The sequence below is a fragment of the Genypterus blacodes genome, unplaced genomic scaffold (assembly GCF_046128005.1).
Source record: "Genypterus blacodes isolate CSIRO-AG114 ecotype Tasmania unplaced genomic scaffold, CSIRO-AGI_Gbla_v1 ptg000067l_1, whole genome shotgun sequence".
NCBI lineage: Eukaryota > Metazoa > Chordata > Actinopteri > Ophidiiformes > Ophidiidae > Genypterus > Genypterus blacodes.
The window spans coordinates 105,605-177,392 of NW_027466879.1; the positions used below are offsets into that span (position 1 = coordinate 105,605).

At 48.3% G+C, this 71,788-nt stretch overlaps 1 protein-coding gene across 11 annotated transcripts; it reads left to right on the plus strand.

Moving 5' to 3' along the window:
• Positions 1–22,196: 22,196 nt before the first annotated feature.
• On the plus strand, positions 22,197–48,410 carry LOC143004513 (transducin-like enhancer protein 3-B). 11 transcript variants are annotated; one of them, XM_076155447.1, is made up of 22 exons: positions 22,197–22,640; positions 23,137–23,363; positions 23,941–24,041; positions 24,275–24,338; positions 25,697–25,741; positions 31,448–31,510; positions 31,605–31,709; positions 35,118–35,162; positions 37,422–37,626; positions 37,889–37,905; positions 41,158–41,280; positions 41,409–41,459; positions 42,046–42,201; positions 42,971–43,106; positions 43,207–43,379; positions 43,924–44,000; positions 44,135–44,384; positions 45,090–45,337; positions 45,465–45,612; positions 45,726–45,876; positions 46,548–46,624; positions 46,871–48,410. In XM_076155447.1, the coding sequence occupies exons 2-22, from the start codon at positions 23,340–23,342 to the stop codon at positions 46,976–46,978; spliced, it is 2,367 nt and encodes a 788-aa protein (XP_076011562.1). In that variant the 5' UTR covers positions 22,197–22,640; positions 23,137–23,339; the 3' UTR covers positions 46,979–48,410. The 11 variants fall into 11 exon arrangements, with proteins under 11 accessions (XP_076011562.1, XP_076011565.1, XP_076011564.1 ...); XM_076155450.1 differs by having other exon boundaries at positions 37,425–37,626; XM_076155449.1 differs by having other exon boundaries at positions 35,121–35,162.
• Positions 48,411–71,788: the final 23,378 nt, after the last annotated feature.

Below are 71,788 nucleotides of genomic sequence, written 5' to 3' on the forward strand. Positions count from 1 at the left end.
GGCAACGTCCCCTATTCAGGTTCCATTATAGGCCTTAAAGAGAGAAGTCAAGAGTTACTGCTTTAAATGTCCAAGTCTAAATCAAAAAGTCGAGTCAGACTCATCACATTTGCGACTGGATTGCATGCCTCTGCTTCAAAGTGTAGTTTTATGCATGTAGTAATCTCCAGGAGGCTAATTTATAGAGAGCTACTTCCTCCAGTAAACAAAGCATTTACAGCCTGTGTGGTGGCGCTCAACAGGTTAGCAGTGTAGCCGCTCAGGATGAAAGCAGTGCAGTGCAACGTTATAATCAAGCACAGATAGCTCCTCTTTCATACGGGCAGGAGACGAGGCGGGATTCAAAAGCTACGGCGAGCGCTCACAGCTAGGAATTAGAAAGAGAGGAGAGAGAGAAAAAAGCCGTGTCTCCTTCGCCTGCACGTTGCCTAATTCTCTCTCTCTGGGCTCTGGCAAGCCGAGGGCGATGTTAAGTGGCTTCTTGAGTTTATCCAGCGAGGTCAGAGGGAAAATAAAAACATCACGCGAGAGCTACAATTACAGCCCTCGAACATGACAAGCGTCTGTTTTTGTGCTTTTGACTGAGGGCCCACGTTTAATGGTCGGTTCTGGCTGCAAGATAAACAAACAGTCGCAGGGTTAGCGAAACCCCCGTCTAGCGGCGCGGCCCTCAGCCAATGAGCCGGCCCCGAGTGGAGGGACAGCCGGGGAAGCTGAACTCTGCTGCAGTGCGAGGCGGCAACAGCAGAAGCAGCGGCGGTTTTGGCGGCAGGGTAAATTACAGCACTGGAGCAAAGCTGCGGTTTGTATACGGCTCTGACACACTCGCTCTGTTTCCCTTTCACTCCTTTTCTCTCACACAACCTCACTCACGCTCGCTCGCTCTACTTTGGATCGCCTCTTCTGCTTTTCACAGAAGTGTTAAGGGGATGCAGGTAGATGTGTACGCTCACTTATACATGCACACACATTCACACACACTCCCACACACACACACACACACACACACACACACGCTTGGGTGGGCCCTTCCCAGGGGCTGGAGCAGGGGGCAGCAACCAACACCGCCTCAGGCATCGCTGTCAACCCTACAAACCTCCTGACCTCATCAAGAGAGCAGTAATCTCTTAAACTATTGCTTCCAACTCCGATGGGAGAGAATGTAAACCAATGGGATCTCATTATAACGGCACAGAGAGAATCCCGCCAGGTGTCATTTACATGTTGCATCATCCTGTGTTCTCATCAGGAGAGACCCCAGGGGCCAATCAGAGGTCAGCTGCGTTTCCTCTTAAACTGACACACAATCTTCAGTCATAACACAAACACACACACACACACACACACACACACACACACACACACACACACACACACACACACACACACTCTTTAGCTGGCATAGTTTGTCAATACTAAAAGTATATCTGCTGAGGTTGCGGCTCGCTGCACAGCTTAATGCACATTAATGCTTTCATCGTTTCATACCTTCTGTTTGTTTTGCACTCATTCGCTAAACGTCAGCGCTCTGTGCCACTCTGGGTGTACAGTTGATCCGCGTGAGCTCACGCTGCACGGTGAGGATGTATTGAGGAAACATGGTTGAGCTTCGCTTCCTCTGTGCCTCATTGACTTTGAATGTGTAAACAAACTCATCTTTGAAGATGTGCACTTGTTCTTTGTGCCGCGTTCACACCTGCTGCCGGGTTCCTGTAACAGATGCCTCCATACTTTATGGTCCACACACGCACATACACAGGCACACACACACACACACACACACACACGCACTCTCATGTTGTTATTGGCGTACATATGCATACACAAGTCAACCAATTAACACATGGTTATGATGTGCACTTACACAAGAAAAATAGACGCACATACACACACACACACACACACACACACACACACACACTGGAACACACCCGTACACCCACACACCTGCTGCTTATGCTCCTCCACAGAGCCTTGTGTTAATGGATGGGAGTCTAATTACTACTCTCACACTGGGATTACTTTCTCCATCCACACTTATCTCCCGTGTGTGTGTGTGTGTGTGTGTGTGTGTGTGTGTGTGTGTGTGTGTGTGTGTGTGTGTGTGTGTGTGTGTGCGTGCGTGTGTGAGGTTAGCTACAGTCAGCACAGAGCTCATTAGCAGACTTTCGTCCTTCCTTTCACATTGCTTGCAGCCCAACATACTCGCCTTCACGCAAACACGAGTAAACACAGCTTACATCAGACACGTAGCAGCAGCAGCAGCAGCATCGGTGTGCTCATACACACCATACACACCTTACACACCATACACGTCTGCACGTCTTTCTCATACGCAGAGACAATAAGAAGACTTAAAACACAACTCCAAACCAGACAGAAACACTTCCCCATTCAACCACACAGTTCTGGTTAAAAATAACGAGAAGGAACTGTGAGCGACTGAATCCTCACACGGTGCTGCTGCTTGCATTTGCACACGCACACACACAGCAGTGTTGTGTTTGTCAAACGTGTATGTGTGTGTGTGTGTGTGTGTGTGTGGTGGCTGAGGTATTCCGAGCCTGTGTTTTGACACAGCCCCGTCTGTGACGCAGTCTGTGTTGTACCATAAACTGTCTCTGTACTAGAGTGACCTCCCCCACCACTTCCTCTGAGTCTGTGTGTGTTTCATCTCCCCTGCGGCTTTCAGGCTGGAGGCCTGCAGTAAGTGGAGCACAGAGGAGCAGACAGGTCTTCAGAGGAAAGATTGCTGTTGAAAGTGTCTGCAGCTCACAAACAAAGGCCACCTGGCCCCCCAGCAGCCGGGCGGAAATGTTCTCTGCTTGGTTCCACAGCGGCAAGTGTGTGTGTGTGTGTGTGTGTGTGTTGTGCTAATAACAGGGTCGACACTCTGGAGGACTAATTAGCCCTTCAACTAATGTGCTGCTAATCATTCATAAATGTTGGAAAAAGTTCCATGTGTGTGTTGTTCAGGGCTGCAGCTCTAATTCATTTGATCTGTGACCTTTTAGTTTGAATGCTCACGTACGGGGAAGAAAGGAGAGGAAGTGTCTTTAATGTGATGGTTGAGTATATTTCTCGGTTAAACCCCTGGAGTTCCATTCATTATTGATGATTGTGGTCATAATGATATGGTAATCTGTGATGATCCTTTAAATCACTCATGACACAGAGAGCCACATTCTAAATGAAGCAATTAAACACTTTTAGCTGTTAATGAGTGTATTGTGTTCGGAAGGCACAACCAAAGCACTCCTGACTCTTCATCACTGCTCGGTGTGTAGAGTGAGAAGTTTACTTTAAAAATGTCATCTTTTATTCATTATGAGGACACTAAGATCAACAATCTGATCAATGTTTTTGGATCACACTTGGTTTCAATTCACCCTAAATAGACCGTAAATGTTTTTATAGTAAAGACTTCAGGTTGCAACATTTTCCAATTTGGCCTCATTTCCACTTTGCATTCAAATGCTAACACAAAAACAAATCTGAAACTTCTTTTAAACCCATGAACTCCACAGAGGAAATAGGTTTTTAATAGTGTAACAGCTCTCCTGCTCTGATCCTGGGCATGAAGAATCCATAATGCAGGGTGCAAATGCAAGTACAGGCATTTTATAGCTTTAGGTTGACTGTGCTGCGGGCAGATGTGCTCTCCTGAAGCTCTTTTGTTGCTTATGAATGCATGTAGAGAACTTTCCCGTTGAAGTCTGAACCTTTTGGTAAGTTTGCGGTACAAAGCAGCATCCTTTGCTCCGCCGATAAAGAGTAGAAATAAAACAGAACCTGAGTCTCTCAGGCCGTTTTATGAGTATGGATTTGAGCTGTCTGGCTGACCTCATCAGCTACTCGCCGGTGATCGGCGATGCAGAAGGAGGGGCAGACGCAGGGCGGGCAGAAACCTGCACCCGAGCGGACCCCCGGGCCGGTCGATTGCTCAGCCAACCCGAAAATGTGTTCTCAGATCTCTGTCTGACATGCTGTCCTATGGGGTTAGGCCTGTTTGTGTGTGTGTGTGTGTGTGTGTGTGTGTGTGTGTGTATGTGTGTGTGTGTGTGTGTGCATGTCAGGGAGGAGAGGATTCACTGTTTGGTAGGAATTCACAGTGATTAGCCTTGACTGGTGAGTGTATGGTGTAAAGGGAGAGGAGGTGTTTGTGTGATGGAAGCCAATCTGATGTGTAACATTTATATAAATGTGGAATATCAGCTAAGAGTGTGTGACCATCCATCGTCATCAGCTGCGGACTGTTTATCTTAATATTGTTGGAACATCAGTGCTCATACATTTGGATTGTGGATTCATTTGAGTACATTTTGTGTTCCTATCAAGTGTGTTTATACAGATTCAGCCAAAGAAGCTCAATCACTGCTGAGCTTCAGCTGGGGAACACAGGAACACCAAGAAAGGTCACAGTGGGAAAGAGTGTGAGTGTGGACATGAATCTGCACATCTGTGTACAGAGGTAAAGAGAAACAATGTCATTTTCAAGTGTGTGTGTATGTCTCTGTGTGTGTTTCATGTTGTCAAGCAGGATGTGAAGCCTAGGCGTCTTTCCAAGTGGAGCACTGTGTCAGATTGAGTGACCTTCGGTTGACAGGCCTGGGAGTTCACTGGACCGTGTGTGTGTGTGTGTGTGTGTGTGTGTGTGTGAGTGTGTGCACTTGTGCATGCATGTAGCAGAGTGTGGGCCTGCATGGTCATGCATGTTTGTGCCATTGTGTATGTGAATATGGGTAGATGCACGCATGTGTGACTTGTAAGCTTGTGTGCCACATGTCCAGTGTGTGTGTGTGTGTGTGTGTGTGTGCATGTGTGTTTCCAAATCTCTCAGGGTAACAATTCATCTTGACAGTCTGTGTAGCCCCGTCACATCACTGTCACAGCATTCTCCTGCTTGGACGAGTGATGGAAGGAGTCCAGGGGGGAGAGAGAGAGAGCGAGGGGGGGGGGGGGGGAGAGAGAGAGAGTGACACACAATGACAGATCACATTGGAATCATCAGGAAAAAGTGCTGTGACACACTCTTCTGCACAGAGAGGAGAAGGCTGAGCGTGCCAGGCAGGGCAGAACAAACCCGACCCAGTCAGCGCCGCTCTGATCCAAACTTATTGACTTAATTGTTGCTCTCCGCTTGTTTGGTTTCCTCGGAGGTGAACAGCGTGAACCTTTGATCTCCATGGTTTCCTACACAAAGACACACAGATGGAGGAGATGCAGGTCTTCGCTCTCTGCAAACACCACACACCAGCTTCATCACACTCTGCTCTCAGAGTGATGATGCAGTGTTAAAGCTCGTTACTGTTATGATGTCATCAGGCCAGGCTGGAGCCCAAATGCACCGCTGCAGTTCTGATCTTAAACTGTGTGTGTGTGTGTGTGTGTGTGTGTGTGTGTGTGTGTGTTCTGCTGACTGCGCTGCTTCAGACTAAAGGGAAAACGCTTTTATTGTAGAAATATTTCATACTAACTCACATATTATGGCCTTTGTTCCAGCGTCTATAAGTCAAGCACATAAATGCTTTCACAGGAGCCCGCTGCTCTTTCCAAGAGGGAGTTTGTCTCCCTTTACAATGTGCAACATGTGACATACAGCACATACAGCACATGTACATGTACATGCTAAAGTCACGCTCTGGGCTGCAGGCAAACCAAGGGTGTGACCATGGTGATGAGTTAGTAGTAGTTGAAATGAATATGTTAAATTGTAATTGCTGTGAAAATGAGTATAATTAAGAGATATTATAGGATCAGACCAAATAATAAAGATAAACATAATACAGATAATAATGTCCACTTTGTTTTTATCACTTTATCAGAGCTGAGGCCTCGTGCTTTGTTGTGCTTGTAGTTTGCTGTTATGGAAGATGAATAAGACATAGGAAGATAAATATTTTACTGTATTCTTCAGTTCTCTGTTGTGTTCTACATCTATTAGTAATCTGGCTCGTGTGAATCCATGCTGAGAGGAAGAACCCTCAATGCCATCGGTGTCAGGCCTGATGCTGGTTTGAATGAAGGTAGATTAAGATTAGATTGAAATGTGATGAGTGAGATTAAATGATATTAGAAACACTTTTCAATACAACAAAAACATTCTCAGCTTCACCAAGGCAGCTGTATCGTACAAGAGTATCTAATAAAGTGACCACTGAGGGAAAATTACAATTCTTTCCCATATACTTGATGTCTCATGCTTTAGGTAGTCGCTCCTTATCTCACTTCCATATCAGTGCATTTAAATGTTGTCCAGATGAATCAATATAACCCTTTTTTATTCATATGACATTTGACAGGATGAAGAGGAAAAGGAGAATAAAATGGCAGATTAATGAGAGATCACATTCACGCAATTATCAGCGGTTGACCTTGGGATTCAGCCGTCGCTCCCCGGGGAATATGAAACAATAAGACTCTTTAGGAATTGATTCATCATTCATATAACACACACAAAGAAAGAAGACAGACACACAGACACACAGACACACAGACAGACAGTCTTTGGAGCTGAATACTCACTATGTGGCAGCCTTGACGCCTTTCACTCTCCAAACTATTGTCTGTTTCCACCATATCCAGCAACGCCCCCATTTATATTCGGCTCCATCTGGACTGAGCTTTTTGGTGAATATCTTGTCCTTTCAAATCTCTGAGCCTCATTCTTCTAGACTGTTGAAGAAAATGGATAAATTCCTGTTCTAAGAGATGTGAATAGATGTAGAACTACAATGTCCCCACGTTGAATGATTATTCTTCAAATACTCTGAGTGATTGAAAGACTTCCCACCTTTTGAGGAGAGCAGGTCCCTTCTGATGGCTTTTCTTCTTCGCTGGATAGTTCAGAGTGAATGAGGAGGAGTGAGAGCAGGAGATGGATTACGGTCTGGCTCCTCTTGTATCATTATGATGTAGTGCTTCTTCCGTGACTTGCGAGTAATCTGGGCGCGTTCAGATGCATCACACTTCATTTTCTGATGTGACATGTACAGGATGTCAGAGGGAACAGGAGGCAGAGACGCTCCCTCCCTGAGCACTCCATGCAGGACTCACTCCGCTGTTTGGCAGGAGATTGTGCGATGTTTCTGCCTGCTGTAATTCATAGTGTTATCGTGTAGGAGCCTCCGGACACCTGTGTAACTATGGTGACACCTGTGACACCTGTGTCCGTCTCATTAAGGCGTCCAGCAGGGGAGCGTTGGCACCAGGCTCAGTACTGCTGCTCTCTAAAGGAACCAGAGTCAAGAACTGGTGAGGACGCCTGAGTGGATGTCAGCAGCCTGACCTGCTAGGAGCCTAACGCCTGAAGCTGCCATGCTACATTGTTTTCTTATCACTGCTGGAGACGTTCTGTCTCATAAATTGTCCATAAACCTCACAATCCCTTGACGAGATCCAGCTGCGTGGCTCTAATACGATTTCCTTGTATTATGGATCTAAGTTTATATTTCCCAAACTGGATATTTGGCCTGAAACGCTCAGCAACGCGCCAACAAATGTGATGCTAGGCCGGTTTCAGAGTAATGATTTACCAAATTGCACTGGGTAAACTTTCATGACTTCATTTCCTTTTCTGCTACATTGTCACTCAGCTGTAAATGTAATCAGTTGCTTGTCCGATTATGCTGAAACACAGCTTGTCAGTGCTGTTTTGAATAGCAGGGCTGCGGTTAGCCGAGACAGTGAGGAGACTCTTGGCTTGTTCGCCTTGTAAGCTGCTGCTTTTAATCGAGCTATCTTCTGAATAGCATCCAGATTGTGCCTGCACTTCTTCATCCCGTCCTTTCATGTGCTAGCTGCTCCAGGCACACAGGGAGAAGCTCCTTGATACTTTTGGCTTTCTCAACCTCGCTGCAAATGTGGCGCGCAGATGGTCAGCACTGGCTGAACACCAAGTCAGATTGTTTTTTGTAGTTGGTTAACACTGAGGAACATCTAGCACTTAAATGAAATGAAAGGCGTTAGATGAGGAGAGGAAATGTGTCGGAGCACAACATGATGCCATGCTGCTTCTTCGCTGTCAACTCTCAAATTAATTTTTATATGACTTCATCCTATTAACCAGCGGGCTTCATAAAACAGTTCTGCTTCCAGCTTGCTGTTTATCAAACTTTGCAGCATGGTGGCTTTCCCCGTACGGAGTTCTCATGGCACACAACACATAATTAAAGCCTTTATAGGAAACGTGTATTTGAAATCTTCATCAACAGAGACAAGCCAGTAAATTGCTGTCGCACATGGTGATTTTTTAGTATCATTAATTTATGTTGATTTGCTTAATCACTCTTAATGTGCATCGGGCCCCGATCACATTAAGATGCTTACAGCATGGCACTCAGCTGAGCAAGGTGCTGTAATACTGGAGTCACATAATTAAGCTGGAGTGCTGGATGTGTAATGGGGCTAAATAGGGAGCAAGGCAGCCCTGCAATTAATGTTTCATCAATCAGGAATGGGTTTGTTATTGATCCAGACAGAGTCCTGCACACATTAATACCCAGTGTGTCATCGCTGTCTTTTGTCTGCTGTAAACACAGACTTCAGAGAAGCTTGCTATCCCACCCACTGATTAATTGATTCTTCTTTTTAGTGTTGATGTGTTTGTTCTCATTCTCTCCTGCCATCGTTTTGTTCATTCAAGCTGTCTGTGTTGCGTCTGGCTGGAGTCAGATGCTCCTCTTAAGTGATCCATCGCTGGTAAAGGAGCAAGAGTATTTTTAACTCTACGGCGGCTGTGCTCAGTTGCCAAACATGGACGGGTTTGTGTGAAGTCTGTTTGTGCCTGGAGGGGCTTCTGTGTGTTATCTGTGTGTGGCAAAAAACAGAGGAACAGAGGAGACACAAAAGGAGGAGACTTTAGTACAGCAAGGTTGTAGAAGTAACATTTAGAACTCACAGTTGTGCCTCCAGAGACAGGTGGCCTTTGTTATACACACACACAGACGTGAGAGATCAGCACAGACGTGTTGCTGCTGATGTGCTGTCACTACAGGGGGCGCTGCTGGAAGGTTTGGACCACAGACAACAGCTCAACATCAGCTCTGATCCAACAAATGCACTGTCATTCAGAATGGAGACGATCCACTTCTAAACTTAAGGCCTGCTCTGTTCTGATTGGCTGGTTTTGTTCACGCCTGAGCTATTAACGGCCATAGGCGGTTGGCTTGGACGCTTTAAATCTGAAGGAAAGCCGGTTCATTTCCATGACTTTGCTTACCTCTCCAGCTCTTTGTGAGACTTTGTGTTAATGATTTACTGCTGATGTTTCCAGGTGTTAAAATGCAAATGTATGCAAATGTCCCATCCACCAAGTCACTCCTGCTTACTAAATGTATGTTAACATTTAGTATTGACTTTATTATCACTAAAAGAACGCTCCTCCTCCACCTGAGACGAGAGAGGAAGCTGTCCAACACACTCAGGCAGTAACTTTAACACCCTCCAGGGGATCAGAGAACACAATCCTGCCCAGTTTGAATTCATTAAGAAATTAGCACTGATGCAGCAGAACTTTCTAAGCACTCAGTGATATTGTCCCATCTGTCCTCCTGTTACACAACCGGGGCTCAGGCAAACTCCACCACCACCACATAAAGAAGCTTCATCAACACTGCAGCATTATTACAAATATAACCTCCATTGTATTCTGTTCATGCCTGACATCAGTTTGTTACTTAAGATCTCCCATGACCTCCAACCACTGCTCACACAACCGCTGGCACAATATCCAATAGATTTTGGTCCAGAGAACTTTCATCAAACACACACAGATGAACTTTGGTGAATCAGGTTTTTCACTTCAAGCAGCAGAACTGTGAAAGGCCATTCAGATGTTTAGATCAGGCGCAGAGATGAGGGTGAAAGCTGCTCAACGTGCATCTGACTGTGACATTACTCAGCATTTGCTAACTTGCTTATGACAAACTGTACCATTATGGTGTTATTACCATAACAAAGAGGAAAACACTGACAACAAAGGACACTACTGACCAGCTGCTACTGGTTGAAAGTGTGTGTGTGTGTGTGTGTGTGTGTGTGTGTGTGTGTGTGTGTGTGTGTGTGTGTGTGTGTGTGTGTGTGTGTGTGTGTGTGCGCGCGTGCATGTGTGTGTGTGTGTGGGGGGGTGCAGGGTGGAAAACCACATAATGTATGTCTCAGTGTGTGTACAGTAATGAAATACTGCTTGTTTACACACTTCTGTTCTGTGGTCTACATATGTGTAGTTCCTTTGTATCATTTAGTAAATGTCCTTTTGTATGAGGTCACTGCTTTCCAAGGCGGCTCTGTGACCTTCATCCAGGGAAGGCAGCTGAAATGTAGCTTTTAGCGAATACTGTCACGATATGTTTATTGTTGTGAATCTGTCTGTAGTTCCTCCATGATAGTTAGTCTGAGTGTACAGATGTCATCCGATGGAGCTGTGCTGTGTTGCCTACAGTGTTAGAGACTCAGAAATGATCTTAACCATATCTGAATCTCTTCCCCTCATGAAGTTATCTCACAAACACGGCCTTGACAAATTCTTCCTCCTTCTCGAGGACTCACATTAATCCCTACATAGATATGATTCACCCTGGTTTAGTTACTTTATAACAAGACAAAAGCCTGTGACTTTGCTATTTTGCTGGATGGTAATCGTGGTTACATCATGCTCTCTTAGCTGGCGACTCACAGCTCTTTAATCTCATTAACTGCTTTCTTTGGGAGCACATCTCAGTGACTTTAAGGGAGATGATGTTTAACTCATATTTAATTGTTTTTACCTCTCTGACCCGATGTGTTGTAACAGCTACAGAGTCTCAGACGGCTTCAAACAGGCAGCAAGGCAAAGTCGACTCTCTCTCTCTAATTGTGCCTTACTGAGTGCATATTTGATCTTAAACCATTGCGACCTTTTGCTTAAAGTCATCATATGAATAAAGTCTCTTTTATGTTGATCTTTAAAAGCCATTTTATGAAGTTGGTGCTAAAGGTGCAGAGTAATAAAGCACAGAGCTGCACAGAGCCGCACACACACTTAAGGTGTAAGCAATTACAATGGTTTGCCTTCTGCACATTATAAAGACATCAGCTGCCAATGCCACTCTCAAAGGCCTGACCGTGGATGAGGTGATGTTCTGAGTGAGGTGCTCTCCGTATGAGAGAACTGTCTGTTTTTCAAGAGGCTCTTCAGTCTGTTTTTAAACATATTTGTGAGTGCCGCTCTATAGAGCATGAACTAAAGTGCGTACTCCTGTAGGTGTTTGTGCTCCAGCGCCACACTGCGACCCCTGAGAGGCTGTTGATCACGTTTCGTAACAATCTTATCTTCTCGGGCCCGGAAGATAAGGACAGCTGGAGAGGTTGCTCTGTCATTCACTAACAACCACTTGAACCTCGCTACCAAGGAGACCTAGGTACTCCCCAAATCCCAATTAATGAGAGAAAGGCTTGAAGAGGGTGCTCTTGACTCTGGCTGTGACAGCTTAATTGTAATTTTGCAGCGGCCCCTCTAGCAACAACCTTCTCTACTTGACAGCTCTGTGCTCCTGATTGAACTGAAAGCCCTATTTTGCATATTCATTTTGTTTCAACTGAATACATTCTAGTGGAACATATGTCCACTGAGAGGATGTGTGCAGAGAACGCCGTGGTGTGTGTCTGTAGGCTATTGGAGCTGCTGCACATTGAAGAAAAGACGTCCACAATGGATGTTTGGGGCTGATGACACGGACGTTCACACCAAGGTAAAGAGCAGGTACCAGATGACAGCAGCTCTGTACCTGACACCTGACACAACAGCACTGCCACCAGGTCGACCAGGATGGACTGTTGTCACGTAAACGAGTGTGTGCAGGGCAGAAGGACGAAGCCGAGGCAGCCTAATGTATTTTTTCATTTCTATTTTATTCTACATTTAATACAGGAGGGAGACTCCATGTGAAACACGGTGTGTTAACTGTAGTCTGTACATATTCTTCCTTTTTATGAAGTGTGCCACGTGTGTCACAGTTCGTTGTCTTTATTAACATAATACTTCAAAAAAGATTACAACTAAGTGCATTTTTCAGCATGAATAATGTAAATGAAGAGACGGTCCTGTGAGCAGTGTGCAGCCTTTCCTGTCTAAAGTACAAGTCTCTAAAAGCCTTTTCCTGGGAGAGTGCAGTGAGGTGGACAGCAAAGCAGAACAAAGGCTATTCTGTTGAAAGTGGTGACAAATTATGAACAACTCATTACACTGAGGTGCCACTTTGTAGAGCAGTCAAACAATCAGACGTGGAGGGTGGACCTCTGGGGGAATGTTGGAGGATGCTAATAGCTCGCTGTCATTGACAAAATAAATTACATACAACTTCCCTGAAGACCAAAACCTCATTAATACTTAAAATTGTGTATTTTTTATGTTGGGATTTAATGATATTTCTGCACTGTTAGATACATCACTTTGCAATTTTAGAAAGCCCGAAAGAAATTATGAGGGAAAGAATAGGAAGTTTGTGTGTGTGTGTGTGTGTGTGTGTGTGTGTGCACCTTGCATGCAACCTATGATTTCCATTCATTTCCTTTTCAGATGATCCTGCAGCAGATAAATGAGGTCCAGTTCAGTGTGAGTGGAGATAAAGGTTGGGGTTGTGGATGTGTTCAAACCTTTAAAGACATTCGAGGTCACGTCAAAGCATGTCCACGCTCAGTGAGTCCACTCTTGCAGGAATGTGGCAGACTTGACTGATTTGTCCCTCTGTCTCCCCTCTCAGGCTGTGGGTGCAGCGAGGCCACGCCCCTTTTAGCCCTGGATTGAGTTATCTGCTCTTTGGACACCGACGTGTTAAAGAGAACCAATGGTTGGGCCAACACATGCTTCCCTGGTGGCATCATCAAATCCCCACGGCTGGACTCCTCACTTTACTTACTTGTCAACAACGGCTTTGGGTTCAGCTCTCGCCACCGGTATTCTAATCAGTCACTATTATGGGCTCAACAGCTCTGCTGGCCCTGAGGCCAGCTGTTGGGCATGCCTGAATGTGTTTGGATACGTGCCTGCATTGCAGTGGCTTGCCAGCATGGGGGCAGCACAGCGTGATAGACCTTTCATGAGCAAACATTAACACAGAGATGGCTGTGGATAATAACAAATACACAAACACACACATTTGTGATGAGAGACAACCCAGAATTAATTAAAAATTGATCAATGCCATCGCACTGTTGGCTGTCAAGTGATAATACCCCAGAAGTGGTTAGCATAACTGAGGTCATACTAGCACACACAGCACAAACACACTCATACAACTATGCCTGCGTGTGCAAGTCTGCACTCTCAACTCACTGATTATTCTGTGCTGTTGAACATATTAAGTGGGTCGCAGCCACATGAGTGACAAAGTTGCTTCCTTCATTTGAGTGAAGAAGGGAGAGAGAGAGAGAGAGAGAGAGAGAGAGGGAGAGAGAGAGAGAGAGAGAGAGAGAGAGAGAGAGAGAGAGAGAGAGAGAGAGATGGGCTTTGGGCAGGTTGCCAGCCCCGGTGATAAGTGGCCCGCTGCAGCGCTCTGAGTGTGGAGAAACCTGATAGCAGGATGGCAGCACTCAGCATGTTGGAGGTGAGGGACAGTGGGAGCGAGGGCATAACATTGACAACAGCATTACTTTTAAGTGGTGGACTTGAAGGTATTAACACACACGCAGCTGTTTGGCTGTGCGTGTGAGGTGTTAATGACACATCAGGCTGGAGTGGTGCTGAGGGAAAATCTAAGTAGACCACTGAGTGAAGGTGAAACTTCACAGCAAAGTCCCAGACTTGCTTTTCCGCTGTGTGAGCTTTTTGGTCTCAGCTCAGGTGAACTCTCAGAATACACAAACCACTTTTGACGGTCTGCATTTTCCATCATATTATCTCGCAGCAATGTTCTGTGATTCACCAGAGAGCAAACACATCCTGTGGTTCCTGCTTATTAGCTGTTGGAACAGCAGTGACAGCATCTGCACTTTAATCAGTTAAGGGAATGAAGTTGTGCTCCCACTCTACATTCCACACAATACCAATACAATCATTTTGGTACAATTACATCAGTGATACTTCCCTGTTCCAGTTGCTTGAAGACGATATGATAGGTTGTGGATTTATTGCTCTGGGTGGAGCAGGGTAATAAGAACTATTGATCTTGCTAAATGATAGCCTTTGCCTCGTGCTGAAGGGCATGTGCTCAGCAAGTCCTGGTGTTATCTGATGACCCGTGAAATCAATGGCCTGGCTGCAATCTCCCAGGTGATTTAGCTCATTCCATTTGTCTCACAAGGCTGAGTGCATTCATATGCACACCAACAACGTGTACGCACACGACCGCGCACAATAGATTGCTGACAAAACAGAAGCATAAATGCAACACAATTCCATCTCTAGTGTACACGAGCGCAAACACCTCATCTAGCCCACAGTGCTATGCCACCATGTGTAGGGCCTTGTTCCCTTGGAAACCATATTCTGCTCTAGTCCATTATGAAGTAAGCTCTCTGGTGGCCTGCTGAGTGACTGATGAAAAGATTACAACATGGGGAAGACATTTCAAATGTCACTGTCAGGCCGCTCTCACATACCAGCAGATCTTTTTTCCCCTCTTTCCCATTAAAATGATGCGTAGTAACAAGGCACTCAGTCAGGCATACGTATCTGACACACTGCTGAAGGGAACATCTCTTTAATTTGCAATGTGCCAGACTCTGCAATGGTTTATGTCTCTTTTGTTTATCTTATAGGAAGATACATAAATAATAATGATCCCAACCAGCGTAACAGTTATGGTGAATCTATATGATGAGGATGTAGGAACCCAACCGTTTGGTCATGGCCTCCTGGTTTGTGAGATTTGCAGACATAATAATTAACTCCCTCAGAACTCATCTGCACTCATGTGTTTGCGTCATAGCTCGGTTTGCCTCGCTGTTGAAGCTCCCTATCAGACAGAAAGCCACGTTTTATAACCTTTGTTTTGTTTGCCCTCCAGGTAGAAAGCTTTCCTGTTCTGGTAAAGACGTACCTACCAACTGTTTGCTCCCAGTATCAACATTTGTTTTTGCCGCTTTGAGACTGTATTTGGAAAAGCTTTAAATGGAGCGTCTCAATTAAACTCGGCTTAGTGTGTTTGTCGGCGCCACTGGAGCGAGTCTGTGCATGTGTGACAATATACGTGCAGGATTAGCTCCAGTGTGATGCTAGGTGGCACTGTCATGGGAGCGTGTGTGTGTGTGCAGCGTGTGTATATTGCTCTGTCACTAAGGTCATTCACCCACAATAAGCGGACACCCTTATGTGGTGACGGCATCTATAGCTCCATAGATCCGGTGTGCGGTTAGGATGTATATTCCTCAGCAGCTGGTAACCGAGATACTGATACAGATCAACACTGATGTCATGCTGGTTACAGCCTGTAAATTTTGAGATTGACACTTTTCCCTTGATTTCAAGGACAAAGATGAGAATAGATGGTGATGAACTGTGCTGTGCGGCTGATGTAGGATATTATGCAAAGCAGAAGTCATCTTCTCCCCTCCAGCCAAGCAGCCACCTGTTCTTCATTTTAGGGCCCTAAAATATCAACGCTCGTGTAGTTTGCAGTCGTTCTAAGTCGTCGCCGTGTGGATTCTTCAAAATGAATGTGACCTGTCTGCGAGGCGCAATGCCTGGGTAAATCTGAGGGGGCAGTAGAACTGTGGGAGCGGCACAAAGAAGTGACAAAGAACAACAACTGCAAACAAAGGCGTGAATGTTTGAAGAGAAACTCTGTGAGCTTGACCACTGCGTCTACAACAGTGCCGCCATGCTGCCATGACCTCAGCAGCAACGTTCTAGTCTTTGAGCAGCGCCTTTTGTTTACATTATGCAAAATCAGAAGTTCTGTGTTTTGACTCTAATCTAAAGATATTATTTGTACCGTTGTACCTTCAGGTAGATGCAAAGCACGTAGGTTAGTATGTGTGTAATGACACTCATAGAATGTGTACTGTGTGTGCGTGTGGCACAGTGATATTGAAGTACGCTGAGGCCTGTAGCAGTAGTAGAAAGGGTACTTAGCACTTGACTGGGTATGTTATCATGCAGTGGAAGTGGCACAGTGGGTCTCAACATCACACACTCGCTTCTCTTTCACTCTCCATGTGAAGGACAGGAAAGGGTCATTTTGTTGACCTGTTTTTTTACAGCAGCCACTTGGACCGTAATCACCAAAAATAACACCGACCCACTAAAGAGCTTCACACTGGCTGGCCTATAGACCCAGGCACAATGAGCGCTGACTCAACCACAGGATTAATCACACACAGCACCAGAGTCATTTTTATCATTTTCAATTCATTAATGTTCAGCAGAGCACTCCAGAAAAAAAAGCAGTTGTGTGTTAACTATCAACAACAATGAACTCATCTTAAGTTGACACAGCCAGGACAACAAACACACAAATTGTGTGAGTAATTAGCTGTGCTTTCCAGGGCAAAAGGTAACCATCTGAGTGATAACGCCTCAACTAGCCTGCATTTACAAAAACCTGCCTTTCATAAAAACAAAACAAATTCAGTCATTATTTTTTTAATTGAAAGTGTTAATGAAGCCGTATCCATACAACATATTTACACCCCATCTGCACAAGCTCAATACCAGTACAAAATGTGTCTGAGAATACATCAAACATCTTTCACCCCACACACAGGCTCCCTCCCGTGTGTGTATGAAGTGTGTGTGTCTCTAAGCTCTCACATTTTGCCGTGGAACCTTCAGGAGCCCTCCTGCTTTCTTTCCTTTCTTCACTCTTGTTTACCTTTAGCACCTTAACGACTTGCCCTGATAGACAGCTGTGTTTTCAGAAAACTTCCTTGTCACAGGTCTCTTTGCCAAGTGTGGAGCCCCGCTTTCAAAATGGGATTACAACAAATCCAGCGACACCAGATAGGATTCTAACCCTAACACAGGAAATTCTTGGAGATCCGCTAGTTCTATTTGAGCATCGGTCCTATGTAACCCAACCAACTGCACTCACAAATAAAATACTATTCTGCCAATGTTTTCACTCCAGTTTCCTCCATATGCTGTGCTGTTATATCATGAAATGCACCTTGGAGTAAAGTCTGGGAGGCAGTGGCTCAGTGGGTAGTGCTTCCGCTTGGAAAACCGGAGGGTCGCCGAGTCCCTGCCAAGGTGCCCCTGAGCAAGGCACCGAACCCTCAATTGCTCCCCCCTCTGCGAAGGGTGGTAATGTAATGTAAGTCGCTTTGGATAAAAGCGTCTGCCAAATGATCGTAATGTAATGTAATGTAATGTCTGCCGTGTGCAAAGAATTTCACAATCCTTGGTGCAGCTATGTGGCTTTGACAGAGCGACTTTGTAAAGGCAAGACGGCGTCGGAGAGAAAGGACTTCAAGCTCGCCGGGCTCCACCGTGGGTTCTGTCCTGCGTCTGTCCACACATGCGTGCACAGTAGCTGTATATGCAGATGCACAGTACACCAGCCAGGGAACAATGGAACAAACACATGCATGGCCTTGGGTTTTATCCAAAGAAAGCCTCTGACATTTTTTTTCAGCGACACTCTTCATGTCTGTGTTTGTCTCTTTTGATAAGGCCCTTTCATCTTGTTTGCATTGATTACAGGCTGACGAGTCACACTGATACACTTAGGGCCCTATTCAACTCTGCAGTCCCCGCGGCACACACTGGGCCCATTGTGGTTAGGAATGTCTCCTTTCATGGCCTGAACTCGCCTATGAAAGCATGTCAATAATCCTGAGGCAGTGGGTGCTTGACAATACAGCCGCGCCAATCCCACCAAGCAGACCTCTGTGGAAGTAGGGCCTATTTTGCACTCATCTAAGGAAAAGCCCTTGCTGATGGTAGCATTGTTGAGAGGGGGCGGTGGGGGGGGGGTGATGTCTGCGTGGATGAAGTAATTAATCTGATGGAGCTCCATCAAATAGCTCCACAAAGGTGAGAGGACTTAGCAAAGAATAAAAGCACTAATCAATGTTACCCTTTTGAAGGCGTATGTGACTCCTCTTTATTTATAACCCTCTGACATGCCACGCCAAATAGCTCAAGAACAGCTTTATTGCTCCGCACAGCCCCTCCTTGTTTTCACACTGCAGGTCTGGAGAAAGCCAGCGAACATGCCTTCTCTTCACAGGAAGTATCAAGATCCTTGTATACAGCAGAGGCTTGAAGCAGCGCTGGTTTGCTATGAAAGCTGTGGTTTGGGTACGGTGGATTTGTTTGAGAAGAGAATGTGATATCATAAGCACAATAAATGGGATTGGGAGTCTTTAGTGGCCACTAAAACCATTGAAAATATACATCTGTTTTATTTATTTTGGGGCTGGGGCGAGTTTGTGTGAGGGAAGTATAGGAGGCTGCAGGAATCCAATGGCTAAGCTCATGCAGGGATGGGAGTGAAAGGAGCCAATCATTGCTCTGTAAAGAATTAAAACCACCTCTGCAAATAGCCCCAATATTTGTGCAGTGCTTCAGAGTGGGAGTTTCACAGCGTCTGGGGTTCCAGTGCAAATAAACAGTGCAGAGGTCTACAAGGGTGGAAGGCCCCCCTTATCCCAGAGGTGAAGCCCACTCCTTTGTTGCTGCCTAATCTAGGCCACTCTCTATTGAGTGGGATGAAAAGTGGGTCCGTCTACGTGTGTGTGTGTGCGCGCCTGTTTGTGTGAGGGTATGTGACACATCCACAGGCCGTGGTGTGTGAGATGAAGCTGTATGATAATGTCTGTTTGTATGTGGTTCTTGAATTAGAGTCTCAGGCCTGTGGAGACTGTCGCTGTGTTTGCCAGTTGCCAGATAACCCACATCCTTACACTGGACCTACACATACCAATCACAGGGACCTCAGCACAGAGCAAACTGACAAATATCAGCACTACTGACCAACATCTCTGCATAAATCAACAGCATACCTTCTCACTTGGTTGCAGATGTGGCAGATAGGATGATGTCGGCACGTAAAAACCTCTCAGTAGCTTTTCCGTTGCAAGGATGTGACATGTTGAAGTCTTTCCATTAAACTAGAGGAGTGTGTGGGCAATTTATACATCATGAGAATCACAAAACAGAGGAATGAAAACCTGATGAAATGTGTATTTGAAGGGAAGTCTGGATCAAAGGTACCTGAGCCAAACAATGTTCCATTAAAAACACCTACACAGAGACTTAAGGAGCATGCTAAGATCAAACTACCTTTCTCAAATCATCCAAAATAGAGACGTGAAATATGTAAGAAGCTATTATTACGGTTCTGCAATATGACTTCTTATTGCCAGGCAAAATGCCACATGTCTTTACTCTGTGGGCATTTCTGTCTCGTGGTGGTTTTAGGCTCTATAGCACTGAAACAATTTATAAATTACATACAGTATATACGCACACACACATTTTCATTTTTGGGGTTGGTGAAATTTGAAACTTTCCCCCCTCACACACTGTGTAGGAATGCAAGTTGCTATGCTACTGCCAGCACAGATAAACACACATTACCATTCATACCTACAGTATGGGGCAATTTAGTCTCTAATACACCTGGTGTGTATGTGTTTGGAATGTGGGAGGAAACCAGAGCAAGCAGTGGAAACACACACAAACAAAGTTCACACAGAAAAGGCCTGTGAGGCAAAGTGAGCGCTGAGCCGCTGTGCCGCCTCTCTGAAACAAAACTCAGACACTCAAACAGAAGGCGCAACATGCTGGAGGCTAAACTGCCCTGAGCACACTGCATGGGTCTGACCTGAGCTCTGTCCAGCGCTTACACACAGGCCAAAGCCCAAACACACACTGCACGTAGGTGGAGTGAAGGTTAAAGGTCAATCAATAGACAGAACCTGTGAAATATTTCAGACAACAGATCCTCAGCCGGTGCTTGGTAACTGTGATATTTAGTGAAATGATGATAAACCCTTTCTCTCTCAATGTGAGTGTTTGTTTGGAGAGTCAACAGTGTTGTCAACAAAGTGTCAACGCTTGTCACTGATAGCTTCCAAGAGCTGAGAGAACGCTGAGATTAGAGACATAAAAAGGTCAAAGAAAGGTTAAACAAATAATCACAAGAAACATATTCCACATTCCAGTGGGACGAAGATTGAGATGATGTCACAACTAGGATTATTATTATTATTATTATTATTATTATTATTATTATTATTATCATTATCATCATTATTATTATCATTATTGTTGTTAGGAAACCTATTTGTACTGCCCAAGCTCGTCCAATGAGTGCGGACTGACATGCCCCCAGTTTTCATACAGGCTCATGTCTGCATCCACAGGGATGCATTTGTTGCTAAGCAACAGCTACTGCTTGCAGCATGTTAGCTACAGTAATGTGAAAATGTATGCTGTAAAAGTTAAATAAAATGTATTTTTAGGTCATTTCTGCACACACTACTGGATTCTATCGACACAGATCATTGTTTGATTTAAAATGTACATAATATGTACATAAATACAGAAACAATAATGAGGTAATATGGTATTTGAGATCTTTCGTCATTTCCTTGTTCCCGCTGTGTGATAGAAGCAATACAGAGTAATATGACATTTTAAAATATCTAATCTGCCACAAATAATTAACATGTCACCTGCTGGGAGCTCATATTCAGTTTATATAGATTAGGGGTTTTCCTCTCAATGCTGTTTTGGCCCCCATTGTTCATTTTCACAAATAGATGCAAGACTTTCACTTGTAAAATCATTTTAAAATCAACATGAAGATTCTAATTGGTCTCTTGTGTTAATTAAAGAAAATTGAGTCACTAGTGCCAATATTTAACCACACCCTCATCTCTAAAAACAAAGAAACAAACATATCGATAACCTATAAACATGTAGGCTTACCCACACAGACTACTAAAAGGAAACAAAGGCCTTGGTCTAAAATTTAGATGTGACTAAATGGACACAAACAGCGAAATGGGGTTTTAGAAAGGAAATAGGAGCATAAACAGATGCCCTGAAACGAGACGAGGCTTTGAGAGGTAAAGGCTTTGTTTTGCAGCAAATGTATCGGTGTGTGTGTGTGTGTGTGTGTGTGTGTGTGTGTGTGTGTGTGTGTGTGTGTGCGTGTTTGGAGGGTGGGGGGGTTTGGGGGGGAATCAAACTGATATTTAGCCCCTACTGGCTTTTTTTCTCTGCCTTTGTTTTATGCAGGGCTCTTTTTACCACATGGTAGTGACAGATTGTTTGAGCTGGAAGGAAAAGCCATTCGAAGCTAATTAAGCAGCCATTCCAGGCTGTGTTCGCAGGCAGGAGGGAGAGCAGCGCAGGCATTTGTCAGCGCAGGACCCAACGTGGGTTTAATTGACAACTACGGCTCCTGACTGACAGCTTCTCTTGCGCTCCGCCAATCGGAGCGCAGAGAGGGAGACAGCTGCGATACCATTGGATAAAACGCAGTGAAGGGGGACGAGGGCCCACGTGGGGCCGGGCCTAGTAACCGACACGTGATTGGCTGATGCCGCGGCGCTCAGACGGGTTGCAGCCAACCAGTGACGCCGATACAATTTCTCGAGCTCACTTTAGAAACAGGTCGATCAATTAAAATTACTCTGGTATTGATTGAGATCTATTCACATCTTCGGCATAAATTACTCGAACACATGTTACTCTTATTTTTATTTTCTATTTCCATCGCTGTTGTAACACACATTCTTTAACAATCTCTGTGTATGCAGCTGCGTGTAAAGTTTGTTAAACACAAATTCATAGAGTGCATATTAAATTGAAATATGACTTTACAAGTGACTAACATTTATGCTGACTGAACTAAGCACGGATATTAACTTAATTTCTTAAAAGCTCAAATGTTGTCTTAGGCTGGAGTCTTGCTTTGCTATACAAACCGCAGTTGAAATCGTTTTATGTTATTTTCATAATAAAATTCACACCCTTGTAGACATAATCTGGAATGCGGAACCACAAACTGTAACATGCGAACAAATAAACCTACACTTTTATGTATGTGACGTATAAATTATTGCCTTTGTTTCGAACAAGTTGTTGAACGCATTGTTGAATGTCACTTCTCATCCAAAATGGCGAACATGTGAGGTCACATCGCTGGCCAATCAGAGCAGGAGCTAACTTCGCGCCCCACGTGGGGATGGCTGGCTGTGATTGGTCCGAAATGCTACGGTCCTGATTGGTCCGTTCGGGCCTCTCGGCAGTCAGGTCCTCGTGTCGGTTCTCAGTCTGTGTGTGGTACAGAGCGGCGGAGACACTCAGTTTACCCCGCGCGAGCTGTCGCTACTCTCACAACGACGTAGAATCCCGACAAAATAACGAATTTTCGAGCAAAAATAACCTTTGGATTTACCGGGACGTCGGTCTCCTGCCCCTGGATGCGACGGAGGGTTTTCTTTGAAGTTGTATGCGGTCAACAACTCGAACCATCCGCGGGCTTTCAGACGGTCGACCGGACGGAGAGACGCGCTCCGCCTCGGGATCACACGGGCTTCAAAGGACTCACAAGGGGCAGCGACAACTCTGGAAACAGCCGCTGACATTTCACCTTCGTCTCATTCCCCGGAGGCGGCGACACAACGAGGATATTACGCGTTTTTGTGCGAGCACTTGAGTTTTACCTGTGCGGAGGAGAGGGGAGGAATCGGCCGAGACAAAGGTAAAAAGGGCGACATGAAGAGAGCCGCTAACAAGGCGGGTGGAGGAGGAGGAGGAGGAGGAAGAGGAGGTGGTGGTGGTGTGGCTTTATGGCAGCCGACTTTGAAAGCAACAGCTCCTTGTTTTCTGATCTTCCGGACCACCGAAACAAGCCTCCAGTCTGATATTTCGCCTTTGTGGAAGACAAACTCGTTAGATTTACGTATTGTGGTCGCGATCGAAACTATCAAATGTTGGATAAATGTGCGGTAACGGAGCCGAACGCGTCCCGACAAATGTTGCAGTATGTTATATTTTTACACGGAGACCCGAAACTTATCAGTCAAATATGTGGGGAAATTTCTCGAAGCTGCCGTAAAAATAAATCCCTCCGTTTTCGGGGAAGTGAAATTTGATCAGCCGCTGGTTAAGTTCACAAAGCGTTAATTCCTGTAATGCTCGCTTGCTGCGTAAGTAAACAAATTCACCGCTTGTGCTCCGTTTTTGTGTTTGTTTAGGTACAAAGGAAACGCCGACAAGGACGATCTGCTCGCTCCAGTGGTCGGGCTGTGAGTGTGCGCCTTGCAGCCCGGATCGGCGCTTTGTCCGCCGCCATCCTGCGCGTACAGGGAGGGGTGGCGGTGATTTACCGCACCTTCACTGGGATTACAGGGGGGGAAGGAGGAAAACACACCGGGTTCCCCTGTGAAGAGGACTCGACATGTACCCACAAGGCCGGCATCCGGTAAGCAGCTCTCTCTCTCTCTCTCTCTCTCTCTCTCTCTCTCTCTCTCTCTCTCTCTCTCTCTCTCTCTCTCTCTCTCTTTGTCACTGTTTGTACATGGATGCAGGCGCGCCGCCCTCCAAAGTAGCTTCATCACAGTGGATCTGCTCATCTCCACTTTACTATTTATGGTCTGCAACAGTGCGCTCCTTCAGCCAGCCAGGCAGGCAGAGGAGCTGATAGAAGTGTGTGTGTGTGTGTGTCAGGAGCTCAGTAGATCTTCACCTCCTGCAGTTGACTGACTGTTGTTCCAAGGTGACTGATCCTCTCTGGGCACCATCCACTCAAATCCCACAGCTGTGCGTGTGATTCTGTCTAATCCCTCCATCATCATCCTCTGCATGTTACTAGTTGAGGAGGGAGGCAGTGATCTGTTGTCTAGGTCCCTCCAGTCAGGCTGGGAGGGGAGGGGGGGTGAGATCAGGAGCCACAGACAAAACCGCTGAGCGAGTGGAAGCACTGAGCTGAGGCGACGAAGGTGTGATGGCTTCATTTGCACCTGTGCTCTCATTAAACGTCTCCCTCTTTGCACCTGCAGGCACCTCACCAGCCAGGGCAGCCTGGTTTCAAATTCACGGTGGCCGAGTCTTGCGACAGGATCAAAGACGAGTTTCAGTTCCTGCAGGCGCAGTACCACAGGTAATGACTCAAGAGCTTTGGCTTCCTGAAGAGAATAGGAAGAGGAAGTCGCCACCGCTGTTTGTTCCACTTTTGTAGCGTTGCACTTTAAGTCTATTCTGATGTAAAACGCTCGCACGTGTCTCATGTGGCAAACGTCTCCCAACACAGATTCTAGGTCTTTTTTTCTTTGTTTTATTTTCCCATAATGCACCTGACTCACTTTCATTCTCCCTCCTCTCCTCTCCCTGCAGTCTGAAAGTGGAGTACGACAAACTGGCCAATGAGAAGACAGAGATGCAGCGTCACTATGTCATGGTAAGAGCAATCTGATTGTGTTCTTCATCTTCATCACTGGGCAGGCGGTCGCAGGTGGTGTTAGCTTGTGGCGCCGCTCTGTGCTATTGACGCTCTCCTGGGTTTTTATTGGACAAGACGGCCTGTGGGGGTTGTGGTTGTGGTTGGAGGAGGAGGGGGAGGGGCAGGTCAAACTCTAGCAGGGGTCAAATGTCCAATTATTGATTGCGGGGCGTGACAAACACCCCCCTCCCCCCGTGGCTCCGGGTGCTCTTTATGACCCTTCACCCCCTCTCTCTCTCCTTAGCACGCCCACCCTGACCCGTAAGGGGTTAATGAGCGCTCTGCTGGCTCTGGGCCTAAATCACATGGTTCACGTTCTTCTTTTCCCCTGATAAGCTGCCGGTCCCTTCAGACACCTCGGACACACCCGGGGCCGTGGGCAACTTAGAGATTTACTGTGTGTGTGTGTGTGTGCTGTTTAGTTTTATATGGAAACCACACGTGAGAGCTGCCCCCCCCGCCCCCCTGTAGGTTTCTGTTAAAGCGCTGAGAGGAAGTTGGATGTAAAACAGCAATTAGAACCTCGTTCCCAATGAAAGCGGCGCCCAGTAATCAGAGAGGAAGAAATCGGAGCCTCCGCCGCTGCCGCCGCCGCTCTGATTTTCTGTAACAACAACTTAAAGGCCAACATGTCGACGCTTATCAGGCCGACAAGTGACGCGCCGCTTATCTTGTTAGTGCATGAAAGGAATGACTAACCAAACGCTACAGAGAGTGTGTGTGGTAATTATCTTTACATTGAGGCGCCTGAAGGTGTTAAACACCAGGGGCCGATCGATCAGCGGGACAGACAAACTCCTCGGCTGGAGCCTGAGTCCGTCATCACATCCGGTTTGGTCTGTTAGACGTGTGTTGGAACAGAAGCTGATTTGTTTGCTTCGTGCGGTCGCCAAAGATCACGTACATAAAGTTGTCGACATCTTTGTGTGATGTCAGCGTGTTTTTACGGCCCCGGTATGTATTCAGCGCCTCTGATGGTTTCCAAATTGGCAAGCGGTCTTTTAATGTTTGGCTGATCCTGCTGCTGCCGCGTCTTGTTTTTACGACACACACACTCATACACACACACACACACTCACACACGCCCGCCTCTTGATCTCGCACTAAGAAAAGATAAAAGGGTGGAACACACACATCTGCCTGAACATCTAGAGATGGAACACACATGTGGGATCCGGGCTGGCCTCTGTTTGTTTCTCTATTCAGCCAACAAGTGAAAAAGAAGAAGAAGAAGCTTCATCACCGCAAAGTTATGACAACAAAAAAGGTTTCAGGCCAAAGTTCTAATGTTTGAATGTTTCTACTTCCTTCTGCAGTACTACGAGATGTCCTACGGGCTCAACATCGAGATGCACAAACAGGTAACACACACACACACACACACACACACACACACACACACACACACACACACACACACACACACACACACACGCTCGCACACGCTCGCACACGCTCGCACACACACACTTGACCTTAGCTTCCACCCACATCCTTAAATGCCTTTCAGGAGACACACACACACATACACACACACACTCACACACACACGCTGGCTTCCTGCAGTGAAAACGCTGACAGGCTAAACAAGGCGAAGGGCACGGTGCCTGATGGGGATGGGTTGATAAGATTAAAGTGAAGTATTTGGCAGGCGGTCTGAGAGGATGTAGTGTTGTAGCAGCTCGGCCCTCCTGTGTGTCGTGCTGTGCGTAGGTGTGTGTGTGTGTGAGCAGAACGCCTGCCCGCAGTGCTCTGAGCGTTGAGCCGAGCCGTCAGGAGCCGCAGTCCCGTCGGGCTAAAAGCTCATTAGTTCAGCCGACACCCGATACCGGTGCGTCGGCAGAGGGCGGCGTGACGTCAGAGGCGGGGCTGTGATTGGCTCGTTCACTTCCCCAGTGTGTTGGGAGAGGTTAGAGTGACGCCTCCCCTCCTCTTAATGACACGTCCGTCCAGGATTAACCCTCTGAGACGCATTCCAGCTGTGAGCGAGCCCCGAAACCAGAAACCAGACGCAGCTCACGTTTCCTTCTGAACTTCATCTGGAGATGTTTCACTCTCTCTCTGTTCCTCTGCCACCTTTTGTGTCTTCACTCCTCCTCCTCCTCCTGTCCTGTGCTCTTATATCTTCTCATGCCCTCCCCCTCCACTCCTCCTCCTCTCCTCCGCACCATGTGAGGTGAATGATGGCCCTTGTGTCATTAGCTGCGTGATATGATGTATGAGAGTGGGTGTCTGTCAGAGAGAGACAGAGAGGGGCGAGCAAGGGGGGGGGGGGCAGTGTGGAGGCTTCAGGGCCCTCAGATGTGGGAAGGTTAATGGCATCAGTGGGAGGGAAGGCCAGTTGGAACAGCGGCGTACTGCACAATTCATCAGGCATAGGCGTTTTGTGTGGAGCACGTGGTTTGTGTGCGTGCTTGTGTGCTTGTGTGTGTGTGTGAGATGCTGAGTGTGCTAACAAGGTGTGTTTCCATTTATCAGGGAGCTTACTGCCTCTCGGCCCCGCCCCGTTCATCTGTCAGGCACTTATCACTGAGGAGGAGGAGGATGTGGGGGGGAGGAGAGGAGGTGCTGGTGGGTGGGTGTGTGTGTGTGTGGTGGGTGGGGGGGTGTGTGTGTGTGGGTGTGAGTGGACGGCACACGGCGGAATGAGGGAGTGATACAGGAAAGGAGTGAGAGCCTCCAGGGTAAACGGGTTAATCGACTGGCCTTCTCCTGTGCATCTCCTTTGTTTATCAATAAGCCCGATGGAGTCGGCGGAGGCGCTCTGAATAATGCATGACTCCCCCTCCTCCGCCCCCTCTCCCCTCCCCTCCCCTCCTCCCCTCCAAACCTGGCAATCCAGTGTTTGTGATGACATCAGCGCGAGGTAAACAGACAGCCCCTGGCCGGCGCCTTATTGGAGGGGAGGGAGGAGGAGGCCGGGTTATTGGATGCAGGCGGGCGCATTACTTCCTCTCACGCTGCTGGAGATTTATCGCCACGCAGAGAAAACACGCTAAACTCACTTTGTGCCGTTTGTCTCCGGGGAGCTACAAAGCTGAGTTGAAAAGCAGGAGAACGGCACACACACACAAACAGAAACACACACACCGACACACACACAGATGCACACAGATGCACACACAGATGCACACACAGACGCACGTTGAAGTAAATCCTCATCCTTTATTTACACGCCTTCCTCACCGCTAATGTTGTTTTTTTTAACACACACATACACAGAAAGGCAAGGCGACACACACACACACACACACACACACACACACACACACACACACACACACACACACACACACACACACACACACACACACACACCTTCCCCCGGCCTGGCTGATGAGGATGTTAGTGACGGGATCTGTGCGGCTGCCAAGGGGGTGATTTGTTTTGACAGCGTCTCTTATGACGGCGCAGAGAGCCGGGCGAAGGTAATCACCCTCGCTCGCTGTCAATAAGTGATTTTAATTAGTGCAGCTCATTAGGCTGCATCAGCAACCAGGACCGCTGACGGCTGCTGTGTACGCTGTGTGAGTGTGTGTGTGTGCGGGGGGCAGGGGGTTCCTTTGTTTTTCCCTCTACCTCTGTTCTCTGTTGCGGTCCGTGTTCGCTGTCTTGTCGGCGCGTTTGCGTTTGTTGACGCCTGCTCCCTCTCGTGTGGATCTACAGGAAGTATCAAGGCGGCTGCTTGTTGTTGTTGTTGTTTGTCTGTACAGTTTGTTTGAACGCGTCGGCCGGTTTTACTGTCGTCTTGCTGCTCGGGGCGGCCATTTGGTAATTGGCTGATGGGAGGAGAGAGAGAGTGAGGAGCAGAGGGAGAGGAGGAGCAGAGGGAGGCAGGAGGAGAGGAGAGGAGAGACGGGAGGAGAGGAGAGCTTGTGCAAATGAATAATTTATACTGGATTCCTGGAATTGTTTGCCAAGGTGATGATGGTCGACCTGTCTCTAAGCCAAAACAAACTGAGGAGCAGAACACACACACTCTCTCCTCTCTCTCTCCTCTCTCTCCTGGGGGAGGTTGACGAGGTTACGGGAGGCTGTGAGACATGCTTTATTTTGATAGCGAGACAAGAGGAACTGGTAGAAAAGTGTTACACAATTAGTGCCGAGGTGTGTGAACTCAAGCAGCTAATGGTGGTTTTGTGTGGATGTGGTGAAACGGGAGGAAGAGGGGCGTCCCTCTGCGTGCGTCCCTACACGGAAACTCTGGAGTTAGAGCTCCGTCTAATCTGCTGGAAAGGAGCCGTTCCCATGCGGGCCCTGATGAGAAGTGTGTCACCGTAGTTTGGTGTAGGAGCTCAGAATAGCTTCGACACGCACACGCAAAATACTCCTCATACATTTGTTATGAACATGATAGCTCTTAGTGCCTCTTCTTCTTCTTCTTCTTCTTCTCTTCCTCCTCTGCTGCGGCTGTTCCCCCCTGCCCCCCCCCATCACACGCCACTTGTTTTGCTCGCCAATTGAATCCTCGTCAGATTCTGCTCTCCACTCTGGGCTAATGCCTAGAGCGACAAACAGCCAAATGGCTTTCAACGCACCATTGACAGAGGGACGCGAGAGAGAGAGAGAGAGACAGAGGGAAAGAGGGAGAGAGACAGAGAGCCTCTCCAAGCACCGCTGCTACTAGACAACCACGAGTACCTGTAATTGTGGAGCTGCAGTGAAAAGCTTTTGCCGGCTCAAGAGTCTCTGTTTCCACCGGCTTGGAGTAACAATGAACTCCCAGTGCCTGTTTCTGCAGATGAACACGCTGGGAAAAAAGGCTCCTCCAAAGTGGAAGTCATCTAAAGAGCGCCGCACGTCATCGTGTGTGTGTGTGTAACTGTGTCGTGCCGTCTAAACAGCGTTGTAAATAGGCTGTAAACCCATTTAGACGTTGTACAGAAGCGTGAGTTCGGGGCCGTCAGAGCCGAGGGACGACTCAAAGGGAAGAGGAGATGCTGCTGATAATGGCGGCGGCGGTGGCGGCGGTGGCGGCGGCTCAGTTGAGTGGGTTTATGGTTTGTTTCCCCCCAGGTTGAGGCGTGAGTCACGCGTGTCGTAACGCTCCCATAAATCCCCAAGCAGAGACGTGACGGGTGAGATGTGTGTATGAATCAGCGTCTCTACAATAGGCCTCGTAAAAAGCAAAAACAGAAATGGACGCAGGCGGGGGAAGTCTGCTCCATTGTTTCATTTCCTGGCTCCAAATCAATCCTTTAACCCCGGGGTGAGGTTCTGAGGAAGCTCGGGGGTTTGGGGAACAGTTAACCTTAAAAAAACCCAACCTCAAAGTCTTCAGCTGCACCTGGTGATTCTGTTCAGCCTCACCATAATAAATCCTGAAGGGAACTCGTGTTTGTTAGAACGCCGCGCAGAACAAAGATGGAGCGCCTGAATTCCACCGATTCTTCAGTGACGGAGGTGTGTGAGTGATGGAGGGGCGAGCCGCTGTGAGACGGATGCCTCTCATTGTGGATGAGCTTATGTTGGGGGGCTCCTCAGATGATGCGTGAGCGTACCAGCATAGGGCCTCCATCCTGCAGCCCCCATGTTGCTCCCTCGCAGCCACTTCCTGTAGAGTGGTGTCACAGTGAAACACTCTAATCTGACTGTGTGTCACTGTGTCCAGCCCCCGCTAATGATCCTGCTTTATGACTCTCCATAGATCCACCCCCGTCCTTCTCTGTCAGACCCCCCTCGCTCTCTCTCTCTCTCTCTCTGTCTCTGCGGCTCCAGTCCGCCCCTTCCCCCTCCCTCCCCCACCCCCTCCTCCCCACACACCCCATTTATCCCTCATTAATTTCCCGTGCCGATCAGATCGACAGGCCGAAAATTCAATTTAATGACCTGCCTCTGTGCTGCGCCTAATATGATTTTACAGGCTGTTCTGGTCAGGGCCCCTGCCCAATTTACATAACGATCAGCCGTGCCAGATAGCGTTGCCCCAGCAACAGAAGAGAGGGGTGGGGGGGGGGGGGAGAGACGGCAGAGGAAGGAGCGGGGAGGCGAGCACACAGGAGGGTTGAGCAGATTAGTAGGGAGTGGTGTAGCCGCGCGGTGGGAGGAGGGAGGTCAGATTGAGAGAAAGAGGAGTCGGCCTGCGGTCAGACGGGGGGTTGTGAGATCATTCCTGACAGGCCAGCCGAGGTCTGCCCCCCCCCCCCCCTCCCCTCCTCTTCACCTCCTCTCCTGTCTCTCCCTTTCCGAGCTGAAAGGAACGACACGGCGGCGGCACAAAAGGCTCGTCCTCCCCGTCCTCCATCTTGCTCCTCCTCTTTTGTCCCTGGATTTTCCACAATGAAGCGGCACCGAGGGAGAGAATGAGTGGAATGCATCAGCATAAACAAAACAGCAGAGGAGCCCCCCCCCCCCCACACACACACACCTGCTGGGCCTCCCTCCTTCCTAATCCCTCAGAATCAATTAGTTCACCTCCCCTGGTTCAGTCAGACCACATTACCTTAGTGTCAAATCAGAGGGTCTCGCCTCGCCATTCATCAACCCCCACTCTCTGCTTTTGTGTGGCTCTCCTCCTTCCTCCTCTCCCTCCTCCTCCTCCTCTCTCAGTGGAAAGTACAGGTTTAAAAAAGAAAATGGGTTTGAGCGGAACGTCTTGGGACATTCAAGTGCTGCGGGCGGGCGGCGGCACAGCACATCCATTTGTCCAAATGCGGCTCTGTAAAGTGCTCTATGCACATCCAGAGCTGCAGTATCATCTTACTCTCCCGGCTAATATTGCACGGTCGATACCGTAGATGCCTCTGACAGATAGGGCCAGTGAGTTAACCTGTCTGTTCCAGCCCCGGCCCCTCCCCCCTCTCTGGGCTGTAATTATGAAGCATGGGCCTCGTTAGGCTCCTCCAGCCAGATGGTATTAGCATATTTCAGCCTCTTAATGAAATAAGGCCTCAGTCTAATGGAGGCAGGGGAGAGAGGAGCTGAGTTTGTTCTTCAGCAGATCCCCGTTTAGTCCAGAAACACAGGACATCATTGAGTTTCTACCTACATGTCGACCCGCCTGCATCATTCAGGCTGCGTCTTTGTAAACGGGAGCATAACCACATTTTCTGATTTCTCTCCCACAGACTGAGATTGCCAAGCGTCTCAATGCGATCCTGGCTCAGATCATGCCGTTCTTGTCACAAGAGGTGAGTGTCTGTGTTTGGAGAGCGCCCATCATTTTATCCTTCATTTGCTCCGTTCTTTTTTTTTATCTAATCTTTGTGCTTCTTTGTGCCGCAGCATCAGCAGCAGGTGGCTCAGGCTGTCGAGCGGGCCAAGCAGGTCACTATGACTGAGCTGAATGCGATCATCGGGGTACGTGGACTTCCCAATCTGCCTCTGACTGTGTGTATACCCACTTCTTCTTCCTTTATTTGACCTGTGGCCCGAGGGCAAAGCTGCGGCGTTGAGGGGGGCAGGCACACTTACACACACACAATACCGCATACTGTATTCAAACATGCTAATTAGGCTTGTAGGTTTACATCACATCTATGCACATTGAGGGTGGCACAGTAGCTCCTAGAGGAACACAGTGGGCGACACGGGGATGAAAGCAGATTTGTGTGTTGTCTGTTCTGTTGTCTTCAAACAGACGAGGCCACGCCCCCTTCCTCCTGCAGCTTCGCCCTCGGTATCGCGGGTTTATTATGCGTTAGATTTGATTTCACAATGTTTGTAAGGAGCTGCCAATATGGAGCTCAGCACTTGAGTGTCTCAGCCTGTTGGGTTATCTGTTGGTGCAGTGGTGCTTCGCTCCTCTCAGTCTCACACACAGTCACATTATAGAGGGTGATATCAGATCATGGTTGTCCTCACGTTTCACCGGCTGGACTTTAATTGGATAAAAGGTTCCCGCCAACACGCCCGGCCTCACCTCTGACCCAGCAGCAGAGGGAATTAGAGCAGGCCGGACTCCAGCAGAGCCGGATGTGCCGGGGACCAACAGAGAGTAACTGACGATACAAATACCACATCTCACTGCTGAGGGGATGACGTCATCAAAGCTGAATTTGTCTTTGATCAATTCCTTTATTTATATGCATCATTATAATAAAAATGAATCGAAACTAAAATGTTGACTTCAAGTATGTTACACAATTGAAGCAAACAGAGCTTCAAATATTTAACAAAAGTGTTTCAAACAGTTAGCAGCAGCTGTTAGTATTCAAGTGAACAGTGAAGCCATGAAAACACGACACAATAATTATGATTTGAGAGGCTGAGTATTCTTTAGCTTAATGCTAAACCAGGAGGCTTACGTTAGCTAGTTAGCAACTAGCACAGGCTACATGGTGGTAAAATAGCTTCACCGTTCTAAATCCAAACCAAACACAAACTGGCCTCTTTGAACTCATTGAAAAGACAAACATGATGTTGCTTCCTGTCGTCTCACATGGTGGTTGGCGACTTCTGCAGGCTGTTTATTTAACACAATGTTCCCTCGCTCATTAGCCAGAGTACACAGTGCTACACAGTGTTTACGCTTTAGGTTAGGAATAAAACCTGAGAGGCTCCAGCAGCAGGTCGACGACTCCACGTGTGTGATGGCGTCAGCGTGTTCATGACGGGACTACAGACTTATAAACGGGGCTTGGCTGAAGGTTTTTATTTCTGTTCCAGGTTTACAAACTGTCTTTTTACTATGATACTTAAAAGAAGTGTTTTCTCTCTGATGAGCTCAATTAGAGCAGGTCGAGCCTGAGCTGCTCTCTGAGAGGTCAGGAGTCTAATAGTTATTGACCTTTAATTACAGCCACAGCTCTAAATGTGCCATGTTCCTGCCCCACACGATCCACTCATGGACAGGGACACTTCCTGCTGACCGGCTCTCTCAGAAAATCCACATCTGCTTCCATTTAAAAAGAAAAGAAAAAATCTGGAAGCCTAGTTGGTTTTTAATAGGCGACTTGGACCCAGATGGGGATCTGACCCTTTTGATTAGCTCTGTGGAGCAGAGGTGAGTCAGCGGTGAGCGGGACCCTGCAGTATGGGGTCAAGTCTAATAAGAGGCAGATATCGAAATTCGATTAAGCTAAATGAGCCCGGAGCACAGCCCCCTATTTTCAAGGTAATTACTTCCTCTTTTTAACCAATCAAGCAGCTCACTGAGGACCCTTCCTCCATTAAGGATCGACAGGGCCCACCAGCTCACACACACACACACACAGGAAAACAGATTGTAATTATTTGGGCTAACACATGGCAGGTGATCAATCTCCTGTGTCCCCACAGTGTGTGTGTGTGTGTGTTTGGGGGGGGGGGTGACAGGTGTCCTGTCATTAAAGTTCCAGCGATATTCAGCAACCAACAGGTTCTAGTTACAGCAGTCAGATAAGAAAAGAGACACACACACACCTCTGGCTGAATTCCAAATCCCTCGGTAGCTGTTTACCCCTCAGGGACGGCCGGGGGCGATGGGTGTCAGCGTGTAATCTAATTAAAAAGCCTACAGCCTTCAGCCTCCTCAGCCGGGGCCTCCTCAGCCTTCAGGCCGCCTCAGCCGGGGCCTCCTCAGCCTTCATGCCTCCTCAGCTGGGGCCTCCTCAGCCGGGCCTCCCTGCTGGAGGCGACTGGGAGCCAGATAATAAACTCATTGCACGGAAGCCAATCTAGCCTGGGGTCAGGTCAGGGGTCGCTGGGAGCCTTTTAGGACTCTATACAACATACTGTCCATAAAATGCGCCTGAAATAGCTACATAAGTCTTTAATGTGATCATTTGCTGCTCCCTCCACGTCGTCATGAAATGGCGTAAAGAGGGAAGTGCGTCTTCATGAGGATCAAACTGATGAAGACCTTTGAAACTCAGCTTATATAAAGCTACTGTGGGAGCTGAGGAATTCAGGATTGCTCTATTTTCAGTTTTAGCACATTTAATTTCGTCCTGCATCTGATTTGATTGCATGCGTACATGATCTATATCACACACACACACACACAATGTCACAGTGACGTCTCTCTCCACCTACAACAACCATAAAAGGCTGAGGAACGCCGTCCTCACCAAAGCGATGTTAATCCGCGAGCAGGCGTTCGTATCTCCATCATACTCTGCGTTCTGACTTGACTGAGGCATCGATGTAAAATGGAGCCCACGCACTTCCTCCTGTGCAGCATCAGACTTGTGTTTTGGCCTGAGGGGACATACTGCGTTTTGTTTGTCAACGTGTTAGACGCCGTCGCCGTTTCCTGCCTCAAGCCTCATTTCCATGAGTTCAAGATGGTGCGAGGCGGAGAGCGTACTGAGGTAATGGTTAGTGGGACGCTTACACACACTGGTGGGGTGTGTGTGTAGATGTAAATGCTAATCTGTGTGTCCGAGCACATCAACCTGTTCCAGTGCCCGGGTTTGTTTTGACCCTCACTCGGTGTTAATGTGTTTCCTGTGTGTTTGTGTCTCATACACAGACGGGGTTGAGTGTGTAGCTCTGTCAAGATGCTGCTGCTCTGTTTAACGTGACACATGTTCGTCAAACCCCTCTGCAGTCAATGTTTGATCCTCTATGGCCAATGTACCGACCCTGATTGATGATTTATCCTGTCTAGTTAAGCCTAGTTAGTGTTTTTCCTGCTGTAGAAGAAGAACCTAGCCGGACAAATCCAGATTAACCATTTGAGGGCTCTAGCTGATGCAGCCAGCGTAGCGTTGGAGGCCCCTCCTCCTTTCCCCACCAGGTCATATTCAGTGTGTGTGCATGTTGCTTATGTGGCTGTGTGGCTGAATCTCTCCTCTTGTGCTCCTCTCTGACCAGCAGCAGCCCCAGCAGCAGCTCCATACTGTGTGTCCAGCCTTCATGGTCAGTGTTCAGGGCCGTAAAGGAAACCTGTGTGTGTCGTCTGAGTGTGTTGGATTTGCTTGATGTCACTGTTCGGCGTGCGTCTTTGGCGTGGATATTTTTGGCTCCTTTTCATTTGTGTGCCGCGCTCAACCGTCATGGCTTTTGATAAAACACAAAGACGCATCGACTGAACCCAGATAGCGATTTAAGCAGCGGCACGTCGGCGTATCTGACACATCAGAGAACCTCCTCGCCGCCCCGCCCCCGCCTCTGAGTATCACCGGGTTTTTCAGTTTTCAGGAATTTGCAGTCTAAAAGCTCGATGATGAGTGCAGAAATTATGATGAGCTGCAGAAGCTGCTGCGGCGGTGGCGGTGGCGAGGCGTCGGAGAAGTAGGTAATGTGGCAATCAGGGGCAGACTTATTAAGGCCCCGTCTGCCAGCCGGCTTGTGCTGGTGCTGTTGATGCTTGTTCCACCTGACAGTACAGTTCTGCAGGGAGCCAGCTTCGCCTAGTTAACTTTAATTGCCTGTTTCCTGTGGAAGTTGCCCGAGCAGCAGCGGCATTTACACATAATGAAAAAAGATAAGTGCGAAAGGAAGCCAGCTCTTTATCCATGAATATTGAATTGGAAGTAATTTATTTTCAGAATTTTTCTCTCCCGCCGCCTCCACGCCCCCCCTCCTTCCCCCTCCCTACTCCCTCCCTCCCTCCCTCCCTCCCTCCCTCCTCTCCTCAGCCACAGCTCACTAATGAGGCTTCTTGATAATGATCCCTGCACGCTTTTCCTCATTAGGCACACTCAATGGGGACGTCCCTGCCTCAGTCCCTCGCTCACTCCCTCTTTCATACTCTTGTTATTTCCTAATTCTCCCTCTCTCTCTTTTTCTTGTTCTGACTGCCTCCTCCTCCTCCTGCTCCCCCTTGTTTCATACACAACAAATCCTCTGCCCGGCCCCACCAGCTCACTATAGATTACCGATGCGGCCCCTCGGTGGCTTCTCTCCATCCTATAGCTCCGTCTCAGCGTAACGAGGGGCCTGAATGATGGCGAGGTGCTACGTAGAACCTTTAAATGTGGTAAACCGCCAAACAGGGCCGCATCCACGCTCTGCATTCTCTGTAATGAATGCGTGGTTGAGGTTATTGAAGTTGTAGCTAGTAAGCAGAACGGCAATCCTGTTTTTTTTCTTCTCTTTTTTTGTTAGAGGCAGTTGATGGATGTGCTAAGTGTTATTTAACCTTGTTTTAAAGCACTTGCTTCCCTCTTGCCTCTCGCCTGAGTGGCTATTTAGCTCCTGTCTATCTACCCACTCCTCTGGCTCAGACACACACTCACACACTCGCACACACACACCTCTCAGTGGTGTGTTTGTGTTCTCTGCTGTGTCTCTGTGCTGAACAGCGGTCATACCTGCTCGGTTTGCCGCAGCATCGGGAGCTTTTGAGGGTTTTCGATCGGTTTTTAAACTCTTTAGCTCTGTGAAGCTCTGTGACGCTCTGTGAAGCTCGGCCGTGTGGACATGAGAGTGGAGAAAAGGTGGAAGCCGTGTGTTTTCGAAACAAAACCATCAAACTTAACTTATATGGCACTTTTTATAAATGATTGACAAGATAGTGAGTACAGCACAATATAGGGTTAAAGGCTGATTTAACAAAAGTTTAACCATGGAGGAGACGAGACTAAAGCACAGAGACATAAATCAATAAGCTCTAAAATGGAATGAATAGAGTGAAGTAGACATTAAACATTAAATAATAACTAAACAACCCAGATCCTTCATGTAGCCGTGCTGTAGGAGGTGTGTGTGTGTGTGTGTGTGTGTGTTTCCCTGCTGTGATCATGAGAGGATGCATGCTGGATGAATCTACGTCATTACTAAATGTTGTTGCTAAATGTCTGTGTTGTGTTTTCAGGTTGTTGCCCTTTTTTGTGCAAAACGAGTCAGTCAAGTTTTATTCACTAAAGCGTTGAGTCACGCTTTAAGCTAACGGGAGGCTCTGTTGTCCCTCAGTGAGATCAGTCGGCCACAGTGTTAATACTAAACCCACACATCCAGATGTTTATGTCATCATTCCAGCTCAGCTGTGCTCAGACGTTGGGCTGATGTTAGCAGCAGAGATCCGTGTGTATGTGTGTGTGTAAACGCTTTGGCCCTGGGACTAAACGTGTCCCCGGCTCGCCATGATGCAATGCTGCGTTCACACATCGATCCTTTCCCCAGTCGACCCACTCGCCCTCTGTCTCTGCCCCTCCCCCTCTGCCTTCCCCACAGCAGCAGCAGCTCCAGGCCCAGCACCTCTCTCACGCCGCCCACGGCCCGCCCATCCAGATGCCCCCCCACCCCTCCGGCCTGCAGCCGCCCGGCATCCCCCCTGTGACGAGCGCCGGCTCGGGCCTGTTGGCGTTGGGCGCGCTCGGCAGCCAGGCCCACCTGCCCGTCAAGGACGAGAAGAACCACCACGACCTGGAGCACCGAGGTGAGGGGCGGGGCCTACGCACACACACACACACACACACACACACACACACACACACACACTCACAACATACACAATAAAAATTGAGTGCGTGTGATTTTGTGCTGCTGACATACTAATTTGTGTTCTGCTTCTCCCTCCCTCCCTCTCTCTCTCTCTCTCTCTCTCTCTCTCTCTCTCTCTCTCTCTCTCTCTCCTCTCTCTCTCTCTCTCTCTCCTGGCCCCTCTTCGCTCCACTCGGCCCCGGCTCCGCCCCTGACAGAACGCGAGTCAAGCACGGTAGGTTGACACTGCGGCTCCTCTCTCTGGCTCGGCTCCTGTTTGGTGATTAGGTGTACTTTACATAGACTTAAGCCTACGGTTCAATAGGAATTCATGCTCCTCTGTGTAAGAACACACACATTTTTGTGCTCAGGGGAGTATAAGCCGACCGAAATCAAATAATGAAGTCTGGCCAAATAAGCCAGTGCCATCTAATCCAGGTGGAAAATGACTCCAATCACTGGGCGAGGATTAGCAGGCAGCTCCCTCCTTTCATTCCAGCACAATTAAAAGCGACTTTGAGTCTCCTTCTCTCCTTCTCTCCTCCTCTCACCACCTCACAGGACTTACTCCTGCACTCTATCCAATACATCCATCCTTTTCATCTCCTTTTCATCCTCCATCCTTCCTTCTCCCCTCTGTGTACCTGCTCTTCTCTTCCTAACCCACTCATCTACTCCTTCCTTTCTTCCTTCCCTCTCGCCCGCCCGCTGTCCTTATCTCCCTCTCTCACTCTCCTCATGTTAAAGTCCCTGTTTATTGAACTGGCTTAAATCTCTTGGCGAGCTGAAGCGTGACGCTCTGTTGGATCTGCTGGGCCAGATTGAGTTCCCATTGACTGGCCGCCCTCAATGGGCCCTCTCATGTCTGAAGGGAACCCAAACTCTTCTCTCCATCTCGTTGGTGGTGAGCTGCTGCCAGTGTTACCTTACCTGATCCCCCCCCCTCTCCTTCTGTTACACACTCACACACACACACTCAAGCATAGTCTTCCTTCCCCGTTGTCTCAAGTCATTTGATAGGAGAGGTTGAGACGGTATTAGTCGGTACAAGCGTGCCGGAAAAGTTCACAGAGGCAGAAGACAGACGAGGTCTCTGTGTGTCTCTGTTATTAACCCTCTCTCTATCCTTTCACCCAAACAAACAACAACAATCAGCAGCATTTTAAAGTGACATTTCTGTGTTTTGACCTGAAATTGAAGAACGAGGAAATTACATAAATTGAATGTGTTTGATGGGAGAGGAGTAAGGAGAGAGGGAGAGTTTGGGAGGAGGAGGACAGACGGAGACACTGGACCCTCTGAGTGGGCGTATTGAGGTCTTTATCTGCCGTCCATTGTCTCTGGGTTTAAGCGGTTGCATTTCCGTGCAGTCCGTCTCTCTCTCCCTCTCTCTCTCTCTCTCCATCACTCCCAGAGAAAGAAGCTGGACGTCTTCCTCTTTTCACGCTGTCCCTCTCTGATGAAGGCAGGGGTTTGTTGAGCGTTAGCTTGGCTCCAAACGTCTTCTCTGGCCTCAGGGTTCGCTCGCTCTCCCCCCCCCCCCCTCCTCCTCTCCCATTCATGTCTGCCCGTTTGGCAGTCTCACCCCTCCACACCGATGCCCAGACTATAAAAACCCTGTTTGCAGCTCCTGACTCAGTGCCAGCCCGTCCTGGTCCAGGCCCACTAGCGGGGAGAACTCGGTGCCACACTGCTCGCCTCTCTGTGGCTGCCAAGGCTCCTTCCTGTTTTGCTCTCATCTTTCTTCCTCTTTTTCTCATTTTTCTCTCACTCTGCTTCTTTCAACCCCCCCCCCCCTTGTTTCTCTGTCCAGCTTCACTTCACTTTCTCTGCCTCTCTCTCTCTCTCTTTCTCTCTCTCTCTCTCTCTTCACTCTCTCTCTCTGCCTCTCTGCCTCTCTCTCTCTCTCACTTCACTCTCTCTCTCTGCCTCTCTCTCGCTCTCTCTCTCACTCTCTGCCTCTCTGCCTCTCTCTCTCTCTATCACTCTCTGCCTCTCTCTCTCTCTCACTTCACTCTCTCTCTCTGCCTCTCTCTCGCTCTCTCTCTCACTCTCTGCCTCTCGCTCTCTCTCACTCTCTGCCTCTCTCTCTCATGTCTCTCTCACTCTCTGCCTCTCTCTCTCTCTCTCTCTTTCTGCCTCTCTCCCACTCTCTGCCTCTCTCTCTCTCTCTCTCTCTCTCTCTCTCTCCCTCTCTCTCTGTCTCTCTCCCCCTCTCTCCTTTCTCCCTTTCATCCCGTCTGATTTTCATGAACTCTGCTGTCAGTCATTTTCTGCAGTTCTGCCACAATGCATACACTCTCTCTCTCTCCCCCTCTCTCTCTCTCTCTCTCCCAACCCCTCTGTTCACTTGTCATCGGCCAAAGCGTTGCAGTTACGGAGGAAGGGACGCTGCTTACTTACACGCTGTCACACGCAAATGAAACAAAAACAAGCACAGACGGGACGAGACGCGTTAGATCGTGTTCATTGCTGCTGACGCTTAAAGTCTGCGTCTGACTGAGACACTGCACAAGTATTAGATGTCAGCTCGGCCTGTGTACGTGTGTGTGCGTGTGTGTGTGTGGGAGCTTTCTCCTATGCGTCACCTTGCTTACGAGGCCCTGCCGTTGTCCTCCGGTGGCTTCTAGTGCGTTTGTTAGGGATGCAGGCAGCGTTTGCTCGCCTCTGTGAGCTTTAAGGATGATTTCAATCTCCACCACCTCGGCTGTGTTTTGCGTATTTGCATTGCTGTGTGTGTGTGTGTGTGTGTGTGTGTGTTAGAGGGTTTGCTCAGCTGCCCCCGCTTCCTCCTTACTCCATTGCCTTGGCAGCAGCAGCAGCAGCAGCAGGGCTAGGCCGTCCCAGAATCCTCCTCTGCCCGCTCTCCCTCTCAGATAAATCACACTGACTTTGGGAGGTTCTGTACGTTTCACCGCCAACATTGTGTCTGGACCCGACCGAGCCGCTTGTTTGGTGTCTGGACCTTCTCGTCGGGGCCGATCTGTCACTTACCGCATTTAAGACCGCAAACCTCCGTGTCCAACTGTGTGTTTCCCTCTGACCGACACTACAATTGCCGTTCAAATTGGAAATTATTCAACACAAACGTAACTCCAGGCTCTGTGCTGCTCCGAGTCTAACAACAGCTCCTTACAACAAACTATTGATCTGCTCCTGATGAAACGCTCATTATGGTTGAAGACAGGATTACATCACCACCTCAGCTCTGTAACCTTTCATCGACCTGTGACCTATGACTCCGTACAAGTGTTTAATCTCAGTCACAGGGCCGTGGTTTAGTCTCAGGCAGATTAAGACAGAGAGTAGGAGTAACCGGTGTGTGTGTGTTCTCACAGAAACTCATCCCCTACTCACACTCATCTATACAATAGCTTGTATTGTTCTGGGGCTTTGTAAAATAAGACGCTAAAGGCGTCTGAGGTGCGCCGCTGTCAGAGGAGAGATTTGATGTGTGTGTGTGTGTGTGTGTTGTTGTTTTTGGCAGAATAACTCGGTGTCGCCGTCAGACAGCCTGCGTGCAGCGAGCGAGAAGCACCGCGGCTCCTCAGACTACGGCCTGGACTCCAAGAAACGCAAGGTGGAGGACAAGGACAGCATGAGCCGATACGTGAGTGTCTGCTTTAGTATTCAACCAGTTCACCCATCAGAGCGCAGCGCCGATTCGCTGTGAAAGTTCCACTGTGTGACGTTTGTGAGCGTTGTGTCCCGGCTAAGCCTGCCACGCCTTTGTTACAGGACAGCGACGGAGACAAAAGCGACGACTTGGTGGTGGACGTGTCTAACGAGGTAAGACCGTGTTTGGACTGGAGTCGCTCCGCCGCATTCCACGGTGTGAACGCCGCGTCGACTTAACACAACAACTCTTTGTCAGTCATCTCTGGAAGCCTTTAACGCCCTGCACACCTCTGCCAAAAACCCTGTCAAAACACTGTGTGTGTGTGTGTGTGTGTGTGTGTGTGTGTGCGTGTGCGTGTGCGTGTGTGTGTTTGCGTTTCCTCGACGTCTCTTTCTCATGCCGTTGACTCTGGGAAGTTAAGACAAAGAACACTGAGAGAAGAGGGAGTGACAGGTGAATGAAAAGCATGTTGTGTGTGTGTGTGAGAGAGAGGGAGAGAGAGAGTGTGTGAGTGTGAGAGTGTGAGCACACACGGGTATATTTATCTGTGTTTGCACATGAGGTCCCAGTTTGTTTGACCTACATGTACATGCCAGTGGCTTTCCTCTAGTCTGTTTGCTCAGTCTCCCTCTCTCTCTCTCTCTCTCTCTCTACCTCTTTGTCTCTCTCCCTCCCTCTCTCTCTCTCTCCCTCTGTCTCCCCCTCTCTCTCTTTCTCTCCCTCTCCCTCCCCCTGCCTCTCATTTTAACCCCGTAGGACCCGGCCACCCCACGGGCGAGCCCCGCTCACTCCCCGCCAGAAAACGGCCTGGACAAGTCACGGGTCCTGAAGAAGGACGCCGCCCCCAACAGCCCCGCCTCCGTGGCCTCGTCGGGCAGCACGCCGTCCTCCAAGGCCAAGGACCACGCCCACGTGAGTGCCAGTAAAGGGGGGTGTTAATGTGCGGGAGGCTTAGCGGTCAGCTGAGGGTCCGGTCTAACGGAATCAAACCGTCTCCTTCGTGTCTGACCTGATGAATGGTTGTCTCATCCTCGGGGTCTGTGGCTGTGAAGAAGAGACGCAGCAGCCAAGGGAGCCGATCAGTGTCGTCCCTCTGTTGGCCATCGTCTCCCCCCCCTCCCCCCCACCTCTGCTAACGTTCCTGCTCGCTCCCCTCCCTCATTTATCTGTCTTGCACGTAAAGCATTCCTCTGAGGATTAGAGTAGATTTGCAGCCCTTCGATTCCCCCCCCCCCCCATTAGTGTGTGTCACCAGGCTAACCCCGCCCCCCCCACCCCCCCGCTCTCCTCGCCTGATCCTCCAAGGAAGAAAGAGAGAGAGAGATGGATTAATCATGAGAGGAGTGCTTGAGCCACCATCTTGGTAGTCTAGCCACTGTTAACAAGCTTGACTTGCCCCCCCACCCCACCAGACACACACACACACACACACACACACACACACACACACACCATGGCTGTAATGAAGTGTCAGTGTTAGATTGGATTACCTAGAGCAGTCCACTTAGATTGTCACTCTGGATTTTCCTGCCAGCGGGGGGGAGGAGGGGGGGGAGGGGCTTCTGACTGACTGAGGGATTTCTTTACTCTGTTACGTCCGCCGTCCACGTTTGAGGACGCCGGGTCGTTTTCCTGTGGTCTTGGAGGACACAGCTTGATGTAACGAGCGTCTCTGTTTCAGAATGACAAGTCGTCCACTCCCAGCCTGAAGTCCAACACGCCCACGCCCAGGAACGAGGCGCCCACACCGGGGACCAGCACCACCCCGGGGCTACGACCTCTCACCATGGGCAAACCGCCCGGCATGGAGGCTCTGGGTACTGACACACACCTCACACACACTCCACCTGACGCCCCTCGCCCCTCCCTCCCTGGAGAGGCGTATAAATCAACACCCTGTCCTTCTCTCCTCCACAGCCGCCCCCGCCCTGCGCACGCCTCTGTCCATCGCCGGCTCGTACGCCACTCCCTTCGCCATGATGGGACACCACGAGATGAACGGCTCCCTCACCAGCCCCGGAGTTTACCCCGGGCTGATCTCACCGCAGATGAGCGCCGCCGCCGCCGCCGCTTACGGACGTTCACAGATGGTGAGAAGCTCTGCAGCTAAACGCTTTAAGAATGCATTAAGCACCGCCAGTCGACACAGAAATGAATAAATGAAGCTTCCTCTTCCTCTTCGTCTTCCCCGTCTGTGCTGGCTCATGTACCGGCTGGAGGTCTTTACTACTTTACTAAATGGGATCAAAGTATTCCTCCCTCTTCCTCATCCTAGAGTTCTTCTGTACAGAACATAAACCTCCTTAACTTTGATGTCAGTGAGTTTGCCCCGCCCCCTTTCCTCCTCCCTGCGGCCCCCCCCCAAATGTATATCCGTGTTTGAGCCCCCCAGGCTTCATTAGCATTAGCAGTGGGATGTTGTAGAGCAGAGTAAAGCTTCTCTGTATGCAGAGAAACAGAGTATTTGCCTTTCAGGGGATTTGCCCCGGATACGCCGGCACCGAGGCGTCCTCTGGGCACAATAGAGCCGAAGAGAAGCCAGGCGGCAATTTGAATATTAGCTCAGTGTCGTTTATCTCTGTAGGTAATTGGTTTGTGTGCTAACTCTCTGCTCTTCTTGTTGTTCCTGTGCAGGCGGGGTTCGACCCCCACTCTCACATGAGAGCTCCGGGCCTGCCAGCCAGTCTCACCTCCATCTCCGGGGGCAAACCGTGAGTGTCTGTCTTTGTTTGTTTACAGTGGAAGCTATGAAAGTATTATCAGCTCTGCTTCTTTACCTCGCTGGGCTAATCCCTCCTTCCCTTCCTTCTCTCCTTCCCTCCCTCCTTCCCTCTCTCCTGTGCAGGGCGTATTCTTTTCACGTTAGCGCGGATGGACAGATGCAGCCCGTGCCCTTCCCTCCGGACGCTCTGATAGGCCCGGGCATCCCTCGTCACGCCCGGCAGATCAACACGCTGAGCCACGGCGAGGTGGTGTGCGCCGTCACCATCAGCAACCCCACACGCCACGTCTACACCGGCGGCAAGGGCTGCGTCAAGATCTGGGACATCAGCCAGCCGGGGAGCAAGAGCCCGGTGTCCCAGCTCGACTGTCTGGTGAGTCCTCGCTGTTTTTACTGGGAGGAGACTCACAGGAAGCTTCATTAGGAGTTTGTGGAGAATTCCAAATCCCAGCAGACGGACGGGAAAACTCAGCAGCGCCTCTCTCCTGTGCTGACTTTACTCTGGGCCAAGGGAAAGAATTGGTCGATCCCTCCGGCCGTTAGCCGGCCCATTACTCCCACGCTACGGCCGCCCATAGCTCAGTGTGAGAGCGCCGGCCCCACACGGCCCTGCATGGCCCCGCACAACCTGGAGGGGCAGCCGGAGTGCAGTGGAGACTTATAAAGCCATCAGGGCTCTACTTTCCACTCTACTATTGATCTCTGGGCCTTCATGCTCTCCTGGAGCTGCAGCCCGGCTCTTTCTCTCCCTCTCTCCCTCTCTCTCTCTCTCCCTCTCTCTCTCTTTCTCTCTCCCTCTCCCTCTCCCTCGCTCTCTTCTGCTCTCCCTCTCCTCTTGTTAAAGCTGACAGCCACATATTTACTCCCAATGCCAAAGCCAGAGAGCGAGCGGCTTTCTAAAAACCTCACTTGTCAACTAAAGTCTCCTCTCCTGTGTGAGTAGGAGAACTCGCTCTTGGGGTCACTTCAGCACACGAGGAAACGTTTCTTTATTCCTCTGCTTCGTCGTCGTCGTTGTTGTTGTTGTCATGCAGCCATCAGAGCCGTAACCATCTTCTCCTCCTGCCTCCTCCTCCAGAACAGAGACAACTACATCCGCTCCTGTAAGCTGCTGCCCGACGGCCGCACCCTGATTGTGGGCGGCGAGGCCAGCACGCTGACCATCTGGGACCTGGCCTCACAGACGCCCCGCATAAAGGCCGAGCTCACCTCCTCCGCCCCCGCCTGCTACGCCTTGGCCATCAGCCCCGACGCCAAGGTCTGCTTCTCCTGCTGCTCCGACGGGAACATCGCCGTGTGGGACCTCCACAACCAGACGCTCGTCAGGTCAGCACTTTAGTCTCAGGGGCCGACTGGAGGTTCAGGTTCTCCACTAAACTACTACTGCTGACTGTGTTAGTTCCATCGTTCCTTGGAGAGTAACCCTGTTCCTCTGTCCCTCCGGCTCCTCCAGGCAGTTCCAGGGCCACACAGACGGAGCCAGCTGCATCGACATCTCCCACGACGGGACCAAGCTGTGGACGGGAGGCCTGGACAACACGGTCCGGTCCTGGGACCTGAGAGAGGGACGGCAGCTCCAGCAGCACGACTTCACCTCGCAGGTAAACCCAGAGGCAAACGCTAATCATTTTTCGACTGTCGGTGCCTGCGTCTTGTCGCTCAAACTTGACGCCGTCTCCTGCCTCTCCTTCCTCTCCCTCCTCTCTCGTCACAGATCTTCTCGCTGGGCTACTGTCCCACCGGTGAGTGGCTGGCCGTGGGCATGGAGAGCAGCAACGTTGAGGTTCTGCACCACACCAAGCCGGACAAGTACCAGCTGCACCTGCATGAGAGCTGCGTCCTCTCGCTCAAGTTCGCCTACTGTGGTGAGCAGAGACACACATGCTGGGACTGACGGGGCATTCAAGCCTCCTGCAGCAACCAGGACAATAACCAGCACACACACACACACACACACACCAGAAGTGTTAGAATTCCGTGTCCCCATCAGGCCTGAACGTTTCTCTTCCTCATTCATGCGTTTCCTTGAAGTTTAGTCGGCCACATAATGAAGGACTCGCCTCTTTGATTGAAATGACCTGCAGCCACCTGAACGCACCACGGGAGGAGAGCGTGTCCTTGTCCCTGTGTGTGTGTGTGTGTGTGTGTGATTTCATTCTATTTGATATGAAGCGGCCTCTGTTTGCCCTCAGTGTGACGCCCGCAGCATCGTTCCCTGACTCATTCATCTGAGGCTCGACGCTCTGGAGTCCTCGTGTCACTAATTTAATTTAATCATTAGACAACAAGTCTAGGCTAATTAATCTGAGAATGATTAGAGTAATTATCCGAGTGTGAGTGTGTGTGTGTTTCCTTTATGATTGTTTATGTGAGGATGTTTCCCTCACACCAGCTTTTTATGATAGACCGTAATGCAGCGAGGAGGAGGAGGGGGAGGAGTCCCTCGCTTCAGTGTGTGCGTGTGTGTGTGTGGTGTGTGTAAAAACTCACATAGCTACAGTTCTGAGGTCGTTGTGTGTGTCTGTGTGTGTTCCAGGTAAATGGTTTGTCAGCACAGGGAAGGACAACCTGCTGAATGCGTGGAGGACTCCGTATGGAGCCAGCATATTCCAGGTAACTACCACACACACACACACACACACACACTTACATACAAGATCTGAAACCCTCTCTCAGGCATCAACTCTACACTTTTATTATCATTTAAATACTAAACTCATGGAGTTTTAGCTTCTTATCCTCACACTAAACATCCAGTCAGCCCTGATCACTCTGATTGAATGGTCTTGTTGTTGTTGTTGTTGTTTGTTTGCTGGTCTGACCTAACGCTGACCTAACGCTGACCTCTGTCCCCTCCAGTCTAAGGAGTCGTCCTCTGTGCTGAGCTGTGACATCTCGGCGGATGATAAATACATCGTGACGGGCTCTGGAGACAAGAAGGCCACGGTGTACGAGGTCATCTACTAGAGCACACAGCAGCGTCCCACTCTGCCTCAGCACTTCTGCTCAGCCAGCTGACTCACTTCCTGTTTGAGGACCTTTGGCCCCTCCCCCCTCAGACTGTGCATTGGACTACAGCGTGTTGGGACAGACGGCGTTGGGACAGACGGATAACTCTGAATTGCTACTGGAGATCATTGGAGCCTGAAGCCGTCTGAGCCGAGAGAAGCCGACGTGTTTCCTGTCTTTTTTAGTCTTAGACGGTCTATTGTTGCACATTTTTCTGTGGCTTTTGAATTTTGTGTTTTTTACTTGAGGATCTTTTCGGTGTGACCCGATGAAGCCGTGCTTCATTTCCTGCGATCTTCGTCCCCAGACGTTGTGTGAAAAGTGTACATAAGGATTAAATAATAGACATTTTATATATATATTATAAATATATATATATTTTCATGTCCTGGGTGTACTTGTGACAGTTTTCTTTTGCCTCTCTCTCTCTCTCTCTCTCTCTCTCTCGCTCTCTCTCTCTCTCTCACACACACCCAGATGTGTGTGTGAGGAGCAGAAACTAGTCTAGAACCTTAAAAACATAGATGATCTTCTTAAAGCAAAGAAATCCCCTGGACCTCTAAAGTTCAGAGGAGCTCCCATCTGCTGAGACGGACATTTTGTGGAGCCGGAGAAAAAAAAAAGGCGTCCTATTGTCCCTCTGCTCTGAGGGACGGACGAGGATCTGAGCTGAGCTGCAGCTTCACACGGCCTCAGGATCTCTGAGGGACGCTGGGACAGAGACAGATGTAAATTTCCTTGATATTAAGAACATTTGAAGTGTGCTTCTATCTGTGCTCCCCTCCTCCTCCTCCCTGTCTGTACCTTTGGAGATGAAGGGAGTGAGGGAGGGAGAGTTTCATGTTCAGTCAGAACCCTTGGACCTCCGTTGGCAGCAGCAGCAGCAGCAGCACAAACTGAGTGACGACGTGCTCCTGCCTGCTTGTGATACAGATGTTGAGTTGCATCGTTGATTTATGGCTGCAGACTCGAGTCAAACGGTCCAATCTGTTGCTACTGGAATCTCTCTGCCCTTTGGATCTTATCAATCATCCTGGAAGGTGTCTGGTGTTGCTAGGAGACAGATGTTTGACCCCGCGGTCTTTGTAATGACTTTCAGTGCCTGTAATTGCTAATGAGGATGGAGGGAAACGGTACTTACTCAATGTAAACAGCAGAAATGTATAAATCCCCCAAACGTGAGGCGGAGGAGGAGGAGGAGGTGTCACCCGTGTGGAGGTTCAGGTACACTGGGCTCCTCCTCCTCCTGTCTGCGTTTCCACCCACAGCAAACTGAGGGACGACATGCGCTGGTCTCTACCAATCACACCAAAGTATGTAGCAAATACTGTCAGCACTGAATACACATGTACAGTTGTTAATAAATCAATAAAACAGTTTTTGTAGAATGGCCCACTTCCTTCTTATTGACCCGGCAGGACAAACGCTGACTGTGACCAAGTAGCTTTACCGCCTGACGTCACTTAAGGCTGTATATGTTCTAATGAGTCGTCTCCTAACATGTAGACGTTTAACCTGAACGTCTCAAGTCTCAACAGACAGACTGAGGCCGACCTCTGACCTTGATTCTGCCAAATTCTTCCATTCTTCCATTTTCATGTGTTGTATTTTTGGTTGCCTCAGTCACACTCCCTCTGACAACAACAAGCGAGACCTCAGAAATGGTATTCAGCCATTTTTTAGGCCTTCTTTCCAGATTTGTCCGGAATAATGAGCCAATATTTCTGTGGTAGTTGGATGTTTTGTTTCCTCTGTGTGTGTGTTTGTGTGTGTGTGTGTGTGTGAACTCAATTCAACAATGAGTGAATGAAGCAAAGCAGCTTGAGGACTCTGCTCACCTCTGTGTGACCCTGGACTCCCTCGCTCGCTCGCTCGCTCCTCTTGACTTTCCTCTCAGTGTGAACGGCACAATGCAGCTTTTGAGGGTAAACCTGGCCGGGTGCGTTCAGAACTCCCAGGTTTCTCTCTGCTTGAAGAGGGAAACACACAGCATGAAGGACAGGACTGTTGTGTCCTGGTTGAGGTTTACATGGCCGATCAAAGGAGCTGCCACTCAAATCCTGACCTGCTTAAGAGTCAGAGCTTTGTTCCACTGAGGTCATCATTCATAAAGTTACTGGAATGGAATGGAACCAAACAACAAGAGTTTATCTGCTCATGTCAACCAAATCTCCCGTTCGTCTTGTGAGACAATTGTTCAAAGTGTTAATTGCATCTTCTTCCAAAAAGCTCCCGACACTCCAGGACCCAAACACACACACACACAAGACGATGTTAGTGGGTAAACAAGTGTAGAATATAATGGGCTTGTGCTGGAAATACGTAGATGTCATGCGTTTGACACACACACACACACACACACACACACACACACACACACAATTATATTGGTCACCACACACTGAGGACAGGAGGGAGTGTGGAAGTTTATGACAGAGGGAGCCGACCTAAACTGAAGTTAAAGGAGAGAGAGGGAGAGAGAGGGAGAGGGAGGGGGGGAGAGAGAGAGTGTGTGTGTGTGTTGGTGTGAGTTAATGGGTTTGTTTCGAGGCGCGATGGTTTGTGGTTTGGGGCCTGCTGACAGGAGGAATGGTGGGAGGGATGAGACACATAGCTCAGGATCAGAGTGGCTTGCCAAACCACTCTACACACACATATACACACACACACACACATACACACGTACACACACACTGAGTGAGTTTACCAAGTGACTACTCTATTGCCTCACTTAAATCCCCGGACACATTCAGGCGCTCACACACATTTCACACACACCCACACACACACCCCTTGGGGAGTCATGCCACGTTTGGGGGTCTCTGCTAATTGTAGGAATGTTCTGTTAATGGTGAAACGGGTTTGAAGGAGAACTTCCTCCTCAAAGAGACGACAAATTACACGTGTGTAATTATGAGGATTATCAAACATGCCACCCAGAATCCAGAATCCTTCACTTAAACTTGTAAATACGACTCTCTGCCGTCTGTTCTTATAGTTCCTGATGTCCAGCAGCACTTGAACGCAGCACGAGTCCTATTTAGTGTTGTAAGATCGGCACACGAGTCCTGAGAGATTGTTTGGCTGCTGACTCACCACCCTGGAACATTTGTCATATTTCCTTTCTCTCTCTCTCTCTCTCTCTCTCTCTCTCTCTCTCTCTCTCTCGCTCCCTCTCTCTCCTTTCTTTCTCTCTTCCTCTCCCACGTCCCTTTCCCACTGTTCTGCTCTGCACCACAGGTGGCGAGTGCATTCATTTTCACTTTTGTGGGGGTGCTGGCTGCAAGGCTGTGATTTCTGACTGTGCATGTGTGAGAGAGAGAGAGGGAGCGAGGGAGCGAGGGAGAGAGCGACAGGAAGGCTACGATTCTTTGCTGTTTCATTCCAACCCAATCTGTGTTGTGGCTGCTGTGTGTTCATGGCTGATCTGTGTGTGTCTGCATGCATACGGTGTCATATTAAGTCTGCTCACATGTATCAGGAGTCGCCGCACTAGTTTCCACCCTCACAGTTCTCCTCTCTTCCTCTTCCTCACTTGTGTGGGGCTGGAAGGCTGAAGTGAAGCTGGAGGTGATGTGATGTGTCGTAACAGACGGCACGGTAGTGATGTCTGAAACAAATGAGCCCCAGTGTGATGAACCAACATGTATGAGGTTGAAAGGATTAGCAGCAACGCAACAACGTCTGTCTTTAGAAGAATATAATGCAAACCTCCTCCAAGGCTGAAAAAGAGCAAATCTTACTGAACAACAATACACACATTACATTTCTCTGGCTCCATAAGATGCAACAAACTATTTCTATATGACAGAATCATCTCAGCAAGTGATCCTGCTAACAACCCACAAACTAACATGTCAGCTTGTAACTGGTCACCAACTCACTTCCTGTTTCTGAGGCTGATCACGTCTGACCTGTGAGTGATTGGAGCCTCTGTGCTCTCTGCTCGGCACACACACACACAGGGAGCAGAGAGTTGATGACGAACCAACACCGACGCACATCAAGGGGCGCCGTGTGATTTGGATTTAATCAGCTGCCAGGAAATGTCAGCCTTTTCTGTTTTTAAAGAAAAGAATCTGAGGCCGAACAGAGAACCAATCCACTCCCATTCCTCTGTTCAACCCCTTCACGTTGGCAGCGGTAGATTGGGTACATTTGTGTGTTTTAAGATCTAAATTTGTTCTAAACTACAACTCTCCAATTATGTGAAGGCCCAATATGTGACTGTGCCTCGGGCCCCGAAGCTTCTAAGTGCACTCCTGCTTTAGATTGCGTCTCATTGCTGTAAGAAACGCTGTGATGAATGTTAGAAGTGGATCCAGGCATCATACCGTCTCTTTGTAAAGACAGAGCTCTACTTCTCTACAAAGTAGAGGCGCTGCCACGGTTTGTTCTGTTTGGGAGACGAGAGGACGGAACAGGAAGCAGCAGAAGAGAAGCATCGTGTTCTCTGCTAAAAGCCCACTGTCCTCCAGCAAACATCTCTAACCGCTCTGAGAGGTTTTTTCCCCTGTAAAATACTGATGTCAGTTGTTTTTGTTCTCTTGACAGACGAGGGCTGTTGCCGTGACGAGGGGAGGATGCAGGGCGCCCTTTGTCTCTGCTCCATTTCTCTTCCTCGGGACAATTCAGCGCCGAGCCGAAGGTTTTACTCTGCACTCCTGACAGCTCTCTGATTTCACATCTCTTTTATGGAAGCGCGTGATGAGATGGAGAGCAAAATGACGAGTCCTTTCTCTCTCTCGCTCTCTCCCTTTCTTCCTCCGTCTCTCTCTTCTCTCACCAAGACCCCCCCACCCCCTCCCCTCCCCTCCTCCTCCCCCTTTTTGTTTTCATCTCCCACTTCCCCCATCTCTTTTCCATCATCTCATCTCTTCAGCAGTAATGCCGCTCCTCCCCGGTGCAGCGCTCCTATAAGCACGTCTGCAGGATGGAACCAAGGCGTTTGAGATTATCGTGTGTGTGTTTGTGTGTGTGTGAGTGTGTGACTTCTTTCTTTAAAAGGGGAACAGATAAAAGATGAGAACCTCTCCCCTTTCTCTCTCACTCATTGGATAACCAAGTGGCTGTTGGAGAGCCGGGGGAGATTAAAGGGAGGCGGCGTGGAGGAGAGAGTGCTGCTGCTGCTTCAGAGCTCAGAGGTCATTTGGGTCTCTTTGATAGCGTTCAGGTCCTGGCTCCATCTTCTGACCCGTCCTTAACACGAGGAGCTTTCATCAGCCTCTGCTGGACACAAGAGCCCACTTAGGATCAGGGGCCCAAATTACAGGAGGGCTCTCTCTCTCTCTCTGTGTGTGTGTGTGTGTGTGTGTGTGTGTGTGTGTGTGTGTGTGTTGGGCCTTATTATTGTCATGGACTATTCAATGCTTTTACTGTTCTGTTATAAAAGCCTTCCTTGATCTTTGATCTCTCTCTCTCTCTCTCTCCCTCTCGCTCTCTCTTTGTCTCTCTCTCTTTCTCCCTCTCTCTCTCACACTCTCTCTCACACACTTTCTCTCTCTCTCTCTCTTTGATTTTAAAGTATTTCATCATCAGAGCAGACATAGTGGGGACGTGACCATGAAGCCATTCTGCTCATCAATCATCCCATAATGCAACAATGACAAACCCAATAATACCCATAATGCAACACCCCTGAAATAGCCGTGTGTATAATCAGTGTGTGTAGAGAGTGAGGTGTTGGCGTGACTCTACTGGAGTTTGAAGCCGGTACTTAACAGACGAGCGAATCATGACAACAACAAATACGCTCCTCTACAACGTCACGTCTCTGTGGCCCAGAGGCGAAGCTTCATCTTCATCAGCCCATAATGTGACACAGCAGCTGGGAGGAGGCTGTCAGTCACTATGGTGACAGATGTTTCCTGCTTGCCACATTGAGAACAGCTCAAACTATTCAGTCAGGGCGACCTCCCTGACACAGAGCACCACCCACGGTCAGTGCATTAACACACACACTACATTCTGCACCGCCATCCACGCTCAAAATAAAGTAGAAAATGCTGAGTCAGCCTCATACATGAATGACGGAATTAATAGAATTGAGTCGTTTGGAAAATATATGACTCAGCAGCACTAGTCCTGTGTGTGTGTGTGTGTGTGTGTGTGTGTGTGTGTGTGTGTGTGTGTGTGTGCGCGCATTCACACACACACGGCGGTCATGGCACAGTTTGTGTATGTCCTAAAACAGTTTGACAAAAACACAGCGGTCCAAACTAACGCACGCTTTACTCCAATACACATTCTGAATATGTTGACATGAAGAAGCTGGGGTTTGATTGGCTCAGGAGGGTGAGGAGGCCTAATATACTTTTAAACATTCACACAACACACCTTATGACATATATGTAGTGGATAAACAGAGTTGGTAGCAGATCGTTCCACACACACAGAAACAGTAAAATGACACTTTCCATCTTAGCGGCTGCTTTAGGAGAGAGAAGGCGTGAGGCGGCGTCTCCACAGCAATCACTTCAACTGCCAAGGTGAACAGTGGGGTTAACAAGCTCAGCAAAGCAAATAATTGCTACAAATAAGTCATTAGCAGAGTGGAAGGGCTCATATAAAATGTGAAGGAGCGCTAATTGAACATGATTATAAACTTCCTCCCCTTCCTCCGCCATCATTTGGAACTGGAACAAGAAAGTCCTCAGAGGAAATTAGGTTCACTGCCATTTCCACCAGCGGACCTAACAGGGACGCCATTCAGGGAGAGAGTGGACCTCAGGGTGGAGGGTTTACACACACACACACACACACACACACACACACACACACACACACACACACATACGTTTCTCCTCACACACACTTTGGTCTGATGGTTCCTTTATCAACTCAGCGGAACTTAGCGGTGATATTTGCATAGGTGTCGTGTTACTATGGAACTTCCTGATTGATTGTACGCGCGTGTGTGTCGTGTGGCTCAGCGATCATTACTGGCTACGGTTCAAATGTCACATATTTAACACATGAAGCAAGTGTGGGAAGAGAACAACATTTCATTACTACTGCATTTCACACAAGGTTTGGTTCTGCAATTCAACTTGTTAGATCTCTATGTTGCCCCAAAAACAATCAATAGATAGATAGATAGATAGATAGATAGATAGATAGGTAGGTAGGTAGGTAGGTAGGTAGGTAGGTAGGTAGGTAGATAGATAGATAGATAGATAGATAGATAGATAGATAGGTAGGTAGGTAGGTAGGTAGGTAGGTAGGTAGGTAGGTAGGTAGGTAGGTAGGTAGATAGATAGATAGATAGATAGATAGATAGATAGATAGATAGATAGATAGATAGATAGATAGGTAGGTAGGTAGGTAGGTAGGTAGGTAGGTAGGTAGGTAGGTAGGTAGGTAGGTAGGTAGGTAGATAGATAGATAGATAGATAGATAGATAGATAGATAGATAGATAGGTAGGTAGGTAGGTAGGTAGGTAGGTAGGTAGGTAGGTAGGTGGGTAGGTAGATAGATAGATAGATAGATAGATAGATAGATAGATAGATAGATAGATAGATAGAATATATTTGCACATTTTAAATTTGAAAGGTTTTGAACGCCAGCAGCACATTTGTAGGTTGTGTTGTGAAGCCAAGTGAGGAAAAAGAGGAGGAAGGGGAGGTCAAGAGAGGTCAGCGGAGAGAGGGAGAGGTGAAACGGAGGCCGGAAGGCTTACTGAGGAAGCGGGGCCTTTGTGCGGCGTGAACGGCTCGTTTGTTTGGGTGGGTCACGGTGGTAAAAGGCCGGGAAAGAGCGAGGTGCCAAGTTAATGTGACAGGCAAATGAGTGTGAGCCTGTTCCTGGGATTTCTATGGGCTTTATGCAAAGCAAGAGGCGAAGGGGGGAAACTGGCTATTCAGTGTGGCTGCCACTGTGTCAGGAGGGAGACCGCATGACGCCACAGACCAACAGCGATTCAAAGCAGCGGTTGAAACGCTGGAGTCAATAAAAAATGCTTTGAAAACCCCAGATTCAGTCAGCAGCAGTGTGTGTGGATAAATCAGGCAGCGCGTGACGGATGATTAATGCGGCTCTGCACTTATCTGTCATGATTAGAGGCGGAGGCAGGCGTGGATTGGCACATATATCTATCTACATTTTCATTTAGATGAAAAATATCCTTCTCCCTGCAGGCAGAGTTATCAGAGAGTGCACAGTAAGCAGAACTATAAATAACTTTACGTCACAACGCCGCTCAGGCACTCTGACCACGCTCAGCTGGGAGAGGAGTCCATCACACACACTTTTAAATGTTTGATAGTACACACACACACGCATGCACACGCACACGCACACGCACACACACACACACACGCACACACACACATAAACAAACACATACACAAACAAACACACACACATATGCACGCACGCAGGATGTTTACATGTTTCCCTTCTGTAATATTAAACTCAACCGCTCACAATATCAACCTGCCACTGCAGAGAAGTGATGCAACACCAGGAAGTATTCAATTACAGTGTCTGTTACATTACAGCATGCTAAGATCACAACACACACCAAAGACCACACTTAACATTGTTTTGTGCCAAGCTGTGATGCATTTTGTAAAGAAGTCATTTGTGAGTATAATGGTATTATTGCGGTGCTGTTGTATTGCATTACCTAATACAGAGGTAGCAATACACACTGCAGGTAGTCATGGTAATGTGATGGTATGTAATGGTGAAGTGATGAGAACAGTATTGGCCACAGCAGGTTGCCTCACACACAAACACAGCCATTATCGCCTATTTCTAGAACTAACGCTCTTCCTCGTCTTCACTGTCTCACACACACACACACACACACACAGACACACTGCCTCCCTCTCTCTCTTGCTCTCGACCTGTCTCACACACCATTACCCCTGTGAGGCGAGGAGACAACCCTAGCCATGGGAGAGGGGGGGTTGGGGTGCATCATGGGTAATGTCAGTAGACACATGTCAGAAGTACAGCCTGTGTCCTGAAAAAGCTGTGTGAGGTGTGACAGCGGTCTGCCTGCTGCTGCCCCCACCAACCCCTCACACTCCGTCCACCAAGCACAAAAGCTTCCACTGTTAGCCCTGGGGGAGAGAGAGAGGGGGAGAGGGAGGGAGGGAGGGGGGGTGAGATTGCCAGCAGGGAGGGTCATCAGCACTACTCTGCCAGGATAAATGCTTTTCCTCTTGCAGTCTCACTTCACTGCACAGCTATTGTCCTCAGTGCAAAAGGGGGTTTTGTGTGTGTGTCAGAGAAAAGCAAAGCCCAAGGGAGCAGCTGTGTGTGTGTGTGTGTGTGTGTGCGTGTGTGTGTGTGTGTGTGTGTGTCACAGATAGCAATCGTGTCTGTATACGGGGTGGCAGTAGTTTACGACCCACATATCCTATACATACAAACCACTTGACAAACCTCTCGACGCCTGACTCCCCGCCCCCCCCCAACCTTTCCACAGCGACGAATCAGATGGCTTCTTCACGAGCCTCCTCTGCTGTCGTCCAGCTGCTGCCCAATAAGCTTCGGTAATAGAGGAGATATTTACAATCATGTCTCCTGGAGATGATCTTTTTACAACACACGACTGACACGCTGAACACGTTTACTGTGAAACAAAGAGAGTCAACCTTCAGACTGAATGTGTGAGCAAAATGTTGCTTTCTGGAGAAAAAAACACAACAAGAAATGCATTTGCAAATGCTGAAGCAGCGCCTGATTGACAGGTGAAGGCCTGAAACATGTTTGAATAGTTTCTGTACCTGAAAGTATGTCTAACCTAAAAACTATTTTCCCACAAAAGCTCAATCAACTGACGATGGCCTGAAACATGCTCCTAAACACTTTCTGGAGAATTTCTTGTTTTTGTTGGGCCAGACAGTCACATTTTGCTGTTGTTTTTGTATGTGAGTCTATGGGAGCACCCTGAAGGAAGTGAGATAAAGAGTCCAAACCAACTCTACTAACCTTCTGGGGGCCAATTACGGCACTGTGCCAAGTTTCAGACCTGTAGCTCAAGCCGTTTTCAAAACCCTAACCCTAACCCTAACCCTAACTCCAGACTTAGCCCTCACCCACTTTCACCACTTGATTAGGTGGGGAAAAAAGTTCCAACAAAAGCTGCACCAATCAACTCAAAATGGCACGAAACATGCTCCTAAACACTTTCTGGAGATTTCTTTGTATGTTTTGGGTCAGACGGTCACATTTTGGGGTTGTTTTGTATTGGAGTCTATGGTAGCACCCTAAAGGAAGTAAGATAAAGAGTCCAAACCAACTCTACTAACCTTCTGGGGGCCAATAACGGCACTGTGCCAAGTTTCAGACCTGTAGCTCAAGCCGTTTTCAAAACCCTAGCCCTAACCCTAACCCTAACTCCAGACTTAGCCCTCACCCACTTTCACCACTTTATTAGGTGGGAAAAAAAGTTCCGGCAAAAACTGTGACAATCAACTCAGAATAGTTTGAAACATGCTCCTAAACACCTTCTGGAGATGTTTGTGGGTTTTTTTTGGGCCAGACACTTGGTCACATTTTGCTGTCATTTTTGTATTGGAGTCTATGGGAGCACCCTGAACGAAGTGAGATAAAGAGTCCAAACCAACTCTACTAACATTCTGGGGGCCAATAATGGCACTGTGCCAAGTTTCAGACCTGTAGCTCAAGCCGTTTTCAAAACCCTAACCCTAACCCTAACCCTAACTCCAGCCTGAGCCCTCACCCACTTTCAACACTTTATTAGGTGGGAAAAAAATTTCGGCAAAAACTGTGACAATCAACTCAGAATGGCTTGAAACATGCTCCTAAACACTTTCTGGAGATTATTTTGTTTTTTTTTGGGCCAGACATGCATTTTATCCAAAAGGCCCCAAAATAAAGGAGAACAAGTGAGTGGCCCAATGTGAAAGATTTTTCTTGGCTGAAAATCTCACATTGGGCCAGACAAGGAACATTCATGACCTGAGTTGTTGCTTAAAGACACAGACAGCTGCAGGTACTGGAGGCCTCGTGCACACTGAGGGCATACATCATACACGCCACTTCACTGTGAGGCTGCAGAGTGGGCGAGGGGCAATCTGATGGCAAGCAAACCCCAGTTCCTCTCTCTCTCTCTCTCTCTCTCTCTCTCTCTCTCTCTCTCTCTCCCTCTTTGTGTGGAGCCATGCCGAGTCCGCCCCGGAGCCAAGGCAGGCTCAGCGCGGACAAACAGCGCTGATCGGCGCGCTGCACCCGGCTGATGTAGGATCAGAGCAGGGGGAAACGGCGAACAGCTTCGTTTGCTGGAGTTTTTAGAGGGAGCGCTTGTGTGAGACAGGATGAGAGATTAGATCTCTGCTCACGGGACTCTACAGCTATTACAGTTCAGCCAACGCTCCATATCATGTGACCTCCTACACCTCTGAAGTGAGGATTAAGAAAGGCTGAGTCAGCGTTACTCCAGTTTCCCTCTAGTAACTCCAGCTCTGAACATGTGGAGGCCATGATGAGCTCGTTTATGAACGCTCATTAACACAGAACGTTTACATGCAGGTTATGTCATCATGTTTACACAGAAATGGGATCAGAATCACAACAAATCTCAGTTTACCAGGCAGTAAGAGGCCTGCAAACGTCTCAGCCTGCGTTCAGTCTGCAATTATGCAACAACTCAAATTCTGCTTCGCAATTCCATAAAAGACGAAGAGTGATTTGACAGACGGACGAAGACGATGATGATTTTTTACTCGCTCATGCTCTTTCAAACAGCAGTGAATACCCAGAGTCCATCGCCTTGCCACAGAGCGGCAGAGTGTGTGTTCAGGGTGTGTGTTTGTCTTCGCAGGTGTACAAGTGGGCGCATGTGTGTGTGTCTGTGTGTGTGTGTGTGTGTGTGCTTGTGATGTATGCAAGCGTATAGGAAAATCAGAGTGAGTTGAATTGCATTTGACATTGAATAGAGTGTGCTGAGTGTCGTCTCATCTCCACGTGCGTTTATCTCTCAGCCTCTCTCCTTCGCTCTAAATGCTAATTAATTCAAATCCGCCACTCAGCTTTAATTAAGAGGCCGTATCAGAAAATAGCAACAAACTGAGATATTTTAATGGTCTCCTGTTTGTGGTAATAATGATTTTTGAATTTGAGTGACGCACACACACACACACACACACACGCACAAACCCACACACACCTTATATTGGAACACAGACGAGTGTGAACACATTAGATTTGTCGTTGCATAGAAGTAATGATTCCTAATTGCTTACCCTCCTGGTATTTGACCTTTCAGCTTCCGCAGTACAGCCGGAGCGTTGCCATAGTGACCCCAGGATCATGCTGCACTATAGGAATCCTTTAGTGTCAAATACAGCCAGATTTTTTTAGGAATCTGTTTGAATTCAGTAGCTGGACTGGTAGCATGTTGGTATTGAGACTCAGCATCCAATCCTAATAAAGACAAATAAAGTCAGAAACTCGCCTAAAATAACAAACTAAGACACACACACAGTCTGCTACATACACACAGATTGTTAGGTTGTAAAGCTGAGATGATGTAACTATGCCAATATAAAGAATAAATGCAGCAGGAGAGTGAAGTGTTCAATCTGTATGTGTGTCAGATGAATGATCAGAACGTCTCAGAGTTCCATTCTAATCTCCAGTGTGAGCTAATCAGGCAGTCCAGATCAGCGTGTTCAGAGCTGCTCTTTACACGCTCTCACACACACAGAGCACACAGCGTACCCAGCCTCAGATGCTTATTTCCTGTCTTCTCTCCGTCTCGCTGCTGACAATAGCCGGGAAGGTGAATGACGTTTTTATTCACTCTATACAATACAGCAGTTACAGTTCAGGTAAATGTCAGCGCTCCTGTTTGCTGTCATGCTCGCCTGTGCTCCGGTAAGGCTTGGGCTCCTGTCCACACTGTGGCAGCAGGAGGAGGAGGAGGAGGAGGAGGAGGAGGAGCGGCTCTGACACAAAGCTCTCCACTGTACATGACAGAGCGACGACAATATTCATCTTTAATGCCCGTAAGAGGAGATCACCTCCGGCTGAAGAACCACAATCATCCCAGCCAAACAAAAGCAGCCTGAAGCAGATGTGGCAGATGTGTAGCAGTGATTGACCCTGGTCTGCTTTCAGCCCCTCCACGGCTGGATGACAGCGGGGGGGCGAGCCCTCTGAGAGGCACAGGTAATTGTCCTTATGTCTGCCGCGGACAAAAGCCAATGTTCTGCCTGCTCTTAAGCAAACTGCTGAGTGCCAGTCAAGGATTCTTCAAGGCTGCAGAAAATTGGATGGCACTCCTTTTTTTCCATGACAACCGCCAATCTGAGGGTATTATGAGTTTCTCTGTGCGCTGATGGCCGCAGAGAGGAGAAAATGTTTCATTCATTCTTCCTCCCTTATTCTTCGTAAGACACTTCAAGCCCTAATTTGCCTCCATTTTTACTGCAGTGTTTACGTCACACACACACTCGTTCCACTGATGTACAGCTCCTATAGGGACGCCACTATAACTGCCTGTTTGCACTGTTTTAATCAAGAAGGTGCACAGAAGAGACACACATTGTTTTTTGTATTGTTTTATGTATTATAATATTCAGGGGAACAGTCTCTGTAATTTCAGTCTTTGCTACTGTACTGCTACTGCTACTGTGTGTGTGTGTGTGCGTGTGTGTGTGTGTGTGCGTGCGTGTGTGTGTATTTAACGTGAATGTAAAATCTGGCTTTTGACAACATCAGAGTGAAGTAACCACAGATTGTGTGCTGGTGCTTTGATGCTGCAGCCCATTTAGGGAATACAGAGGGCAGTAATTGGTGGTTTAGCTCCTAATGAATGGGTTGCCAAGGCACACACACACACACACATGGGCCGTGTCCCCCCGTCAAACACACACATCGCTCAGTGAATTGTAAGTACGCATTACTCTCCCCCCGCACCCTTCTTCTTCCTGCCATGCTAAACACCGGTTCGCGGGGCCACCATCTGGTCTCCTCCCCTTAAAAATGAGATCTGTTTAAACCAGCGTGAATAAACTCACAATGCTAAAAACCCAGAGGACAAAACGCCACAGTGAGAGCTAACTGAAAAGGGAGAAGCCTAAATATCAGCCCATTACTCATCCTCTGACCCAAAATGTGATGTCCATTATAGCTCACCAGCCATTGGAGTAGAACCAATCCTACAGCCAGTTACTATTTGCATATGAAAGGCTGTAACCTCGCAGCGCAGCATCCAGAGAGGTGGCGCTGGCTCTGATTTCAAGGGATATTTAGGCCTCTATTCAGGCCTCAACAAAGAGCGGGCATTCAGACGGGCGAGGAGGGAGGCATCGCTCGCTAAGCCATCACAGAGCTCATTTGTTCTCTTCTGTTTACTTAAGCCTCCCTCTATTTCTGTCCTCTCCCCCTCCAGAGGTTTCAAGCATGGACGGGTGGCTGATTGGGAGCCGTCCTTCCTCCGTCCCCCCCGTCTCAGCGCCCCAGTGGGAGAGATAAACAGTCATCTGAAGGGTCGCCAGAGAAACGTTTTGATTTGCACGCGTTTATCAGTCAATCTACACGGCCCACAATCGCCGCCGCCGCCGCAGCCGCCGCCGCCGCCGCCGCCGCCTCCCCAGCAGGGCGCCCGCTGCTCTGATGGAAGCCTCATCCTCCTCCTCCTCCTTCTCTTATCTCTGGGCCCGGTGGTGGTAATGCAACAATTGTCTGGAATATATTACAGTAAGTCTCTATCTCTGTCTGTCTATCTCAGTCTGCTGTCGTATGGGAAGAGCTCATTAGAGTTGAGACTGAAAGGTGACACGTTAATATATGATTAGTGTGTGTGTCTGTGTGTGTGTGTGTGTGTGTGTGTGTGTGTTGTATAAGCTCATCTTCTCTCCGCCCACTTGGATATTATTTCCATTCTATTCTCATATTTAGCTTGTTTCTCGTCTCTTCTCTTCTCTTCTCTTCTCTTCTCTTCTCTTCTCTTCTCTTCTCTTCTCTTCTCTTCTCTTCTCTTCTCTTCTCTTCTCTTCTCTTCTCTTCTGTTCTCTTGGCTCAGCGACACTTGATGAAGCTGAGAGGACTCTAATCCTCTCCCCTCCTCTCCCCTCTCCCTCCAGCTCTCTGTGCATCGCTCCTGTCTGAGGTATTTGTAATCATATAGGTGGATTAAGGGGCGGAGCAGAGGCCACACGGTTTAGCTTTGTCACGTCTGTAATGCAGAGGAGAGAGAGTGTCAGTCAGTGCTTATGTGGCCTGTGTGTGTGTGTGTGTGTGTGTGTGTGTGTGTGTGTGTGTGTGTGTGTGTGTGTGTGTCAGGTATTAAACCAGGAGTGTGTACGACCTGTATAGGGCTCCACATTACAAAGGTGTCGTGTAGCATGGAGGGAGATGAAGAAGTGATGAAGAAGACAAGTAGTAGACAGACAGAGTCCTGTTCAGCAGCTTAATGTAAAGGGCAGAGATGTGAAAGGAGATAAGGGGGACATCTGAGTGTACATGTCCTCAGAGTGTGTGTCCTCACTGAGATTTAAGGGGAAATGTGATGAAGACACACACACACACGAAGAGAACCAGCAGGTAGAGTAAACATGGAGGAGGAAACAGGAGGTGTGGAGTAACCTCAGTGTGACGAGTCTGGGATTAAGACGTTTATAGGCAAGATGCAGTTTAGTTCTTCATCATCATCATCATCATCATCAATGAAGAGTGAGTCTATATGTGTCAGCAGGTCTTCATGATGCAGTCTTCATGTTCTGCTGTCTCTCTCTCTCCTGTGCTGGCTTGTGTTTCTCTCTATAACCACTCTGCTGTATTTACACACACAGCTCATAAACTCTCTCTTATTTGTGTACACACTGTTTGAAGTGGTCTAACTGGTTGCAAAACCAGTTTCCAGTAAAAGTCCGATGTGTGATGATATTCCTGAGAAAATGCAGCAAAGCATTCTGGGTGTTGTGTTTTTGTAAACGTAGACTCTGCCTGCTTCAGATCATGAGAGAACTGAATCACCTCTCATTATCTGAGGACCAGATAGGATGGAGGGAATCAATGTGTCTGATTGATGATTTATTGATGAGCTTCTATGCTACAGGGGGCTGAGAGGAAACACAGGCAATGAAGTTGATCAATACACATGGAGGTGTGTGATTGGACAATAACGCATTGAAACGTTCAAGCATGTTGTTCAACTGACGCCACCTCAGCTGGCAGGGTCAAAGGTCACACTCTGCTGTCATCCGTAAAATATCTGGATTCACTGATTGCTGATTGATCAGACGTGTAACATGTTTAAATACTTGAACGGTTGTGCAATAATTCTATTTTATAGTAGAAATGGTTCTGCCTTATAAACTGGGTACTGTCCAAGGTGCTGAATGTGTTCCCCGACCCGAACAGCTGATTGTTCTGCCGAGGGAACACAGTGAGCACACATGAGCGTCACACACTCCCACAGCCCTCTGCTGTCTCTCAGAGGGAGAGAGAGTGCGACCCTGTGGCAAAGGGCAGATGATTTGCGGTCAAGCCTCTTGTCTCTGCGCCTCAATCTCTTTATCCCTGGACTGAGCCGGGCCTGGCTCCGGGCCCATTCCCAGGCTGTGTGTGTGTATCTTTATCCTCCCAGCAGGGAGTAATCTGAGGGCTGAAGGGCTCACTACTGTTTTTACATAAACAAAGACTTTGAGATGGAATACACAGAGCGTCGTGGCTAAATGCCTGAGCCGGGCTTTGGGTCAGCGCTCCACGCAGAGTTCTCCTCAGGCACCTTCCTGGACGCCACGCTGCTCCTGGTAATTAAGCGGCACAGACAGACACCACGATTAAACTAAATGACACCAGAGACCAAAGCTGCAGTCGCCGCAGGGGCCGCAGAGCGACCAGATAGAGCTTTCACTTACGTTTCCATGGGACCGGGCTGCTCTTCATCGCTCCGACAAATGATAAACATTGAATATGACCTTATTTAAGCATCGTATTCCTGGAATAGATAAACAGGGAGATACAGACTCTGCTTATTTCATATCCAGTACTAATATATGTCTCTGTGTACTGTAGCTCATAAAAGTCACAAGTTCCCGGCTCCTCCTCGTATACTTCTTCTTCTTTACACACTCTGAGCTGAACTCTTACTGTAATGTATTCAGTCTGGTGCTACAGTGGGAGGAAGGACATTTATTCTGATGTGCACCTTTTGTTTTTGTTATTAAGAGCAAATCATAGCAGAAGAAAGAGTTCTGTTTGTCCGTATCTGTCTTAATCAAAACTAATTTGTCTTAATGTCTTTAAAAGACCACCACATATCCATTTCTGCACTTGTACAGCACATTAAGATGAACTCTGACCCCCAGGGACGCACGCCTACAGAAGTAGGCCCATCAGCTCCACTGTATGAGGGTGAAGGAGAGGAGACTGAACAGAAACTGTGATGGAAACCTGGAGGAACACGACACACTCACATCCGCCATCTTGATGAATCCTGCTACCCAGCGACCCTGCCAGCCTACATGAGCTCACTGTGCTGAGCCTGCAGATAAACACACTCCAGCTCCTCTAATCCACACCCACCCACTACACACACACACACACAGCAGAGCCACCAACCAGACCCAGAGCCTGATTGGACCTTCTGGCTCCAGCCCACGTTACCTGTAACATCAATAACACAGCGTCCCCGTCCAATAAGATGAAGAACAACAGAGCGTCAGTCTCTCGTCTGTCTAAAGTCGCTGATATCATGCTAATCCCAGATTGCAGCACTCTGGAGGATGATGCTTGATGAGGGTCTGGGTGTGTGTTAAAGCCTCTGAGTGACGTGAGGAGGCCGTAATCTGGGGATCAAACCGTCTCTCTGATGGTGAAAGCCACCATGTGGGACCAAAGTCCTGCAGGTCATTGGTTCAAGTATGGAGACTTTAAACCTTTAAAGGGTTTTGATGCTTTATTGAGGCTTTATTGCTGGAAGGCTGGAGGCAGAACACACATCAGTGTGACAGCTGAGACGACTCCAGCCCTCATCCTACACACACACACACACACACACACACACACACACACACACACGTTACACAACCTTCCTAATACTAAGTTGTAGCTTTAAATGCTTCCTCCTGACGTCTGTGACATTTATGACAAGCAAACTGATCTATAACTGAACATCTGTTAAACATCTTTAACAGAACTGATATCAACATATCTACCACATTATGATCCTCTGTATAAACATACAGAGTAAGACACATCTGACAGAATGTGCTCTGTGTGTGTGTGTGTGTGTGTGTGTGTGTGTGTGTGTGTGTGTGTGTGTGTGTGTGTGTGTGTGTGTGTGTGTGTGTGACTGCAGCACTCCCAGTCTGTTCCTGTAACAGTGTCGGCTACATCCCCCTGTACTTAGCGGCCGTTTATGCCCAAAACTACTGGGAGCCATCTGTTATCTGCTATCTATGCAAACACACACACGGCCAGCAGCACCTTGTGTCATTTTGCATATAAAAAGCTCTTTGTTTGCATTTTAGCAGCCATCAATCAAACACGTACGACAGCATCATAACTGTCTGGAGAAGAGGCCGAGCTGGAATTGGAGCTGGAGAGACTTTATCAGTTTAATTTATGGAGTTTTGAACCTAAACTTCAGTGCGGTGGATGATTCTGGAGGTGTGTGTGTGTGTGTGTGTGTGTGTGTGTGCCAGCGAGTGGGAAAGGGGCGGTTTCCCATGGAGGCTGTTGGGCCCGTTGAACCGCCGCCATTAATAAAAGTGATGCAAATGATGTTTGGGAAAAAAACGTTTTGGGAGTTTTGCATGAGTATTTCTTTACATTTATGAAGAAGTACGCGTGTCGTAAATACAAAGGAAAATGTTGCATGGGGGAAAGAAGGAAAGAACAGTGGATGGAAAACTGGAGACGGGAGTAAAAATGAAGGAATAATAAAATGACTAAATCTAGTCCAAAATGAAACATTGTGTGGTTTGGGCACAGCAACACAGGGGCGTGTGTGTGTGTGAGTGTGTGTGGGTGGCGGGGTTGGGGGGGTTTCCATGGAGAGACACACTGAGACGATAACAGCAGTGAGCACGGTCGCCTCTTTATAACTGTTTATTTTCCTAACAACAGGTGCTGCAGCGGCTAAATGGGGAAGAAGTTAAGGCGGATTTGAATGACGGGAGTTTGGTTCCATTCCACAGGTGGACCTGGGTCCATGTGGTATTGATCCAGCCCCCCCTACGCCCCCCTCTGGGACTGAGAGGTGGATCTGAACTGTCAGTTAGGGAATTCCCCCGTCTGTTATGAACGGAGCTCAGCCACCTGTAATCAAATCATCATGTTATTTTTAAAGAGGTTACATAACGATGTCACTCACTAAAGGGCTGTGGGGGTGAGAGTCGCTCAGGTGTTTGGTGAATGACACTGGAATGGAAGTGAAGGTGCTTTGCCTGCTGTTATTCCTGTATTTCTCGGGGGCTCGTCTGTGGTTCTCAAGGTGACATCACACACTGCTGCTTTACCTTTAAGCTACAACAACACTTCCTGTCCTCTCCTGTCTCCAAGAGCATCACATTCCATTTGACTTTCATTTATCAAACTGTCTTGGGTCAGAAATCACATTTTCCCTCTAAATCCCCTTCAGAAACCTCCATTTCTCCCTTCTTCTTCTTCTCTCTCTGATCTCTGCAGCTCGCTGTGAGCGCCGAATGTTTTGCAAAAGAATTGCACTGTCACTCAACTTCTTCATCTTTGCCGTTTGTAATATTTGTCACACACAGGTCACAGGCCACAGGAAGCGTCTCCTTCATCCCCTGCATCGCCTCTGTTGTTGTCACGGAGACGAGGCGGCCGTGACATGACAGACGGCACAAGGAACCATGTAGTTCCTGCTCCAGAGGGGTTCCATGAAGCTAGTTCCTAATTTAGATGAAAACTTGACTTTGCTAATTACTCACAAACAAGCTGCTGGTATGTAGGTCATCACACACGCACACACACACACACACACACACACACACACACACACACACACACACACACACACACACACACACACACACACACACACACACACACCTCTCAGTCCAGACAGCACACTGTGTCTCTGTCTGCATAGTTTATATTTCTCAATGGTATTTGAATATCCTGCTCTCACTCTTGTCTACAAAGTGAACGACAGGACGAATCCTCCGCAGGGATTCGCTCCCCTCTCCTCCTCTCCTCCTCCTCTGCTGAGCCAAAAATACCCTGTGTTCCTGGCACTCTCTCTCTCTCTCTCCCTCTCTCTCTCCCTTTCTCTCTCTCTCTCTCCCTTTCTCTCACTCTTTGGTATTCTGCGTCAGTCACTCTTCCGTGTGGTTGCTGTCAGGTGAGAAGCTCTGAAACGTTTTCTCTCTCTTTTCAGGAGAAAGGTGGAGAGAAAATAAAGCAGCTTCATCTTTTCAGCTGTGCTCAGATGCATTATTCAGCCGTTAATACTCAGCCGGGGCTTAAAGTTAATCAGTTGGAAAATTGGCAGAGGAACGGCGGAATCCTTCAGACTAAATGAAAACATCAATCAGAGGTGGGACGGTGACGAGGAGGAGGAAGAGGAGGAGGGAGACCTGCTGATTGTGTCATGGATACTTTATGTTGTAAAGAGTTACTTATTAACTATTACTGCTATATTAATGTCTTCATATTGCAGCGATATCGAGTTTAACACTTAAGATAACGTGTTTAATTCTGCTGAACTCAAACTTCACTTTGCTTTCTTAACAAACCTTGCTTATGATATTCTCAGTTATTAGTGATTAGAATAGAAGCTACCTCCCTTCAGCCCCCCCAGGTCTCTGTGCCCCCCAGGCCTCTGTGCCCCCCAGGTCTCTGTACCCCCCCAGGTCTCTGAACCCCCCCCCCCCCCCCCCCCAGGCCTCTGTGCCCCCCCAGGTCTCTGTTCCCCCCAGGTCTCTGTGCCCCCCCAGGTCTTTGTTCCCCCCAGGCCTCTGTGCCCCCCCCCAGGTCTCTGTACCCCCCCAGGTCTCTGAACCCCCCCAGGTCTCTGTACCCCCCCAGTCCCCCCACCCACACAGCCACACATCTTCTCGATTGAGCCTCAGATCCTCCAGCGTCTGGGTTCGGTTCCTCATGAGGCGACACATGAGAACACTTGGCTGGCATGAATCCTTAATCTGCGGTGGAATAATCTGTCTCAGAATGTAATAATTCTCATGGTATGTCTTTTGATTTGGCTTAGCGGCTTCAATCCTCTTAGCTCAGCGGCTCAGTGACGAGTCCACATGGAGACGCTCTCTCCTGGTCATTAACTGGGAGCTTATAGGGGAACCTGCTGACGGAGCGTCCATACAGGCAGAGGGGTGGTGTAAACACGTATGATGCTCCACATGGGAGGTCAGCAGAGGTCACCCAGCCTTTGATGCCTCCATATGAGCCTGTTTACGTGGATCACTCACGTTTATGAACCATTTTATTCATTAGTTTGGTCCAGATCAGTGTTAGAATCTGGATCTAGTCTACTAAAGTAGAACCATAAAGACTTTCCTTTCTTCTTTGGTCATAAGTCAAGTTTCATCTGGTCTTGTTCTGCCTTGGTGGTGGTATGCACTGTCACATATAGCTTAGGTTCTGCATGTATCTGTGTGTGTGTGTGTGTGTGTGTGAGTGTCATGCAGTCGTCAGAGGGATCAGTGACATTCAGGATTACTGGGACGTTGGAGACACTTTACACTAAGACCCAGACCCCCTGCTGGGTCTGAGTCCAGGCTGAGGCAGGTCTGTGTGTGGGTGTGTGTGTGTGTGTGTGTGTGCGGGCATCTTTATACAGGAGAACACTGCTATCAAATAACGTGCAATAAAACTGGAGAGGAAAAAAACCCTGAATCATTTAAATCCTCGACTCAATATTCTTTATCCTTTAAGGTTCTTTATAATTTAATAAACAGGATTAAAGTCATTGGGTAGAACAGAGCCAAGCCAGGCTCGTTCCACATTTTCTGTTTTAGCTTGCACTCCGCATACTGAGTCTTATTAAGCCTTTGCGAGATTACAGGCCCTTAATCTCTGGGAACACATGTTGCGAAGAATAAAAGCAATTTTATTTGGGAAACCAGAGTCCAAGTTTAGCAGGAAATGAGCTTTCTGTATAATCTCATCTTTTTGCTTTTTTTCCCTCTCTGCCGCTCTCTCTCTCTCTCTACCTCCTTCTCTCTCACTCTGTCTGTCTGTCTCCCTCTCTCTCTCTCTCTCTCTCTCTCTCTCTCTCTCTCTCCCTCTCTCCCTGTATATGTGTGTGTGTGTGTGTTTTGAGGAATTAACTGAGAATTGTGAGCAAGACGAATTTATATTCCCTCCCTCAATATACGCTTCGATTCTCCCACACACGCACACATAGGCACACACAAGCACACACACAGGCACACACACACGCACACACACACACAGTTCATAAATACCTCGGCACCAAGCCGGCTTTGATTTCTGAGCGATGTAAATCCACCTGTTTCTCAACAGATGAGCTCTCAGATGAATGTGTTTATTTTCACAATTCTCCCTCACAGCTCCCCCTCCCCCTGCACCCCTCACACACACATACACACACAAGCCCCCCTCCTCCAGCCCCCCCCCCCCGGAGGACGCTGTGCAGATTGCTGGCCCGTGCATACTGCACTTTACAGAGAATGCTTCATAAAGATGACGATAAGCTAAAGCCATAAATCCCAGACTTAGCTTTCTTATCAAGAGCTGCAGGAGCAAACTGAGCGCTTTAATAGAGGCAGTGTGCAATACAGCGTGTGTGTGTGTGTGAGAGCGTGTGTGTGTGTGTGTTGTCTGGGCTGTAAATGTAAATGCATTAAGATTCCATTTTTTCTTCAACGGCGGCACAATTTCATAAGAGCTGCACACACACACACACAGGCCTGTTAAGCTCCAAACCCTTTTATAAAGCATTAAGACACTCAGCTGTAATAAATTTGATTGACAACATGCTGTCATGGCGACCGGGGGGGCTGTGTGTGTGAGGGGGGGTTAATCCAGAATAAGGAAATCCATCACACACACAGGCTTAAATTTGAGTGAGAGGATTCTGAGACGAGAATTGTGTGCGTGTGTGTGTGTGTCTGTGTGTGTGTGTGTGTGTGTGTGTGCTATGATGACCTTTTGTTATGTAGACATCGCTGAAAGCCCCGAATAACCACAATGACATGAAGGTGATTTGGGTCGGTTGAGTATGAAAATGTTAAACTGTTTAAAACACACACACACACACACACACACACACACACACACACACACACAGTGTCTTGGGGGGGTCTCATCTCGCTCCAGTGCTAAGCAGCCAGTTTCTCCTCCAGACAGCAGCTCTATCTGTGCTCTCACACACACACACACACACCCCCGCCCCTCCCCCGCCCCCCCACCTGAGACCCTGATGTCTGTCCTGTGCACTCAGGTGCACTCACATCTGCATAATGAACTCCTAGGTAGACTTTACCACTTCACTGGCTCCTCACAAGACAAAATGCCAAAACAAATCTTGTCATAATTAGTCGTAATCCAGCTCATTACCGTCTGCTTAATTATCCTATTAATAACACTTCCTGGGAGAGCTTGTTTGCGGCAGCAGCAGTGCGCTCGGGCAAATGTTTGTTCCTAAATGAGCAAACACAGAGAAGACAACAGCATTGTTCAAACACGGAGCCCTGACAAAGGAGAGAAACAGGCAGAGGATTAATGGCAGAACATGGAGCTTATCTGCACTCTGCTCTGCTCGGCCATGATGGATTTAACAGGCAGGTGAAGCTGCAGAGTTTAGACATGCTAAGGGATTTCACTCCACAGCTCTCCTGAAGAACCAGCAGCAAGCCGCTACCAGGGAAGACTAGAACATATAAAGTGTGTTACATAGATTATAGTTTTTATAGTGTCTCCTCTCCTCTCCTCTCCTCTCCTCCATTCTTCTCTCCTCTCCTCTTCCTTTATCTCCTACACTCCATCATGTAAAACCACACATTCTTGTAACACTCTAAGCGATCTTCATGGTCAGTTTGTTGTGCTCAGATGATGCAGGATGCTCTGATGTGTGTATCCAGGTCAGTGCATCAAGCTTCCCTGAGTCGCTGAGCCAGAACAGTTGGTTTCCCATCCAGAATGAGCTGATGGCTGTATGGCTGTTGTTGTTTTGTTCCAGTTTGTGAGAGTAAATGAGACACAGGCCGACATCACTGAGGCGCTTTTTCACTTCTGCTGCTACATTTGTTGTTTTTCTGTCTCTGCTCGTCCTTGATTGACAGCTACTCAGTGTGTGTCTGTGATCTTTTGCATGAACTGGTTTGCTGTGTTGCAGGAGTGGGAGTGCGGGCCGGATCAACAGGGCAAAGGCCTCCAGCGAGGAGGAAACACTCTGCCAACTGCTGCAGGCTGACGCCAGCTGTGTCAACGCAGAGCTCATCCTCCTCAGCCAGGATGGATGCTGCAGCGCCGGCTCTAAAAGGCTTCGCTGTAAAAGATGAATGCATCTCAGTCCAAATGAGGACGGGCAGGCCGTTACACACAGGCATATTGAAACAGAATCTCACTCACACTCACACACACACACACACACACACACACACACACACACACATATAGCCCCTGGAAGCTTCTCTATCTCTCCTCCCAACTCCTTCCTCAGGCTGTGGAGCTGTGAAATGCCACTGTTTGGCCTGTGGGAGCAGAGAGCAAAGACAAAGTCCTGGCACCAAACACCGTCTCCGCTCGGTACGCAAACACACTTTCCTCGTCAATATTTAAACACACCTTCCTCTGGCCTTAGCCCTGCGTGTACGAGTGCATCAACATCA

Coding starts and splice junctions, on each gene's coding strand:
- LOC143004513 (XM_076155447.1), top strand. CDS start 23,340: ATGTACCCACAAGGCCGGCATCCG. Junction 25,742..31,447: donor ACATCGAGATGCACAAACAG/GTAACACACACA, acceptor TCTCTCCCACAG/ACTGAGATTGCCAAGCGTCT. Junction 45,338..45,464: donor CACAACCAGACGCTCGTCAG/GTCAGCACTTTA, acceptor CGGCTCCTCCAG/GCAGTTCCAGGGCCACACAG.